This window comes from Mus caroli, chromosome 5 (assembly GCF_900094665.2).
Source record: "Mus caroli chromosome 5, CAROLI_EIJ_v1.1, whole genome shotgun sequence".
Lineage (NCBI taxonomy): Eukaryota > Metazoa > Chordata > Mammalia > Rodentia > Muridae > Mus > Mus caroli.
The window spans coordinates 33,033,918-33,096,767 of record NC_034574.1 but is presented as its reverse complement, the minus strand read 5'-3'; the positions used below and the strand labels follow the sequence as shown (position 1 = coordinate 33,096,767).

Here is a 62,850-nt window from a genome sequence, read left to right as displayed (position 1 = left end):
AGGGATGAAGACCCCCTCAAAGAATCTTAAAACCCTCAGCTTCAGCTTCCAACCCTCCCCACCACTACCGCAGAGGGTCTTCCTCTGTGTGCTTGCTCTGTGTGTGTGCGTGAGTGTGTGTGCGTGAGTGTGTGTGTGTGTGTGCCTCCTCACCTCCAAGCCTTTCTTCATCAGCTGATTCTGAGATTTCTCTTGTTGTGCTTGAGTTTTCTTGCTTTTGAATTCTTTAACTGGCAGAGAAAACAAACCCAACCGAGACCCATAGACAGAAGCGATAGTTCCCGGGGCTGGATCCCGGCTCTGCGTGATTGCAAGGCCAGCACATGACCAACCCCAGCTCCTGGCTGTCTTTATTTTTAATATCACTCAATAATATCACTGTGCATGCCTGCTAGGTGATACCATTTACATCAAACTCAAAGCCAGACAAGGCCAAATCAGGTGGGTGTAAGGAAGGCTGTGGGTGCACTCGGGATACAGGACCAGGTTCTTTTATAATTTGTGACACAGACGTGTGCATTGTGTAAAGCTCACTGGGCAGCCCCTGATCCTAGCACTGTTCTGTTTCCATGCAAATACCTCAAATGGAGGTTTATATTAAAATGGTACACTGGGTGGATCTGCCTGGAACCTGCTTGTCTTGAGAAATGGCTGTCCCTTGTCTGTAAAGTGGAGTGTCATTTCAAACTCCTGCGATTGTCATTCAGTAACAATGCCCACACTGCTACATGGTCCTCTCTGCTGAAGTTAGTGACATTAGCAGGGCTTCATGCAGGGAGAAGCCAGTTGTTGGGGACTCTGCCTTGAGCCAGGGCCTTCCTTGATCAGTGGCAGACCCTGCCCAGGAAGCATAGCATATCTGTTAGGATATTTCTCTCTCTCTCTCTCTCTCTCTCTCTCTCTCTCTCTCTCTCTCTCTGTGTGTGTGTGTGTGTGTGTGTGTGTGTGTGTGTATGCTATGCTCACTCAGGTGCATGCCCAAGGCTGATGTTGGGAATCATCTCTCTTCCACCTTATTCTTTGAGGTAGGGTTTCTCTCAGTCACTCGGGAGACTCCCATCTCTGCCTTCCCAGGCTGGAATTACAAGGATGCCATCATACCTACTTGGTATTTACATGGGTTCCAGGGGTCTGAACCTCGGTCCTCCTTGAATAATGGCTGAGCCTTTTTCGCAGTCCATTTTAGATTGCTTTCGGATACCAGGAGTTGGTGGTCCTGGGTTCTATAAAAGCAAGCCAGAGGAAGCAAGCCAGAGGAAGTAAGTGTGCCAGGCACTGCGTGCACAGTGTTCACTTTATCTGCTCCAGGAATCAGGATGACAGACAAGAATCTGGGGTTCAGAGATGCTTATCAACCTGCTCCAATGAAGCTATTGGCCAGAAAGACACAAGACTCAGACTCTGGTCCCATCTGTGTAGAGACTGTTGCTGCATCCTGCACACAGGAGCAGATGAAGAGGCAGGGGTGCAGCAAAGACAGCCTCACTTATCAGGGAGTAAATAAGTACTGTGCTGGTTAGTTCTATGTCAATTTGGCACACAAACTAGTGCTATCGGAAAGGAGGGATCCTCGGTTGAGAAAATGCCTCCATAATATCCAGCTGTGGGACATTTCCTTGATTAGTGACTAATGGGAGAGAGCCCAGCCCATTGTGGGTGGTGCCATCCCTGAGTTGGTGGTCCTGGGTTCTATAAGAGCAAGCCAGAGGAAGTAAGACAATACTCAGAATCCCTCCATGGCCTCTTCACCAGTTCCTGCCTCCAGGATTTCTGCCCAGTTTGAGTTCCTGTCCTTATTTTTTTGATGATGGACAGTCCTGTAGAAGCATAAGTCAAATATCCCTCCCCCCCCCCAACTTGCTTTGTGGTCATGGTCATTCTATCACAGCAATAAAAACCCAACCAAGATGACTACACACTACTCAAGAATGTAGTGGATGCGGAGGATGTGGCTCAGTGGAGGACACTTGTCTAGACTACAAAGGCCCTGAGTTTCATCCCTAGCATGTAAGAAAGAGGGTCTGGGGGAATCCCAGGAGCTCCACTAAACTAGCTCCATCCATCCACCCTGACCTGGCAGAACCGCATCATAACACACGTAACTTTCCCTGAGGTAGACTTGCCCTTTCCCTCCCCTTCCTAAAACCTCCATGCCCTGGTACCTTGCACACAGTTCTGCCCAGGGTAAACAATCTGGAATGCTGCCATTAGCCATGTGACTTAGGACATTTTCAATGGCAAGAGGCTTCCCCAAAGGGTACCCAAGGACTCAGCACTAACAAGCTCAGAGCACATGATAGCAGGGGCTGGATCATGGTCAGTAGCTCTAAAATGGGAGAAAGTGAGTATTCTCATACAGACGGAGTCTTTTGCCAAACTCCAAGGACTAACTGTACCACTAATCCCTTGACATATGTAATTCAGAAACCACTGCAAAATTAACACTTCCTACTCTTTCTAGTGTATGCAAGGTATAATATGCTCTTCTTGGTGCAGCAAGCACTTCAGTAGAAGGCTGACTCCAGGCACTTCTTAAAAGCAAATCAGAAGAAGGGTTAAAGGCTTAAGCTTCAGGTCTGGTCATCACAAAGCGATGGAGATGCCCAGAACAAGCCTTTCCTCTTTCCTTGCAGAAGGTAGTAATTCCTTTCCAGTTTCCTTCTGCAAGGGAAGGAGCCACAGTGGGTTCTGCCATTGTCATGGCTGCACCCAGGTATAAGTCAGCAACATGTAATTATCTATGCTGGAGTCCATATTCATCATGGACACAAAAGAGTATAAAGCCAGTAAGGAGGGTGGGCTTTAACCAAGGCACACTGTCCACCGCCATCTCTATGGAAGTGAATCAAATACAACACTGGTCTTTTACAACTCTCTTTATTAGGCTGTCCAAGTGTTTGTTTTAACATATAGAAAGAATACTTGTTTGTGAGCAGGAAGGGTGGCTCAGTGCCTAAGAGTGCCTGCTGCCCTTGCAGGGGACCGAAATTCGGTTCCCAGCTCCCATGTTCTGTGCCTCACAACTGCCCATAACTCGGCTGCAGGAGCTGATGCTTTCTTCTGGGCTCCGCAGGCACATGTATTCCCTGTGCAACACCCACACACATACACAAAATTAAAATAAATAAATAAATAAATAAATAAATAAATAAATAAATAAAAGCTTTAAAGAGATGGGGCTAGAGAGATTGCTCGCTCAGTGGTTAGTAATACTGGCTGCTCTTCCAGAGGACCAAGGGTTCAATTCCCAGCACCCACTTGGCAGTTCACAACAATCTAGCTGTTAACTCCAGTTCCAGGGGATCTGTTGCCCTCTTCTGGTCTCTGTGGGCATTGCATGCAGGTGGTGCACAGACACACAGGTAGGAAAAGCACCCATACACATAAAATAATAAAATACATTTTAAAAAGAAGATATATAGTTGCTGAAGAGATGGCTCTGTGGTTAAGATCACTGGCTGCTGCTTCAGAGGACCTAAGTTCGATTCCCAGTACCCACATTGGGCAGCTCACAGGCAGATCTAATACTTTTTCTGTCCTCCATGAGTACTGCACTCACTGCACATACCCAAACATATTCACACTTACAAATAAAATCTTTAAGAAAGTGTGTGTGTGTGGACAGTTAGGAGCTTGTTCTAGTCACTTCCTGGAGGGTGAATTTAAATGGAGTGAGGGGCAGGGTTCTGGGAAAGCTGTCTCCTCTTAAGTTTCCACCAAGCCTGTTAAGTAATTTTGTGTAATTCTCAGCTTCCCCCATACACATGGCTGTCGACTGCTCATGTTCAGCCTGAGCCTGAATATTGTAGTCTGGCTGGAGAGGTGAAGGCAGCTTGACCCTCAGCTGTCTCCACTCATTTTTGAGCCTGTTTGTCCCTAGAGTTCACAATGTGCTCAGTCCTGAAGAAGGCCCAGCATGGAATAGCCACACATCTTTGTCTCCTGTGGGATGATGGAGCCCATCCCCAAACCCTCTTAGAAATTTAATTTCCATCATGGAAAATTCCAAGTATGCAGTTGACTGATTCCAGGAATATAAAAATCACCAGGCAGACTGGAGAAACAGCTCAGGCGTCACCAGCACTGGTTACTCCCACACTCGGGAGACAGAGGCAGGTGTATCTTTGAGTTTGAAGCCAGCCTGGTCTACACAGTGAGTTCTAAGAAAGCCAGGGATATAGAGAAACCCTGTCTTAAAAACTAAACCAAACAAACAAAAAGAAAAATTCACTGGCTGTTCCTCCAGTTTTAAGTTCCATACATTTTGGCAATTTATAACCATCTCTGATTCTAGTTCTGGAAGATCCAAAACCCTCTAACCTTTCCAGGAACCAGACATACATGTGGGATACAGACTTAATGCAAGCGAAACACCCATACACATAAAATAAACATAAGCAACAAATCATAAAGCATCAAGCTAATACATTGTTTGTCAAAATAGGTCTTGGTCAGGTTAGGGGAGACCTGGTTGCCAGACCCTGCAGATGAGCCTGAGCATGGACAGCAGGGGGCAGCACTGAGTGTGACACTGAACACGAACAGGAGGCTGGAGCCCTTAGAGAAAGAGGGCTCCAGCTTCTAAAGCCCCTGCAAAATCAGGCAGGCAACTGCCAAGCTGGGGAAAGCTTCTGTGCACAGACCAGGGGAGGATGTGTGGTAATGCCAGACCCCAGAGGTACCTGCATGGCCAGCCCTTCTCCACCAGCTGCAGTGACCAGCAGATACCCACCATGATGTCAACTGTCGGGATGACAGCAGCAGCCTTGTGGAGTTCCACACCCTCTGGGCCCTGGGATAGCTGTTCCACCTGTAAGTCCGCTGGAGCTTAGTTTAATTTTGTCATATTCGCCAACTATCTTAAGGCATCAGAGTGAAATGGAACAGTTCATGAGATTGCACGTTGTCAAACACCGTAGTATCTGGGCATTTTTTGAAACTCCCCTAGGGTTGCACGATGGGGTCCACTTCTCCCTGGGCACTTGAAGAGAGCTGTCTCAGGATGACCTTAGCAGGCATAAGGCTTTTTGTCCCTCATTAGGTATAGTCTGGGGCAGTCTCCACTTTACTCTTTGTTTGCAGAATGTCCAAGGATTGATTCCCCCAGCTCAATAGCTGCCTCCAAAGACAACGAAAGCAGCCACCAAATGGGCTGTATGCCTAGCATGAGGTAATGACAGTACATTCCTTCCAACCCTAAAGGGATCTTTACATCTCAACTGTCCAGATGAGGGAGGTGAGGTTCAGGAGTTATTGGTAAGGGACCAAGCCAGGACATAGAGCCACTCAACTCATCCCCACAAAGTAGCATGTCCCTAAGCACAAGCCCAGCAGCTAAGTGGAAGCCTACATAGTCACCCTATCTGCCTGGCCACAGGCTGTCCTTCCAACACTTGTTTTGGTTGCCATATTGCTTCTATCCTAGGGATGAGTGAATGACACTGGCCAAGGGATAATTCTTGCTGAAGGTAAGGGATTTGTGGGTAAAATGTCAACTGTCAGTACGAGGTGGCACAGGGTGTCGGTAGACACGCAGACCAGCTTTCTTGTCACCCTTCTCTATGTCGTCCTGACAACTTGGCTGCATCTGCATCCTGTCACAGTAAGGCCTCCTCTGCAGATTGTCACTGTAGCCTCCCCACCCCCAGCCTGGAACCTTCTGGCTCAAGGGTGGAGTTTCCTGCTCATTCATTCTGCCACGCCCACTGCTGGACCGTGCCGCTTTGCTGCTTGGAGCCACACGTGTTCACCCTGCTACTGGACCCTGAGACCATTCGGCGGGAATCGGGTTCCCTTCCCCTTCCTTTATAACTGAGTGTCTGAACAAGTAAAATTGGGCTTTGAACAGGATGAACTTGTCTTGGCCTCGTTTCTTTTTCCTCCCCGTCTAGTTTCCTCTCTTTTCAGCTCGGTGCTGCCATCTCAGTTGAACTGATCACGTTGCGGGCTGCTGGCCGGCCCCCAACAGTCACCCCTGCCTAAACAAGGATTACCACAGGTAAAATTCCAGTCACCACCATTCAGGGATCTGCACTGGATCTCCAGCAGGTAGCATCTGGTCAGAGGCCTAAACAACACCCCTACCTCATTAAATGGAAATCTATTTTCATTTATCATTACAATACTGTGTATAGTTTCCCTCAGTATTTTCTTAAAGTACAAGAATTTGTTATCATAGATACAGAATTCGACAAGGATATATTTTATTTTTTCATGAAAGTTTTAACAAAAATATACTTTTTCCCTTAACTTAAAAACAGTTTCAGAAAGCAATCTTCAGGTTGTTATAATTCATTACACATTTTACAAATAGTAGAGGGAAGCAGCCAATAGGATGACAGAGTGTGAAGCCACAGAGCCTCACTTCAGAAGCTTTACTCTGTCCTTCAGCACCTTAAAGGTGGGGTTCCTGCTGATCTTCCTGTTGAAGATGGCCAGGAGCTCCTCCTCCGATGTGTGATGGTCGTTCATCACCGCATGGTACTGAGCTATAACCTTGACAAAAAGAAACACACGTCAAGGGGATGAAGTACATGGGGAAAGGCCCAGATGTGGACCAACATTACAAAATAAAAGACATTCAGATGACAGTCATACAAGTGAGCTCTGCTAATGCTCATGAAGATAAGCAGCTGCCTCAGTGTGCACACAACTGCATGCCACACAGAGCTACAGCCTCAAAGAGAAAAGGGCTGGCAAGATGGCTCAGTTGTGAAGGGACTTGCCTTGCAAGGCTGAAGACTCAAGTTCATTCCCTAGGGCTACATAGAAGAAAGAACAGACTCATACAAGCTGTTCTCTGACCTTCATGTGTCCACGTGTGTGTACAGAACACACACACACACACACGTAAATAAATGCAATAAAACTTTTCTGGAAAAAGCATCAGCAGTCATTGACATCAGCAGGAGAGCAAGGTGCATGGAAAGATCACGTCTGATCATTTCCAGTACAGCCAGTTGTAGGCAATGCAGTCTTCACTCAGGTCCAAAGTTGGAAAGCCACCCGGCTTGCTAACAGGATGGGCCTGTTCGAGTTGTACGTCCAAGGGGCCATGTGAGCAGCTCTGGAAATCTCTCTCTCTCTCTCATACATACATAAAAACCACCCCCCTCCCCAGCTGTCCCATGCCTGCTTCTGTTATGGGATGTACCTTTTTCTTTAACTTCTTGACTGATATCTCGTTGTCTGGAGCCTGTTTCAAAACAGCCTTAATGGTCCCCTTCCAGTTGAATTTACCTACAATACAAAGAATGATGCACAAGGCTGTGTGACTTGTCTTGTCTTCCAAAGGCAAAGAAAAAGTGTCTGCATAGTTTTTTGCTTCCTAGGAAATGACATGACTTTCCCATGAACAAGATCCCAAGTCCTTCCCTAGCCCGGCACCAAGGTCCTCCACAGTGATTGATTAGAGGACAGAGGGGCCTCAGATTAAGCCTCACAGTTAGGACAGTCTCCTCGGACCTCCTTCACAACTACCCGGCAACAGGAACCCCCACTACCTTAGGTCTGGGGAGAAAGCCAGGTAAGCAGAAGTAGGCTGTGAGGCAAAGGCCTGTAATCCCAACTACTTGGAGGCTACTTGTGGATTCTTGTATAAAATAGGGTCAAGGCCAGCCCAGACAACCTTAGTGATGTTTCTGTCCCAAAATAATAAAAAAGGCTATGGATGAAGCTTAGTAATAAGACTGTTTAGGGTAGGCAAGGCCCAGTTCAAGCTTTACAGGGGGAGAAAGGGTGGGGGTGGGGAGAGAAGTGGCTGGATGTAGTGGTGCACATCTTTAATCCCAGTGCTTGAGAGGCAGAGGTAGGCAGATGGCAGAGTGCAAAGTCAGCCTGGTCTACAGAGCCCAGGACAGCCAGGGATACAGAGAAACCATGTCTTGAAAACAAAAAAAAGTAAATAGGTATGTATAACTCACAAATATGATACATAAACAAGCCTCAAATCACACCAGTGAGAAAACAAGAACCTCAAATCCAACCAGAAAATGGACAAAAGGCCAAGAAAAGCAACAATTTAATCTTTGTTTTTTTTTTTTTTTTTTTTTGAGACAGGGTTTCTCTGTGTAGCTCTGGCTATCCTGGAACTCACTCTGTAGACCAGGCTCGCCTCGAACTCAGAAATCCACCTGCCTCTGCCTCCCAAGTGCTGGGATTAAAGGCGTGTGCCACCACCACCTGGCACAATTTAATCTTTAAATGCCTTTGGTCTACAAAGTTGGAGAGAGGCTTCAAGAGATCTGACTGGGCTTGGGCAGTCACTGAGCCTTCACCCACGGCTATAACTCCCATCTTGGCTTATTCCCACTGGCAGGATGAGAGGGTGGGGGTCCACAGAGTGTGAACTGTCACTTTACAAAAGACCTTCCAGCTTCACGACACAGGAGCTCTGTGTGAGAGGTGGTATTTAGAGAAGTCAAGGCCTTGGAGTCTGATGGCATATATATGGAAGGCTTAAGGGATGGGGAGGTGTCTATGGAGCTGCATGTACAGAGATACTAGAAGAGACTGACAGAGAGGGAACATCTCTACAGGACGAGGATCAGACAAGACAGATGGGGAAGGTAAGAAGGGAAGAACCTTGGAAAACCTCACTGAATTCACTGCCAATTCCAAGGGCAATAAATACATTGCTACGGTCTGGATCTGAAGTTCCCTAGAGGCTGAGACCCAGCTCAGTGACACTGACAAGTATAGAAACCTTGTCAAGGTCGGACACTAGTAGATGTGACCTTTAAGAGGCTGTGGGACCTGAGCCTCTTCTTTTCTTTCCTGGCCTTTTGAATAGCAGAGCCCTACCACAGACCCCAAATCAACAGGGCTTAGTGACCATGAGCCAAAACTAATTGATTTTATAGTTTGATCATCTCAGATATTTGTCACAGTAGTGAAACGCTAGCCAACATCTCTATGTATTTTCAATCAAGGACCTCCCCCCCACCCCCTCCTTAAGAGAGACTTGAGACTGTGGCACCAACATAAAGGCCTGGAACACTGGATTAACTTCAAAAGTCTTCGCTGGGCCTCTGATGGGTGTGACCCTGCAAGGAAGTGCCTGGCCTACCTCTGGCAAGGAGCACCCCTCCCTCCCCACTTGGAGTCAACATAGGCAGTGGTACCTTTCGATGGAGCCTCGTGGTCCTTAGCCTCTCCCTCTTCAGGCTGCCCTGGTAACTTCATCTTTTTTTTCTTGTAACCAGACTCAGCTGTTACAGAAGCAAAAGTGAGGTTAGTGGCTAGCACTCCCAAAAGCCCAGCTCAGCATCAGCACCAGTTGTCTATTCCCACCCCCCACCCCCCAGCACCTCACTCTGCAGGTTCTGATATCATGCTTGCTAATGAAGAACAAAAAAAGGCTGAGAAGTGAGGTCAGCTGAACCCCCTAGGGCTTCTGCTCTTCTTACTTGGCCCACAATGCGAGGCCTAACACATTTTCCTGTACCTGGGCTCAGTCCCACTGAGAACCCAATGCGCACACAGGCTGGCACACACCTCCTGAGTGCTTTTGCCGCTTCCGTTTTCCTGCTGCTGTCTTGGTCTGCCCCTCGGCAGCATCCTCCCCAGGGCCCCCATTTCTGTCTGCTCCCTCTTCAGAAGCCTCATGGGCTTTCTTCTTCTCCGGTGGGCCGCTGGCCTCGGCGGCCTCCTCCCCAGCAGCCTCATGTCCGGCCTCCTGGTTCTTCTTGCGCTTCTTTGGCTTCTGGCCCCTCAGGCTTTCCTGGTGGTTTTCTAGCTTCAGCTCTTTCTTCTCTTTCTTCCTGTTTTTTTGCCGTTCCTCCTTCCTTTCTCTTTTATTCTTCTTCGCCTCGGTTTGCTCTTCTGTGGTGCCATTTGTTTTTGCAGATGGAACTTTAGTGATCGGCATCTCTGCATGTGGCTTGGCCGTATGGCTGGGTGGCTGCTGCTGCTCTTGCTCCTTATGAAATAAAAACAGGAATCATCTAAGTACCTAGTCTGGCCAGGCCTACTGTCCACACTACACTGTTTATAACTCTAATATCCAACAGCTAAAACTTAGCAATACAAACACAAAATGAACACCACACACCCCTCGCCCAAGTTCATGCCCCCTTCTGGAACCTGTATTTATGGTATAAAAGGGTGGAATGAAGCCAGCCTGTGATGTGGCTCACTGTCAGCCTTTATCTGAATGAGGGGAGAGCAGTCAGGTATGGGCTAAGTCAGGGAGCTATGTGTCTGCAGTGCTGGGCTCAGGTCCAGGTCCAGGGCTAGAAGGAACTGCTTCAGCTGGAGAACAACATGTGTGACTACTGTGTGTGGCTGAGTCACTTGCCAAGACAGAGCATGTGCAACCTCCATGCACAGCTAAGGAATCAGACACAAAGAGAACAAGGCAGGGACTGAGGTCTCCCCCTAACTTAAAGGCATGTCCTCAATGTTCTCACTTCATCTGATCGGGACCCACTGGTTAAAAGCTCCACACCTCCCAATAGTGCCAAAGGCTAATGATCAGCCTTCAGCACATGGGCCTTTGGAGGCGTTCAGTGCCCCAGTAGTAGGACATGAGCACTGAGTGCCAGAGCCTTCAACTTCCCTTCTACTAAGCTTAGACCCGGTCTCCGACTGGTGTCCATGTAGCTCATGGCTGCAGGAGGAAGGCACCCAGCAGCTCCTAGAGACTTAGTTCTTTCCCTCCTCCTCCGCTCTCTGCTCCTCAACAGTACCTCACCCGACCACTCCCCAGAGAATACCCCATGCCTATCTTCTTTGCCTTCTGCCTTCTGCTCCTCTCAGACCTGGCCTTATGTAACCCCTCATCCGCTCTTGTCTGTTTCCACCACTCAGCTGCACTAGGGCAGGCACATCACCTAATGATGACTGCACCCATGGCCCCTGTTAACTCTGACATGAGGAGAAGTTGGACATCAGAAATAAAAAAACTGCACCCCTGCCACATCTGCAGTTACATCCCAAGCCAAGGCTTAACGGAGCCTGAGACCTTTTGTTCTGTAGATGGTCCCTGGGCAGAGGTACAGGGTCTGCTACTATCCACTTTTTATTTACGTCTTACTCACTGCAGCTATGTTCTGTCAGAGCACAGCAGAAGCTGACTGCTCGTTGTCCTCTGTTTTTTTAATGAGTTCATAAATTCAAAAGAACTAGAAAAAAAACCAAAACCCTGCAAGTGAACTAAGCAATTTAAAAATCTTTGAATTTTTTGTGAAAATAGAAATAACCTTTAAATTATGTAATTATATATATGTAAATTATATATAAATACATAAAATACGCATGTCAATTAAATGATACATTATTTTAAGATGTCAATGGTCCAATCTGTGTATTGTGGAGAGACAAATACAAGATATACCACAAAGGTAAGTTCCCTTCTGATTTCACTTTGCTGCTCAGACTAATTTTCCTGTTGTGTGTGTGCATGGCTACAGGTGCACTCACTCTGTGTACAGACGTGGGAGCCAAAGGCCAACATCGGGTGTCTTCTTAGTCCCTTTCCACCTTATATTTTGAGACACAGAACCCAGAGCTTTTTATTCAGGCTAACAAGTCCTTGGGATCCACCTGCCTCTGCTCCTCATTGCTGGGGCTACAGACAAGCACCGCCATGCCAAGCTTGTATGAGAACCCAAACTCAGGTTCCTCATGCTGGTATGACAAGTTCTAAAATCCTGACGACTGCAAGACTACTCAGGGCATCCCCCTCTCAAACAGCTGAACCAAGTTCCCAAACAGCATGTCAGTGGATAGCTGTAAACTAACAATGGAACCAACAAATTGGGTAAAGAAGGGAAAGTCAAGTCCTGTTCCTGTAGTCTACACCGGATCTCTAATTGCTTTTCTCAACAGAAGGTTAACGGTTCAAGTGTTCTTCCAGTAACAGAAGCAGACTCAAGACTGACCAACCACAACGCTACAACATGCAGGGAGTCTGGGGCCCCCACTCTAGGCTGAAAGACCACTCAGGTATGATGTCCTCAGCCTGTTTAAATTTCTTTCATAGCACCACCAAGCCACTCCTAAGATACTTAAGGTCTGCAATAAGTGAGGAATAAATAAAAAGTATAATGTACCCTTCATGTTTTAGATCGGGAAGCTGAGGTTCAGAGGCTAAATGATGTGACCATGACCCAACACACACAAAACACACAGGGGCCAGAAACAGGTCAGCCAGTCATGGAATCCTGGACCACGCCCCTGCACTCAGCCTGACTGCTGTGCCAATCATTTCACAAACACAGGCCCCATTGCCAAACATGTAGGGTGAATGGCTGTCTCTGCACCGCAGGTGCTCCCAGATCATCCCTGCCCATCAAGGAGAGAGCACAGAGATTCCCTAGAAATGCCATCCCCACACATGGCACCCCATTTCCTTATTCCCAGTTCTCTACCATATTGCAGTGGCAAAGTGGAGTTGACTCACACTGCTGGACGCTTCGGAGAAAATATCCCACACCTGCTCTAGAACGGAGTCGCTGTGCACTTTCAGGCTGTTTTTCATCCAGTTCTGTGGACACAAGACAAAGAGCCACTGTTCCTCTGCAGGCCACAGATGGGTCACACCATGGTTTAGGAAGTCATTTAAATCCATACCTGAAACTTCGCCTTTTTTCTGGGAACATTATCAAAAGCACTGATTTGCTGCAAAAGTTCTCGCACCTTGGGGCTGACGTTGGGTTTCTTTATTAACTCATTAATTTTCTATTTAAGATAGAAGAAAATAAACACATGACATAATTACATGAAGCCAAACTCAAGTCCTTGGCATGGCCAAAGGGCTCTCACATTTTAAACCAAGACTCTATATTTACATCTATGCATAATGGCAAACATTCTCCTATTCAGCACAGCACTGGAGTCCTGGCCAAAGTGGTTAAGCAAGAAAAAGAAGCCAAAGCCCCCCCCTAACAGAAAGAACAAAATCAGGTCACACGTGTACAGGCAGTGTTTGAGGGAATGTGGTCTTGCATGTAGAAAGTGCTACAGGACACAGCCAGTTAGAATTAACAACGCATTCAGCAGAGCTGCAGGACACACACTCACCTCTTAAAGAACAAGCTGCTTTTTTATACACCAAAAAACAAAAACAAAAACCAAACAAACAAACAACCAATTCAGACGTGAACATTAGGAGAATTCCATCTGCAGCACAACATCAAGAGCCATAGCCAAAGCGGTGAAGGAACTGGGCACCGGACAGTCAGTTACAAGAATAAAGACGGCATTCATGGACTGACAACATTTAGATGTCAACCTGAAAGCCCTGGTAAAGTCCAGCATAAGTGTGCTCTAATTCATGGAACCCTGACGGACTCCAAACAACAAAACAATTTTGAAAAATGATAGGTTTTTGTTTTGTTTTTTTTTTTTTAATTTCAAAACTTACTACAAAGCTACAATAATCTAAAGAGTGTGGTACTGCCACAAAGACCACTGGAAAAGAACAGAAAATGCAGGAATAAACCCCTGAGGATATGGTCAAGGGGTTTTTCAAAAGGATGTCAAGAAGAGTCTATGGGAGAACAGATCCCCTTTCCAACAAATGATGCCAGAAATAGTGGATTCCCCACAGGGAAATTAGATGCTTACCTTATGTTATACAAAAACCACCTTAAAATGAATCAAGGACCTACATTCTAAAATGTGAAACTATACAAACCTTTGCAAGCTGGGCATGGTGGCGCACACCTTTAATCCCAGCACTCAGGAGGCAGAGGCAGAGGCAGGTGGCTTTCTGAGTTCAAGGCCAGCCTGGTCTACAAAGTGAGCTCCAGGACAGCCAGGGCTACAGAGAAACCCTGTCTCGAAAAACAAACAAACAAACAAACAAACAAACAAACAAACAAACACCCTTGGCCCAGGAGGAGCCCTCTGACCTGGTAATGGGTTCTTGCACATGGCAGACAGTAGTAAGTAAAGGTGAGCAGGACAGCTCAGTGGGGAAGGGTCCAAGCTCAGCCATCTTGCCAGCACTACACACATCCTAAACCTTTCAGCAGCTTCCCAGGGGTACTCAGCCAGGCAGCTCCTCCCAGTCCCCCATGAGGGTCAGGACAGCAGCATGCACCTTCAGAGAGAGCCACCACCCCAAGTCCACACTCCCTCTGAGCCGTTCAGTGGGGACACTAATCTGATTCCCAGGAGAATGCAGTCTGCACAAAGGTCACACCTGCCCACCCATCTTCTCTTGCTGCAAACCAGGGCTTGCTGCTTCTGTACATATTTTCACTGGGAAATTCCTTAAATTTGTAAAAATGTTTACTTTGTTCAGCTGTGACAGGCTGACATGGCTAAGCTATAGGACCTCTACCACTGCAAGTGTTCCTGTACACACTTTGATTTTGTTTTACAGCCAAAAGGAAGTTAGCAGGAACCCTCAGATATCTTGAGAGCAAACATGAACCAGATATAAATGCAGCACAATTTTATCTTTCCTGATGTTCTGACACTTCTGCTGCACCCTAAGACGTGCTGTCTCAGGGACTCACATCTGCTGAGCCCCCAGGAGGAAGCAGGCGGGGGATGAGCAGTAGGATGGGAGAGACCCTTACCTGAATCCATGCCTGCTGTTTTGCATCACCTTTGTGTGTCTTGGCTTCATAGCCTTTGCCTCCGTACTTCTGACCTTCACTGATGCACTTCACATGGCTTTTGTAGTCATCACCCCTGCAGAGGGACCCAAGTCTGGTCACTAGGCTGACAGCATGCTAGTGGCTCTCAAAGACTTTCCACACCTGGCCAACTGCACAGACAGCCTAACTCTTAGCCTATTTGTTTTCCAGCTTATTTGCTTCTTTTTTCAGAGCAACGCACTGACAAAACATCAAAGCTCCACCCTCCCTTCTCCTGAGTGCTCACTGCCCCACACTGGGTAACAGTGGACGTATACACCAGCTAGGAAGCACAATGGCCACATTAGCTCTAAAAACATGGGTTGTTTTTAATGGTGCTGGGAATGAATCTAGGGCCTCATGCTCACCAGGCAAGAGCTCTGCCACCGAACCTTATTCCCTTCTGCTACAGGCCCCTCAAAAGCGTGTGTGTTCTAAGTGCCACAGAGTACACACAGAAGTGAGAGAACAATTTGGGGAGTCAGCTCTCTTCCACCTTGGGTCCTGGGGATGGAACTTAGGTGGTCAAGTTAGTAGGGCACGGGCTTTAAAACCCACTGTGCCACCTTGCTAGCCCCAAATTCTCTGTCCCTTTAGTCTTCTCTTTAACAAGTCCTTAAAACTAAAGGGCACTCCGAGAAGAATCACACCAAGTTTTGTCAACAAACCATAAGGTTTCCTGAAGGAGAGGTAACTAACCAAGTGATAGACATGGAATCGTTTGAATGGGTTAAATAAGTTATCAGCTAGTCTGGGAGTGAGCCAAAGCTTATGGCCTAGGCATTTAATAACAAATAACTAGTCTCTGAGTCACAAATCTGGGAGCCAGAGCTGGGAAAAGAAAGCGGATTTAATTTTTTTTTTTTTTTTTTTTTTTTTTTTTTTTTTTTTTTTTTTTTTTTTTTTTTTTTTTTTTTTTTTTTTTTTTTTTTTTTTTTTTTTTTTTGGTTTTTCGAGACAGGGTTTCTCTGTATAGCCTGGAACTCACTTTGTAGACCAGGCTGGCCTCGAACTCAGAAATCCGCCTGCCTCTGCCTTCCAAGTGCTGGGATTAAAGGCGTGCACCACCATCGACTGGGTGGATTTAAATTATTTTAAACCTACTCAGTGTCTGCCTTCATTTTGCTCCAGTATTTCCCCCAAGCTTTGTGGGGTCTGGATTTCTATACCCGGACCTTCAGGAATTATCAGAACTTACCAGAAATCTTTCCCACAGTCAATGCAGGAAAGACATTCACAGTTTCTGCAGTTAGACACGTGCTTTTCCACTTGTATTTTCTTCACGGATTCACCACATGCATTGCATGTAAAAAATACCATTTTTGGTTAAATGATTAGATATTTTCTGATATAGGTTTGAACTCTTGCCCTAAAAAAGAAGATAAAGATGATTATAATAAGCCTAAACTCCTCCCGATAAGTGAATTTCACAACAAAAGGGCAAGCTCAAAGTTTACCAGTGATCTCCAAGAAGTAACATACTTCTATCAATGGCAGAAAAACCAGCCAAGTTCTCAGCGTGAAATAGGAATATGCACTGGTGCTAACCAACTAAGCCCTCACAACAAGCTTACTTGGGAATGATGTCATGGCCTTATAGAAACGATTCCTACATGCACAATGGGTCACAGGTGTTAAAAGGAAGAAAGACAGCTTGGTCTCAGTGGACAAGGTCCAACAAACATGTTTCATTAGGGCTTATGCATGTCAGGGAGGAAGAAAAGGAACCCATCACAGGAGCTCTCATACCCAGGTGTGCCAGCCTCACCAAGTGCACCCAGCATGGAGGGCATCTGCACAGGCACTCACCCCCCCCCCCCGCCCCCTGCATGCATGCTACTACACTCTAACAGATTCCTAAAGTGTTATGAATATCATGGTAACTTTCCATGCTTACATAGCCTTTTAGTCACCAGACTCTAATAAGAGAGCAGTCCTGTTATGGGCTTCATTCAGCCCAAATGCTCAGAGCCACTTAGCCCAGAACTCTTTTCCTCAGTATGAAATGAAGGTTGAGGATTAAGAAACACATAGGACTTGCTTCTCTACTTCATGTAAGAACTCAGCACCATTTACAGTGATTTCAAGCATAAATCATCGTCGCCCCTCTGACACATGCCAGTGAGGTCACGACAAACCAAAGCAAGAGCAGGATGGTTTTCTTCCATTGAGTCCTGAATGGAAATGTCCATCCTTGTGTACAAAGGCCTCCTGACCTTTAGGGCACAACTACTTCACCTTAGATACAAACCACAGGTCCTTGACACCAATGTCCTGTGCCCTCCTCCTCAGCTTGTGAACAGAGCTGATTAGCAAGGGCAGGCATGTGGGCAGCTACAGCCTGGCACCAAAGGCAGACTGGGGTTGATAGGACCACTCTAGGCTATCCAAGTACTGTTGTCTAGCCTGTTTTTTAAAGACACGTGTCACACTTCTGGATCTGGAACCATGCTTAATGTTTACCACAGCCTGGCTTCTAAAACACTTACTATCATTTTGCACAAGGTGGATGGAGGTAAATAAATGCCAGGCAGCAAGGGCAGCAGTTCCACCGCACAAGCAAGAACAAGAGCCTATTGCCACTTAGTCTGGACATCCTTATACATTTATGTAAGAACAAGAAAAAAGTCAGCTAATTGGATATCAAGAAACGGACTGCCATCATAGCACAGGGAACAGTTGCTGTGATTAGCTAAAGGATCCACTGAAAAATCAGGAAATCGCTTCTGCAAGGAGGACCTGCTGACTTAAGAGATAGCGTAGAGCTTTCAACCTTTGCAGCTGAGGACTGCTGTTTCTGGTCAAGCTTGAGAGGAGAGGGAAGGCTTGAGTAAACCTTGGGAATCCACAGGTCTGTCGTTGGGAAAGACCAGAATTAAAGCCCAAGAAACAAGATACAGCAATCGACAAAGCGATACAGCAAAAGACATGCACGCAGCATCTATGAAAAACAGGTCCCCATGGCACAGTGTGAACACCAACTAAGGAGAAGGCTGGAATCAGGTCATATGTTCACCACTCTGGAGTCATGCTCAACTGGTTTTCTACCTATTTATTGGACATGAAATGGGAATCAGTGTGTCCGCCTGCAGGGCTAATGAGATAAGATTTGTAAGGAGATTATTCAGATGGGGGAGGGAGGGAGGGAGCCCAGGGTTACCTTGGCTGTACAGCATCTCCAGCTGTACAACACCGTTCATTTATGAGAAGTATGCAATACATACTACAAAGGACAGCAAGGCTCAGAACCAGAAAGCCAGCACAACTGGCCATGCAGTGAGGTCCAAGTCTCAGTCCAGGCTAACGAGCATCAGAAGTGTAAAGGCCACAGACTATGAAACAGAATCCTGTGCTAAGCGAAGACAGCAATGCCCTGTTAGGTTCCCATTGCTGCGAGAAACACTAAAACCAAGAGCAACTTGGGGAGGCCAGAGGTCAAATTCAGGAGTTGCCCACCTTCCCTTTTCTAAAGACTTATTTTATTACGTTTATAAGTGTTGAGCCTCTAAGTATGTGCCCAGTACTCCTAGAGGTCCGAAGGCAGCGTCGGATCTCGTGATGACTATTCCTGGTTGTCAACTTGACTACATCTGGAATGAACTACAATATAGAAATGGAGGGCACACCTATGATCCAGAAGAAACAGGCTTCTGACCTGGATTTTGACATGGACATCTAGAGGCACAGTGGCCCAGGCAAGGTAGCACACCTTTAAACCCAGGAAGACTGAGGCAAGCAGATCTCTGAGTTCAAGGCCAGTCTGGGACAGACAGAGCCAGTTCCAAATCCAGGCACGATGGTACACACCTTTAATCTGGGGCACAAGGTCTGCTGTAGGCCCACATAAGGACATTGGAAGAAGGGAGACTCACTCTTCTTCTGCTTGCACCTACTTGCCAGCACATCTCTTGAAACCTAATTCTTCAGAATTCCAGCTTATACAGAAGACCAGCTAAAACACCCAGCCTTGTGGGACGGAGAAACTTCTAGATTCTTGGGCTTCCCATTCATAGCTGCCATTGTTAGGTTAGTTGGATTATAGACTATAAAAGTCATTACATTGAATTCCCTTAATATATAAATATCCCATAAGTTCTGTGACTCTAGAGAACCCCGACTAATATAGATCTCTTAGATTTTGGGTGTTGAGAACTGAACTCAGGTCCCCCGGAAGAGCAGCAAATACTCTTAATCCCTGAGCCATACCTCCAGCCCCCTACCTTGTCTCTCTCTCACTGGGAGTTTACTAGGCGAGCTGGCTAGGGAGCCACAGGGTTCCGTCACCACACCTTGCTTTTTAACCTGGGTTCTGGGCATGGAAATTCAGGTCTTCATGCTTGTGTGTCAAGCACTTTACAGACTGGACTATCACTTGTTTAACTCATGCACACACAGAGACAACATCTGCCCTAAAACCAGGACATCTTAAAGGCCAGGCTGACAACTGCTCCCTTTAAACTTCAATTTCTCCCCATCTCTGAAATAGGGAGTTGGCCCACTATAACTAGGCACAAGCTCCTTCCAGAATTCCTAGAAATCACAGGTACACTGAAAGAGAAAAAAACAGCACATATCTCCACTTTGGGACCCCAGGGGTAAGACCATGAGTGGGCCACATGTTTCCACTGAAGCTCAAAGAATCCAAGCCATGGCCCTGCTTCGGTGGAGGCAGTTCAGGTCTCACCACAGCCTCATCTGAATAACGTGAAGGTGTTAGGCACTATGGTAGACAGTAGACTCTAGACACAATTTGAGCAGGCTCCATATCCCTAGGCTTCGATGGCCAGAAGCTAGGCTTGAGGGCACATAGACCCCTATCATCTCTCTTACCTCTATCTCCTAGGAGGTAGGTGCTGCAGGAAAAATCCTGACACATGCTGAGCAACCACTATACGCCAAGCCTTTTACCCCTGTAAACTTCACATACACCCTAAATTAGATTCTCTGGTATCCCTTTTGGACAGACGTGGAGCTGGGCACCTCTAGGTTAAGTAGCTTGTATCTAGATCGATATTTGGGGATTCGCGGACACTTAGGTCTTTGGTCCTCTGAGCTCCAGGAGCCATAAGGTCTTTCCTCCGGACCTAGTTCTCGAGCCTCAGAGAAAAGCCCTCTCCCCATCAGCCAGCAGGTCTAAAAGCCCTGTGCGCTGAGGACTAACCGTACCATCTGGCCGGCCCCGAGTGCCGGACTAAAAACCGGGAAGCAATGTCTCCAGGAGCTCAAAACTCTTGGTTTTGCCCGCGAGCGAGTCCTCAAGGCAGGCAGCCATGCCACCATCGCCCTTCCTCCAGGTCCCGGGGCTCCAAGCAGTTCTCACCTGTCAGCCGACCCCGCCAACGGTCTCAACCGGCCGCCGGGAGCACGTGGAGCGGCAGCCACCCAGCGCAGCACCGCCACCGGCTCGCCCAGCCACCCCGCGCAGAACTCAATCCGGGCCGGCGCGCGCCAACGCGCGTGCGCGCAGAGGCCACGCCCCTCCCAGACGGAAGTGACGGCGGCGGAAGTTGCCGATGAGCTGCTGAGGGGGCGTTGTCGGAATGGTTCCGAGGCTGTTGGAGTCCGTCCTGCAGTTGACACCGAGAGTGTGACAAGAACGAGTGTCAGGGAGACGGCTGGGCGAGAGCGGCCTCCGCGGGTAAGGCGGCCCGGGACACTCGACTCGCGTGGGTTGGCGCGGGTAGGGTGCGCGCGGCTTACTCGCAGCGCCGTGTGATGGGGCTCGGCCGAGCACAAAGCTAAGCTCCGGGCACCGGAGCCGGGCCTCCTCCTTCCTGCAGTCACCCTTGATGCGGTCTGCGCCGCTCTTGGTGTCTGCGTCGCCCCGAGATAGGAGAGGCGCTTATTTCTCCGGGCCCCTAAGCCGCCCTCTGCCTCACTCACCGCGTGATCCTAGGTGCCATGGTGTTCCATCTGTAGGATGCTATTACTGCAGCGCCTACTCCTCGGGACCACGGCAGGTGCTGGGCGGGCATCTGCGGGAAAGACAGCATCTGGTATACGTTAGTGGGCACTGTTGCTTAAATGACTGAATGAACGTCCAGCAGGCTATGAACAGTATTGTGAGAAACCTCAACTCAGGCGTGGGCGTTTGTTGGTAACGGAGAGGTCTCCTGTTTGCTGTGGCTCCTAAAGCAAGGGACAACAGATGAGGTGGTTCAGATGAGAGAGCTTTAGTTTCTCACACTTTTAGAGGACAGACGGCCATGAATGTGTCATCGGGTTTGCTTGCTTTAGAGGACTGTCCAGGCATACAGGTGGTCACTCTTGTTGTATCCCCACACAGTCTTCCCTCTGTGCCATTGCAGCTCTGGCATTTCTGCCACAGAACCCATCCTAAGAGGCTCTTTTTAAAATACAGTTGCCTTCTTAAGGGTGTAATTGCTACAGGTATTCAAATTCTGAGGTTCTGGAAAACGCAACGGAATGCATAAAGAGCCCATTTGGTGGCATGCCCTTGTAACAACCAGCACTGGGGAGGCGGAGATAGGTGGATTCCTGAAATCAGTGAGCCTCACACCTCAGTAAGAGACCCTTTCTCAAAAAATGCCTGAGGCTGGCTTCTGGCCTCCACACATATGCACCCTTGTCTACACAAAACATGCACATATGTCTGCACATACATCCAGAAAAAGGCATAAAGATAGGCATAGTAGTTAACAACTCCTAAGGACCCCTGTAAAGCTTGAGATAAACAGCTTCACGGCAAACCTCCCACAAATCATCCACCAGTGTTAACTGTCTGACGGAATTACCCCACCGAACTCTGCTGTGGGAGCCTCTTGGTTAAAATTCTGGTGTGGCTCCTCTTCCCTTGAGAGGCTCCTCTTCATTCACATCATCCAAGCTCCTCCCCATCCCCCACTTCTCCTTGCCTTTCTCACCATGGTATTTGCATTGTTTGATGTCTTTCACAGTGATCTTTCTACTATCATATGCTTGGTTTCAATTTTAGCTTACAGAACTAGAAGGAACCATACAGTTCTCTAGTTCCACAGGGTCGCTCTATTCTCAAACTACACGCTGAGCACCTGTGAGGCGCCAGACACTTGCAGGTGTCCGAGCTACAGCAATCAGCGAAGGAGATGTGAGCCATGTCTTTACCACGTAAAGACGGTTGCGTTTGCCGGCTAGGCTGAGCCCCCTAATAGTTCACTCAGCTGGGAACTTGTCAGTGGTTCATCCCAGTGAGGAAAACCACGCCCTTGTGAGCCTCACATTTGAACTCTCCTCCTGCACTGAGGACTAAGTCTTGAACTCTTATCATCTTTTTGGAAATACTTCATATCCAAACTATAATTTAGTGTGGGAGGGTCCCCACAGGAGTTATAGCAAGTAGGGGAGAACAGTCACGGTGCGGTAAGAATAAATTTCCATCAGCTCAATTTGTGATTGAGCCACATCAGCTCAATTTGTGTAACCAGAGCTGGGCCAGGCCAGGACTTCCAGAGTCTGACCCAGGTCATCTTACTTTACTCATATTTAAGCACAGCACAATTTTGGGATGGGGAGGGGGGGTAGTTCTGATAACAGTTACATCAATCCCAAGTGCACAACAATTTTAAGACATGTTTACATTGAGATTCTTTACAAAGTATATCTGGCTTCTTTCACAAGAATGGGTACTGTTAATTTAGAAATAGTGCCCAGTATCTAGGATCTAGGGAGATTGGAACATAATGAGGTAAACATAATGTCTGTAGGAGTCAGGATTGGCCTGGCCCTAAGATGACCCAGAAGTCACTAGGCTGTTGTTTTTGTACAAATGACATCTCTCACAAAGATGGGCTCTATGGCCTACAAGTAATGCTCAAGGCTTTAAGGGGAAAGGGTCTGGCAGAAGTTAACCATCAAGTCCGGAAGGTATGGGCAGGGCCTGCTCAGCAGGTAGCCAGGGATCACCAGGTGGCAAACCTCATTCCCCAGCATTCCAGGAAAGCAGCTAAGCACCTCATTCCATTGAAGAGAGAAGCTATGTGTTTAACTTTCCTGTAGTCTCCAGTCTTAACTGTGAGAGGCCTTTTTTTTTTGCCCTCTACAGATTATTGCCCCAGATTGCTGTTAAGATTCTCAGTTTCCTCCCGTTCCTCTTCCACTGTGTTTGGATGCCAGGGGCCACATCTGACTCAGCTGTGTGCCTCCCACGCCGCCCTCTACCCCCACGTCTAGCTGCAATGGTCCCATTCGGGTATGCTGCACTCCCTGGGACTGTCCTCCTGGACACCTGCACTCACTGTTGCTGCCCTGGAGGGCAGCCCACAGTAGTGACTCAGGAGGTGGATGAGGAAGGACCAGATCTTCTGTATCACCCAGGAGCTTCTTGTCTCCTTCCCAGTTAGAGCCAGGGTTTTCAGATGGTGTGAAACTCAGGGTGACCTGTCCTCTGCCTCCATGGTATGCCACCTGCTACTCAGCCATACTCTGGAACTCCTGCCCTGGAGGTCCCCCACACCTCCAGGTCATAGACCCCAGGATCCTGCACTCTCCATTCTCTTGCTTCCTCTGTCTGTGAGAAGCATATAGGCATACCTAAACAGACGTGGTGCAGGTCTAATCGCTTTGCTCTCTGCCTGGTGATGGTAGTTATCTTAGTTTGTACCTTATCTGCCCAAATAGGCATTTAATTTTCTCTAGTTTTGAATTCACTGACCTATATAGGTGTGTATTTGTTACTTCCATTACTGCTATAACAAAATCTCTGATACTAGCAAACTAAGGAAGGGTTTATTTGGGCTCGTAGTGGAAGGGTGCAGTCCATTATCGCAAGGGAGATTTGGTGGGAGGAGTGAGAGACAGGTGGTCATATTACATCTGCAGCCAGGAGTCAGCAGGATACATGCTGCTGCTCAGCCACTCCCTGCTTTTTATTCATTCTGGGGCCCCAGCCCATGGATAGTGTCACACACATTCAGTGTGGGTCTTCCCGAAAGTGCCCTCAGACACTGAGTGCATCCTCAGGGTTCACAGTTCCGCCAAGTTGAAGGTCAAGATTAAGCGCCACAAAGTGTTTAATAAATACAGGCTTGATCTCAGCTGGTTGCCTTTTTTTCTATGCGTGTTTGTGTATATGTATTGATTTTCATTTTGGTTTATTCATAGCTGGCCAGAAAAGAATGCATACAGTATTATCACTGCTGCAGTCTACATTAGCACACTTACACACTTTGGGTTTCACATAGCTAATGGCTTCCATAATGGCTCACTAAGGGGAGACATTTCCATATTTACAGAGGTTTGAGCTGGACAGCTCTGGGCTAGGTGATGCACAAGGTGAGAACCAAGGGCAGTTTGCATTTGGGTCCCCTTTGTGCCGATGGTGTCCTTGAGACTCTCTTGTATTTTCCACTGTAGGTCTCATGGTCTAGTATGGACCCTGTTGCTGTTCACAGCTGCCACCTCCTGCAGCAGCTGCGAGAGCAGCGGATCCAGGGCCTGCTTTGTGACTGCATGCTGGTGGTGAGGGGTGTCTGCTTCAAAGCACACAAGAATGTCCTGGCAGCCTTCAGCCAGTATTTCAGGTGAGCACCTCACACTGCCCTCCTCTGCTGCTGAGGGGAGCCTGCTTCCTCGGGGACGGCTGCTCTGTTGAGCACCTCACACTGCCCTCCTCTGCTGCTGAGGAGAGCCTGCTTCCTCGGGGACGGCTGCTCTGTCTTAACTTTGAAGTTTAACAAAATGACAGCTTATGGGTTTTCTTTTTTCTTTAATTAGAATCACTTTGTGTTCAGAGTAACTCGCAAGAGAAGAGACTCTTAGCCAACGTATATTAGGGATGACCGAAAAGAATTTCAGTATTCTTTCTGTATTTCAATTCCTTTCCAGATAAAATGATTGAGGAATTGAATCTGAGGTAGGAATTTCACTGTCATTAGACATAGAGTGGAGGATGCTGGCTGTCATTGTGCACATCTTTCACCCCAGCATATGGGAGGCCATAGCAACAGGCTTCAGAGTTCCAGGCCCGGCAGGGCAGAGGGATGATTCTGTGTGGAAAGAGAAAGAAATATGCGTGGGGAAAGTGTTCTGTATGCTTTCCCACTCCTTCCCACCCTCCCTCCTTACTCACTTCCCCTCCTTTCTAAATGGATGTGGTTCAGTTTTTGTCTTTCATTTGAATGCTGTAAGAAAATCTTTGGTTTAACCTCATCATAGTTACTCTGGCATTATTTTGGCTTCTGTGATTTATTTATACATACTGGATAACAGCAGGCAGTTGTGCTGCAGTGTAGCTAAAGCTTCATACAGTTGCCTGTTCTTTAGAAGTTAGTTCTCTGGTTAATAAGTCTCTCCTTGGTGCACACTTACCTGCTGTAGTCAGCAGAGTGTGGGAAGTGGCCTGGTCTTGCCCTGATAACACCGCATCACGGCATGAAGCTCCTGTGTGCACTGTTCCACACATCAGTTCCACACATCAGTTCACTAGGGTGGGTGGTAGTTTTTGTCCCTGTGCAGAACAATCCTAGACTCTTGGGCTTTGCTGTCCCTGGACAGTTAGTTCTCTTCCTAGGTATGGTAATGTTGGCATTGCTGAGCAGGCATAAACCCCGAAGGCTATGGGGAGAACAGGTGACTGTTGGCAAAATACCTGCAGCAGGTTTGTGAGACAGTTTACCCAAGTCATCTTCTTAACTTGTATTTGGTACCAGTTTCCTCACCTATGCATTCGACCCACACTGCATCAAGGAGCTTGGGCCACATGTGCCTTTCTCTTCATTAAGTCAATTCTTCATTAATTCTTCCTGTTGCTTTATGGACCTTTGAGTCTCTGCAAAACTAAGCAGCCAGAAGGGCATGGTAGTACTCTAAGCACTGGTGAAGCAAAGGCAGGTGGATCTCTGTGAGTTCTAGGCCAGCACGTTCTATATAGCAAGTCGTAGGCCAGCTAACAACAGAAACCAAACCAAAATAAAAAACCTTAGCAGCCAAATTACAGATACATAGTGGATATATACATAACTTGATTAATGTGTCTGTCTTCACCTTTAGAAGGTTTTAAGGCACCTAAGTATATAAATATTTTTATGTTATATGATGTGAAATGGATCATGCCAGACTAAACCTGAAACACTGAAGTATGTACAGTCCTTTTTTTTTCTGCTGTACTATGTCAGTGTATAATTGATACATGTGGCTGGTTATATTTCAATATATATACAGATCGTGTTCTGTAGAGTTCCTGCATGAAGACCAGAGTCTCATGCCCAGGACTCACATGAGAAATCCAGGCATGGTGGTACCTGCTTAAATTCCAAAGCTGGGAGATGGAGACACATGGATCCCTCGGGCTCAGCGGCCAACCAGCCTCCCTGCTGTGCGAGCTCTGGGCCAGTTAGAGATTTCATTTTCTTAAAACAGAGTGCTGGTGCCTGAGGAGCAGTGTCCAACACTTTCCTCTTACCTCCACATATGTGCTCATGTGCACCTAACACACATACACTCACACACACAAATCCAAAAAAAAAAAAAAACTAAAATAAAATCAGTAAAAGTGAAATAGCTTTAGAAATAAAACATTAAAAATACTCATGACAAAAGCCTTAGTGTTCATAGACATAATCTTTTGGAGATTCATGTGTGAACTTTAAAAGAAGAAGTTAGCAGAATGTGAAAGTAGCTAAAGCATTCTTTCTCTGTCAGGAGCCTCTTTCAGAACTCTTCCAGCCAGAAGAATGACGTTTTCCACCTGGACGTTACAAACGTCAGTGGCATAGGGCAGATCCTGGACTTCATGTACACATCGCGCCTCGACCTCAACCAGGACAACATTCAGGTGATGCTGGACACAGCGCAGTGTCTGCAAGTGCAGAATGTTCTGAATCTGTGCCACACATTTCTGAAGTCGGCCCCTGCAGCACAGCTGCCAGGCTTGCCTTGTGCTGCTGGTTTCTCCCTGCAGAGTGTGGCTCTGGATGGCACCTGCGCCGTTAGTGAGCACTACCCTCCTCCCTCGCTGCAGGAGTGCCCTGTGGAAGGCCCGCAGGCTAAAGTCCCGGCTGAAGTGAATCCTCGTGCTCCATCGGCAGATTTCAGTCGTCCCACGGAAGTGTCAAAACCAGATGCTGCAGGCGGCAGCTGCCCAGAGCTGCCCTGCAAGCAGCCCAACCACTATTACAAACTCAGAACATTGTACAGCAAGCAGTACTACAAGCAAACTGCCTGCCCCAACCAGGTGCCTGCCGCACAACAGCCGCTCACTCACAGTGCCTCCACAGACCTCGCTGCAGCAGCCTCGCAGCCTCCTGTGGAGGGCCGTCCCGCTGTCCTGGAGACTCCAGAGCACTTGCCTTCCACCTTTGTGGCTCCACCTGTCAGGAACTCTGGCAATGACTCTGAGGCAGACCCCCTTTCTGAGCCCCCTGCCAAGCAGATGAGGCTGAAGAAGGCCATGCACCTGAAGAAACTAAACTTTCTCAAGTCACAGCAGTCGGCTGAGTGCACCTCACACCCTGAGCCAGATAATGGCTTGGCCAGGAGGGAGGAGTCTGCTGCTAAGGAAGATGCAGTGGAGAGAGCTGGAAGCCAGACTGCTGAAGAGAAAGGGAGGGAAGAACTGGGTCCAGAGAGCAGCCGTGAGGAGGAGCTGCCAGGAGCCCCAGCTTCCTGGGAAGACCCGTCCCAGGCTCTCCAGTCCCAGAAACAGTATGCATGTGAATTGTGTGGGAAGCCTTTTAAACACCCAAGCAATCTGGAGCTGCACAAACGGTCTCATACAGGTACACTGCCAGGAGCCCACAGGCACAGAGGAGGAAGCAGTGGTGCTCGTCCCCTGGCCAGGCTTTGTCTGTAAGACACTTGACTCCTCGGTGGAGCCAGTGATGTCTATGCCGAGGCTCCAGGGTGCTAGCTGCCCTCTGTTGCACCTCTTGGTGATGTATGCATATGTTCTGTGCAGGGAGCATCATCAAGCTGCTGTAGTGAGTTCCGTCTGTCTGCACTCAGCCTGCTAACTCTAAAACAGACACACGGTGTTAGTTGCCTCTGTAGGGTCCCTGAGCTTATTTTCTCAGCAGAATGGTGATGGATAGTAAACTGTAACAGTTAAATTCGAGCCATTCTGAAACTTCTCTTAGAAGGAATTTTAATTTGAGAAGTTAGGATTTTGGAGGCAGGAAGTTAACTACATAGGAATCAATTACTTGATTTTTTTTTTCTTTATTTTTTGTTTTTATGGTACAAGGATGCTGGACAACTCTGCCACTGAGCTATGCCCTAGCCCTACTCTCCACCTGATATTTCAATGAAAATTCTTCCACCTTAGACACTGAACTTGCAAACATTTATCTTAATTCATACTATTGTCTTCCCGAATAGTTTTTAAAGGTATAATATGATACACACCACACTATGTAATACCAAAGCTCACTCTTCCCCTGGCTGAGATAGAATTATTAGTGCAACATGAATTAGTAACAGTTAGGCATAACCATGAACCAGGTACATACACCTTTAATCCCACTACTTGGGAAGCAGAGGTAGGCAGATCTTTAGTGAGTCTGAGGACAGCCTGGTCTACATAGTGAATTCCAGAACAAGCTACAGAGTGAGGCTCTGTCTTAAATACCTCACCCCACCCCAAAAGACATAGGCATGAGCAGTGTCATACAGCAGCATGCTTCAGATTAACTGCTTGTAAGCTGCCAGCTTCTTTCTTGACAGGCTGTTCTCTTGCCTCTTTGGACTTCTGGTTTGCTCGTGTAAAAAGTCCTTTATAGTTGTCAGTGTATTCAAATGGAAAGGCTGTCATTATTTTTATATAACACACACATACAACTATTAGTAGTAGTAGTTCAAAATGAGACCAGGTAAAGACAGTCCTCATTCAGTCTTGCTATGAAAAAACTTGATTTAAATCATTCTGTTTGCTTAATTTCCTACAGCCTGAGGAATACTATCAGTTTTATTTCATTTTTCTTTTAGAAACTTACCTGTTGTAGCTTTAAAGGAGCAAAATTAAATTGCTAATTCTGGAGAACATCTGTGAATGACAGATACAGTCATAGGGCAGAGACACTTCCTCGGACGTAAGTGCTGCATTGAGATGGCAGCAGAGCGTGGCCTGGACACCAGGGACCTGTGAGAGAGGCCAGAGCTGTCTCAGATTGGTGCAGATGCCACTTCCTTCCTCCTCGGCGTGCTGTGGAAGCTGCCAGTGGCCACATGGTGTGTGATGATGTCCCCCCGTAGCCAATGAGACCTGTGTTTCTCTGTCTTCAGAATGCCTTCTGTTTCATTTCTAATATGCATATGTTGACAGGCACAGCCGATAGGACAAAAGCTCTGTCGAGCCTCAATATTAACAGTGAGAAGGGCTCCCATTGGAATAGGCTTGTTAAACCCTTGCTCTCTTGTGATCCATGACTTCTCTTTCTTTTAAGCTCATCTCTCTTGTGGGACCTTGAACCCCAGTAATTACAGAAAGAAGGCAGAACACAGGCTTACATGGTCATGACTAGGGCTAAAGACTAGCTTAGTGCAAGATCAGAAAGCTGCTACTTGGTATTGCCAAGGTCACGGCCCTGTATGCACAACAGTGTTATTTTTAAGGGGATCTTAATGTAGCACTTGAATTGGGGAGAGTGGGAAAATGACAATTCTTGAGCGTTCAACGTGTGTTTATTAGGCTCATCCAGACAAAAAGTGGCACCTTAAAGTGTACCTTCCAGCAGATCCCCATCCCGCTGCAGCTTCTTGTAGCATTCTATGTCCTTCAGTCTGTCCTGTCTCAGACTGCAGTAATTGAGTTACTGCACTCAGTGTGGAGACCACAGCAGGCCATACCTCTCCTCTCTGCTGTGAAGTTCACTTCTGTGTCCCAGCTAAGGCAGGGAAGTAGTGCACAGGGCTGTTCCTCAGGCTGCTTGTGCCTATCCTTTGGGTTCCAATGTCCATAGCTCCCATGGTGTGAAGGGATTGTCCACTCTGGTAGGAGTCAAAGGTCAAGTAGAGTAATGCAGCAAGAAAACTCATTTGGTTTGTGATGAAAGGAAACTGGGCAGTCTTTTTAATTCACCATAGGTTTGTATTTAGAGAACAGTTTGACTTTTAGGTGAAGGTATAAAGATTTGATTCTTATCATCTTTCAGGCGGGTGATAAGTATGTGGAAGTAGAGGTGCCTGTGCCCCACTTTGGAGGTAAACAATGTCACAGGCTGGGTGTGGTGGCTCTTACCTGTAATCCCAGCACTCAGGAGGCTGAGGCAGGAAGTGCCGAGAGTCCCAGGTCAGCCGGGGCTACAGAGGGAGACTGAAGAGTGGAATGATTGCTTGGTAAGGGAAGATGCAGGAGGCCAAGCATTTTAAACAGAAATGACCGTGCAAATTCTTGTACTGATGACAGCTTGCTGTATTTTGCTTTGTTTCAGGTGAGAAACCTTTTGAATGTAACATTTGTGGGAAACACTTCTCTCAGGTGGGAATTCTCTTATTTACTGTTGATAATTGGAAGTCTGAGCCTCATTGCTTACTTTATTACCAATAATTAGACTCACTTTAGTCCTCAGAAGGGAAACCTGTGGTGGTAGCTGCAGTTTAAAGAGTTGGGGCTGGGTCAGCACACACATTCCCAGTGCATTAGAAGGTGCTGCTATTGTGAGTGGGAGATCTCACAGCACCTTCTCTTTTCTCCACTCATATTGGGTCTTGACGTTCCTAGTGGTCCACAGTGAGCTTGCCTGTTTGCTGGGCTCGGTTCAAGCCAAATATTTACTCTCTTTGGGACTATAGGCAGGATATTAGGCAAGAGAAGACCAAGCCATTTTTGTTCTCCACTTTGACTACATCCTTTGAGCTGACTTTTGGGCACATGGAGTTATCTCATATTTATTGTGCCTTGCCGTAGCAAGTACTATGTTGGCACTTGGAGATGTCCCCTCCACAGAAGGTGCCCAGCATCATAATCTGGCTCTGAGCAGTTGCTGTTTCCTCTAAAATAGGACTAGAGTACCCTCTGTTCATGGTCACGTTCAGGGGTGGGACTCTTCAGGGGAACCAGCCAGCACTGCTCTCCTTACTCAGAGCAGTAGCTCCATAGCGGTGCACTGTGAGATTCTGCTCAGCCACGAAATGGCTTTGGGCCAGTCCGTCACAGTGCAGGGGCTGATGAGGCGGGGATTAGGAAGGAAGTCCCACGGAGCATGGAAGCAGTGAGTGCCATTTTGTTACACACCCTTCCCAGCTCTTCCAGGGTCCAGTGAGGGTGTCAGTTCCCTCTTCCGGTGGTCCCACCCCCACTGTCTAGTGTACTCATTCACTCTTACTTCTCTGTGACTTCCTGCATCTTCTTGTGGGTGGCCCCTTCTTCCCTGAATGATGACTTTGGGACAGTCTCTTGTCTGGCCCCCAGCCGAGTGTACATCCGTCTGTCTGTCTGTTGCATGGGGCTACCTAGGAGCTAATAGCTCACCCTCCTACTTCTTCTGGGAATGACTGGAGTGAATGGTGGTGTTCACAGTGGATTGGGATGCCCTTCCTGAGCTTCCAGAGTACACTGCACTACTAAGTTCCTAAGGGCTTTTTCTTTGGAGAATTTGAAAGTCTGAAAAAGTCTCCCAGTAGGAATCTCTGATCCTATTTCCTAAGGATTGGCTATGTAGAAGGGTTAGCCTGTCTGTCCTTAGCCACAGCTTTACTAACGAGCCAGATGGCTCTGTAGCAGTCAGCCAGCATCATCTGGGACTGTGGTGATGATACGCTCAGCTGTTTATAGCGTTACAGTCTCTAAGAGAGTGGTCATGGCTTGTGTTCTGTGTTGCCTGTGTGGTGCACAAGGGCACCAATACATCCACGACAGTGGGGCAGGGAAAGCCTGGTGACTCAGCTGTCTCTGGAGAGGAGCAAAGCTGTTTTTTCCTCCCCTGCCCCTGGGAGGTTGGGGGTGGAAACAGGAAGCAAGCCTTTAATCAGATGGTACCACATTCCAAGAGGCAGAGGGCAGTCTTGGGTAAAAGACCCTGTTTTCCGGTAGTGCTGTCTAGATGGGAGTGGCTTTCCTTGTGGCTGTATGTTAAGGAAGCCCTCTGGGGCAGTTCAGAAGCAGGGCCCTGGGTGCCAGGCTAATGGCAGAGCACCTACTCACCACATCCTTGGTGAAAGTGCAGGAAATCGGGGACACTGTCACGACCATGTCCTAAAGTGCTAACATGGGGGCCCAGGCTTCGGTGGATCCAGTCACATCATTTCATAACATTAACAGGAAAGCGTGTGTGCTTGTCTTTAGTGTCTTTTCATTTTGCTGTTGTGTGAAATTCTAAAGACTTGGAACTCAACGAGATGAGTAATATCTGAGATGCCTTTCTGTCTCGGAGTTTGCAAGACCCTGGCTCTTACTCAGCTGCCGTGGACCCACAAGGGAGGCCAGGTTTCTCTATGTGGTTTGAGGCCACATCAGAAAGTTTATTGTAAGAGGAGTTAAACTCAGATGGTACCATAAGATATACTTTATGCATTTATTTACTGGGGACCTCAGTCTGTGTGTGGAGATCAGAAGACACCTCTGGGGAGTCAGTTCTCGCCTTCCACCATGAATGTGGGCATTGAATTGGAGACAAGTGCCTTTAACTGTTGAGCCTAGGCCCCAGATTTTGTTACTTTTTCTGGTGAGATTTTTCTGTTAAAAATCTGATTTAACTTAAAATTGATAAGAAACAAAATTCTTTTTTGCTAATATCTTCAGCAGAGTTTTATTAACACAGGTCTTGAAGTCTCAGCAGACAATCCTGAATTAGGCAAGCATCGTGATACATGTCTTTAATCCCAGCACTCAGGAGACCAAGGCCGAGGCAGGCATATCTGTGAATTTAAGGCCAGTCTTGTCTACAGAGTAAGTTTCAGGACAACCAGGGCAACATAGGAGACCAAGTCTCAGGAAACAAACAGCAGCACCAGCACCAGGTGAATTAGCTCTCCCAGGCTCTCAGAGCTTCAGCTGACTTCTCTGTAAAATGCAGTCCAGCTCTGTAAGCCTTGGGTTAAGCACTGTGTGCAGCCAGTGCACAGAGCTCTGTTCATAACGTTATCATCACTGCTTGGCATGGTTTCTGTAAATGAAATTGCAGATTTTTAATTTTTTTTTAAAGATGTGATCTGTGCATTCATTTTGGATTCCAATAGTGTGGCTACAGTCTATTAAAAATAAAAAGTATGGATTGACGCCTCAGGGCCCAGTCTCTTGGGTCATCTGTACAAGTTACTTAAATGCAAACAGTTTGGGTTTTTTATTTGTTGTTGTTCAAATCATTCCATCGGTTTTATTTACGTTGAAGAGTTTGTCACTTCAGTATGTGCTCCTGTACCTGGGAAAAGATGCTTATTTTAGTTTATATTTTCATGCTAATTAGTAAAGACATGTTAAAGTTTTTTTTGCTGTTGCTTTCTTTTGTTATTTTGTTTTATTTTATTTTATGACAGTCTCCCTATGTGGTTCTGGCTGCCCTGGTACTTGCCAGTATCTCTGGCTTACCTCACACTCATGGTTGTCTTCAGGCCTGTCCTACCACGTTCTTATAGTACTGTTTGTCACACAGTACGTCAGAGAAGCGTTGGGTTAGATTTGCTTTGAAATAAGTAATACATTGAGCACGTGGGACATGAATGTGTGTGGCAGGGTTCTACTTATACACGGCTCAGACTGTGTTTCATCACAGTACATCTCTATTGAGCTACTCGCGTGAGAGAGCAGGTGGCATGCTGAGTGTTGTGTTGGTGTATGACATTGGTTTTTCGGAAATGTGGATGTTGCTGACGAAAGCAATTAGTATTTGAAATCCTGCTCTCCAAGGAGCAGTGTCCCAGGTGGCAAAGTGAGTTTTGTGTTGACGTTCAGGACAGTTTCTTCTTATTTGCAAAAGCAGAGAAGACTCACTCATATCCAGCCCAGCTATGGCCCGGGGCAGCTGTTCTAGTTGCCAAATCTCAGCTTTTAGATGGAAAAATAGAATACCAATTGTCACTGGGTATAAGGGCCTAGTTAGAATTTTAGCATGTGGATTTTGCTATTGATATTTGCGGTGATCTTGTTATTAAAGGTTTCTATATTAAAAGCAGGCTGTTTACTAGTGTCTGCCAAAATCCGTCTGATTATTGAAAAATCCCAGTTTTCTCTCAGCTGTGTTTATCACAATTCTGAAGATAGTGTGCAGCTGAGGCTCCCCGGCATCAGAGTCCACACGCAGAGTCTTTTGTATTTGTGAGCTTTTACTCACAGATAGACTATAACCAGAACTGTGTCTGCATTTTTTCTTAAGGCTGCTTGCAGAGATAAAAAAGAGAGTTTACCAGCTAGCTTCTGACTCTGTTGTGCACTGCAGTATGGCACTTGGGCATCTTTGTTTGTCACTGAGGGCTTGTTTGGCAGGAGGACACCAACAGCTTGAGCTGTTCGGGTATAGTGAGGGAAGGCTTTGCCTCTCAACCCTAGTTTGGAACATTTCCAAGTGGTGTTTGTAATATGGGAAGCGTTTGCAGCTCCGCTTTCACTGTTCTAGGTAATTTTCTGACTTCATACTTGTAAGTGTATGGAAATCTATAGGCAAAACCCTGCTAGCTTAACAGACTAGGATGCAGAGACCCTGCAGTGCTACCGTGGTTCTCCTGAGATGCACTCTTGCACAGAGGTAAAAAAATGAAAAGCTGGCCAGGCAGAGCCAGTCTTGCTGTGAGAGGATACACTCTCTGGAAACATCTTTTGCTGCTTTTATACAAATGCATATGTTGTTGAAAGAAGTAATGAGATAAGCCCCCTAAGTGCTAGATTCTCCAGATGGCCCTAATTTAACTATATCAAGGTCTGCTGAAGATTGGGCCTGGGAACCCAAGTGCCTTCCCAGAGTAGCCTGCCCTTTACAAGGGAGGCATCACAAAGTGGACACCAGTGTGAGGCCACAGCTGGGGCTCCTTGTACAGCAGGTGGCTGCCCTTGACCTTGGACACAGCTTCCTGGCTGCCCTTTATGGCGGGTGCAACCTACTAAGTCTGTCACTGCTCCTTTGAGCAGTTTTTCGGTCCTTCCTTACTGATGTGTTTCTTGCCCTCTCGTAGGCAGGCAACCTTCAGACTCACTTACGCCGGCACTCTGGGGAGAAGCCATACATCTGTGAAATCTGTGGAAAGAGGTCAGTGCTGAGTTGGGGGGGGGGGCATGTGTGAGGACTGTGGGTGGTCCAAGTGTCTTTGTCCAGTGTCATGACATTGGCCACCAGGGCTCACGCAGCCATGGCGGAGCACAAGTGCGTTCACTCTGCAACAGGGTGAGAGTAGGAAGAAAATTTAACTGCAAGCATGAAAATCTAGGCCAAGGCCCCAGGAAGGAAAGCCAATTTACAGGAAACAGATTAGCCTATGCCAAGTGTTCATTCTGAAAGTATCTCCAAGGAGGAGACCGTCTAGTCAGGGGAAACAGTGCCTGCAGCCTGAGGAACTAGACTTCTAGAGAGAAGGCGACAGAAGGTACCTAAGCAGTGTTAACACACCAGGCTGTTGACTTCCGGACAGAATCGATGACACTCAGCCTTGCTGGGTGAGTTTTGACCTGAAAACTGAATGTTGGCATGGCAACAGAGAATCAGCCTCTTTGGGTGGGCAGATGCCTGTGCAATAACTCCTTCACAGGGCATTGGGTAGGCAAGGAGCTTGTCCATCCCTCCTGTGTGACGACTGCAGCCTCAGCCCTCTATCCCCTTGCTTGATGAAAGGCCAGGAGCTTCTTCCTCCACCATCCTGCCACTGTACTAAAATTGCAGGCCTTGACCAGAGGCCTCACAAGCTGTAGGCACGTCCATTGCTCCACATCTGGCTTCCACCATTTAGTTATTCATTCACCCAGCATCAGCTATCTCAGTGCTGTGAGGGGAACAGAAACGTCAGTCGCTCAGATTCTCTACCCTCCACAAGATGGACACATGAGTATTCAGAAGTCGGAGTCTTCAAACACATCCCACAGCACATGCTGTGAGCATAGCAGAGTGGGAAACAAGCCTCAAACAGGTTTGGGGAGCATGGCCTGCCTCTGCATTGAAGGAAAATGGAACACATCAAAGGCTGCCGTGCTGACCACAGCTCCCTTGTGTTGCAGCTACCTGACCATAAAGCCAAGCTCTGGGTGGTAGTCATCTGGTCATGGCAAGGGCCCAGCAGCACAGACAATGGCCCCACATACTGTTGCTTCCCATGGGCTCCTGAGTGTAGTTTGCAGTGTTTAAAATTAGGACCTGGGGATTCCATGTAAAATCTTTTCTGTGCCTCGCCTGCCTTGGAACAACCCACCAGTCATCCCTGGGTGGGGGTGGGGCAACCAGGAAAGAGTAGACTTTCATCATGGGTGAAGAGGTGCTTGCTGCCTGCCATCCTGATGATGACAATTTCTTCACTCACTGTGTTTCCCATCCAGAAACACAGGTGACAGGGGGAAAGGGTTTCCTGGTAGCTGGAGACAATTATGGAAAGTGACAGGTAGCTGCTCAGTGAACACTGGTTCCTTTTTCATCCCCATCTCTGTCCCTCTTAGGATGGATGTGTCTAAGTCCTCAGTCAAAGGGAGCAGCTCATTTTCTCAGATGGATGCAGGGGGAACCTGAAGCCTGTGTATTTCACCCTAGGATGTGCAAAGCTGGCTTCAATGCCAAGACCATGCAGAGCTCACCCTGTGCTCTTCACTGTGTGCCTTGAGCTGCCATACCACATGGGGTGTTTTCCCACCAACCCACAAATCCAGCAGGACGTCAGCACCACAGGGCTTACATTCCTCTGGACTGTGAGCTTGCCAGTGGGGAGGCTCAGTGTAAAGGCAGTTGGTAGGCAAGCTTGGTGACCTGAGTTAGTCCCTGAGCCCCATACAGTGGAAGGAGAGAACTAATTCCCCAGGTCGCCCTCTGGTCTCCACTCGCATGCTGCAGTGCACATACACATGCACCAATTAATGAATTCATTTTTTTAAGGAAAGAGTCTGTCTCACTGAAGTGTTGGCTTTTTGGTCTTGTGCTGTTGGAAACTGTAAAGAGTGTGAGGAAGCAAGCAGCAAGTGCCTTAAAACCAAATGCTGGCATCATTTTCTGCTTTCCCTGAAACAAAGACATGGAAATGCGTTTACACATAAAGCAACCACATCCAACTAGTCAAAGCAAGTGACGCCAGCTGTCAGTGTCACCAGGTTCCTGACAGGACTTTACATTTCCTTTCAGGTTTGCAGCCTCTGGTGATGTCCAGCGCCACATCATCATTCACTCTGGAGAGAAGCCACACTTGTGTGACACGTGCGGCCGAGGTACTGCTGTGTGAGCGCTTCCTCTGTTCTCAGGGCCACTGCTACAGCTCCTGAGTGCCTGCCTAACCCTGCTGTGCTCTGTCTAGGGTTCAGCAATTTCAGCAATTTGAAAGAGCACAAAAAGACGCACACGGCTGACAAGGTGTTTACCTGTGACGAGTGTGGGAAGTCCTTTAACATGCAGAGGAAGCTGGTGAAGCACCGCGTGCGGCACACGGGGGAGCGGCCATACAGCTGCCCTGCCTGTGGTGAGTCTGGCCTCGTCCTGTGTGAGGTGGACGTGCCCACCCTGCTGCTGGCCGCCATAAGTCACTGTTCTCTCACAGTGCGGGTGAAAGTGGTAGTTCCTTTGCTTCCTCATGGGAATAATGCCACATACCAGACTCTGTGTCTGTAAGCATCAGGAACTGACCCTGATGCCCAGGTACAAAGTGACTTCAAGCCCCATCACCCAGAGCTGGCAGCCCCAGTGGGAGGGTAGAGTGTAGGAGCACACTTTGGGAACTAAGGGCATGCATCTCAGTCATAGATCAGAAGGCAGCTGGCCTGGGTAGGCCTCAGTGAGGCCACGGGTGGTAAAGGAAGAGCAGGCAGCTCTCCACCTCGGGTACCTTGGTGCATGGCTTTCTATTCCTGCACAAACATCATGACCAAGAGGCAAGATAGGGAGGAAAGGGCTTATTCAGCCTACACTTCCACACTGCTGTTCATCACCAAAGAAGTCAGGACTGGAACTCAGGGTAGGAACCTGGAGGCAGGAGCTGATGCAGAAGCCATGGAGGAGTGCTGGTTACTGGCTTGCTTCCCCTGGCTTGCTCAGCTTGCTTTCTTATAGAACCTGAAACTACCAGCCCAGGGATGGTCCCACCCACAAGGGGCCTTTCCCCCTTGATCACTAATTGAGAAAATGCCCCAAGCTGGATCTCGTGGAAGCATTTCCCCAATCAAAGCTCCTTTCTCTGTGATAACTCAAACCTGTGTCAAGTTGACACACAAAACCAAGTGCACATATGAAGACCAGGAATTGAGCACCTGTATGTAGCTTGTGATTACATGGAATCAAGAGTCATACACCCCCAGGAACCTGAGGAAGGCATGTGCCCATGTACCCATTGTGTGTGCTGGCAGAGCTGTGATGGCTGAGTGAACTGTCTTTATGGTGGTCTGTTCAGAATGCACCTGGATTAGCTTCTACTGAGGGCTGGGGCTGCAGTTGGCATCTGACAGCTCAGGACTTCCCTCCCATCTCTTTTCTGACAGACCTAGCCAACGGCACACAGCCTGATAACTATGAGGTCAGGTCTCACTCTTCTTTTCATGGTGACTCCATATGGCTAAAGTATGTGTGCACTAGGGACCCTACAGATGGGGGTGGCAGCTGCCCACAAGTCCCAGCTGAGAGTTAGTGGTACAGTGGAAGGCAGAGGATCTACTTATGCCCAGAGATGGATGGTCGGGAGCAGAAGGCAGCTAGGTCGCACAGTAGTAAACGAGGAGCTGGGACCCTAAAGCCGCAGACTCCCACAGACACATTACCAAGATGACGTGTAAAGCTGTGAAGATGCCTGACTGATGTTATATGAAAACTCTGCACCTGACACTGGGCTAACATGAGCTGTTAGTGGGTGCTGGCTCAGGTTGTAGATGGAGGTACTCGGAGTTTCCTTTCTTGGAGAGCCCTATCTGTTGGTTCAATGGCATTCGTCTTTGTGCCCCCATCCCACCTGCTCCTACTGCTTTACACGGCCCCCATGGCTGCAGAATCAAAGCAGTGGTGTGCGGCATTTAGTCAGGGAGAAGCTGTCCGTGTGTCCAGTATGCACGGGGTGTTTCCTTTCAGGGAGCTCTCACTGAAGACCTTTGCAGTTATTTCCTGAGTTCTGCTCCTCACAAGGAAGCAGGCTGAAGGGCAGACAAGTATGTACATGTCTTTGGTACAAGCTTCCTGCACAGATGTCAGGAAAGGGGTGGTAGGCTTTCTAGGCTACCTGTCCATGCTGCACTACCACTGCCTACACCCCACCGTTCCAGACAGAAGCTAGAGGGGAAAGGCTTGTTTTGGGCTTATGGTTTCCATCAGAGGTCTAGTCCTAGTGACTCCCTTTCACTAGCTGGGCCCTCTCTCCAAAAGGTTCCACATCCTCACTAAATACTATCCTCCCAGAGGAGCATCAGGGACCATCACGGGCTAGATGACAGCAGCATCGCTCAGGAGGACTGCTGTTGAGGGGAGCAGCTGCTGGCTGCCTGGGCAGGCCCTAGCACTGAGGCCCAGAGGACTTGTGCTGAGTCTCCAGCTGCAAGGGCCCATTGGAGAGGGATCTCATTCAAAGTGAGGGTGCCTTCCCCTCCAGCTTCCCTTAGATTGGCTGTTCAGAAGGAGGGGGTCCTTCCACTTCTAAACTAGCCCTTCTCTGCAGGGAAGTGCTTTGGGGGCTCAGGAGACCTGCGCAGGCACGTGCGTACTCACACTGGGGAGAAGCCGTACAGCTGTGAGGTCTGCAGCAAGTGTTTCACACGCTCGGCTGTGTTGCGGCGGCACAAGAGGATGCACGGCAGAGCTGATGCCAGGAGCCCCGTTGTGCTGGGTGAGCTGAGCCGGCCCATTGAGCCCTCTGACCTGGACAGGTCTCAGAGCTCGGACTCCTTCTCCCAGGATGTGTCTGTCACACTGATGCCTATGTCTGTCAAGCTCCCTGTGCAGCCCGTGGAAAGTTCTGTGGCAGGATTCGATGGTCATTGTACTGGCTCCTACTGTAAGTTACGCTCCATGCTTCGCCCTCCTAGCATGAGTGACCAGGACAGACTGAGCCTGGAACCTTCTAAGCTGGCCAAGCCACCGGAGTTGCAGAGCCAGCCGCAGGCCTACGCATACTCAGATGTGGAGCCCTCAGCAGGTGTGGAGCAGCCACAGGCCGATGGCATGGCTGTGTCCCGCTCTTCCCTGGCCACTCTGGACAACCACTGCACTGAGTCACTGGGCAGCCGGGCACCTTCAGTGACCTACAGGAACTCTGAGGGACAGTTTTTCTCCAGTATGACTCTCTGGGGGCTGGCAATGAAGACGCTGCAGAATGAACATGAGCTGGAGCAGTGAGGTCTTGTAACACTAGAGAGAACCGTCCCTCCTGCCCAGCCCAGCTCTGCAGAACCCAGGGAGTGGGAGAAAGGCCTGCTTGCCCCTGCTGGTCCCAGGGAGGCCGACTGCATAGGGCTGTCTATGTCTACGCAGCAGTCAAGGGTGAGAACAGCTGATTCACATTAGTGCAACAGTGCACCTAATGTCAGCTACTGTACATTTGGTCCTGTTATGACATCTGTATACATAAAATATAGATATTTTTACATTTTTATATGATAGAAGATTTTAGTATCTTATATTTTAAAATATTTATACAGATTCTATTTGTATATTAAACTTATAATTTAATTTGAATAAATGAGCTAGCTTTTTCATATAATGTTTTATATTTTGTAAATTTTTCCAGTACTATACTTTTTTTTTCAGGGTCTCATCATGTAGCCCTAGCTAGCCTTGAACTGTCTAAGGAAACCAGGCTGACCTTGAACTCACAGAGATCCACCTGTGTCTGCCTCTTGAGTGCTGGAATTAAAGGCATGTGCCACCATGCTCAGTTTCCAAGCATTATTAATCTTAAGACCTTAATACTATAAAACCACATATCAATGCAGAAGAACCTGGGTTTGAGCCTCAGCACCACCCAAAAATGTGTCACTGACCTGGCTATAAGCCTGGAGTCCAGTCATGTTACCAGCCTGCAGTGGAGGCCTCAGAGTTTTCTGAGCAGCCTGACCTGGCAGCCACTTCTGGGTAGGCCTTAGCCAACTTCTTGGCCACCCAGGATTTTTAGACTGGCTGGCTGAGAATAAGATGAGCCCTTATAGGCCTGAAGTAGTCTAGCACCCACTGGGAAGTCCCAGTCACCTTCTGCCTTTAATAGAGCTCCCTGGCTGAGTTTACTTAGTCCCTCAGGCCTGGGGGCTCCTATGATGTCCATAGTACTGTCTCTAGAATGTCTAAGCAAACATGAGAATGGCTACCTTGTAGCACACTGTAGATTACCTATGGGACTATTTGAGGACAACCTCCAGCAACTCCAACTCAGAAAAGCAGTGTACCTGATGAGAGAACCTGCCAAGGACGGGAGGATTCCACACAGAATAGCCAGGCCCAGAGAACTGTCGACTGAGTGACATCAGGTTCCCCTCCCAGTTTCCTAGTCACTCAGTACACCATGGTCCATCCCCCAAGGCTGGCACAGCAGGCAGAACCAGACCTTCATGAGGGTTGAACATCCTGTCCAAGGGTGTGCCAAAGTGTGGGTACCTTGAATAACCGGTGCCTGCATTGAACTTGGGATGTGATGGTTGCCAGTGGATGTTAGCCCCTTCCCACTCCTCCCATCTCCCACTGGCTCAACTGTTTCTCATTCCAGTAGCTCCTCACCTTCATGGGTCATATCTGCCCTTGGTCCCTCACCTCATCCTAACATCTGTTACTGTTAGCCAGGCTACATCCCATAGTCCGAGTATCACAACTCCCCCACCAGGTCATCCATCACACTGATGGACAACCCATCTCTGTCCTCTGTGTACCCGGCCAGTAACAAGTGGCCCTTTGGTCTCCAGACCACACTTCCACTGAGCCCTCACCCCTCTCACAGCCACCATGTACTGCCCTTCATGCCACTCTCTTCCAGCTCCTTGGGCTCTCGCAGCTCTCCCCTCATCCCACCTGGGGTCTTGCTGTGGTTCTGAGAACGCAGAAGCAAACAGGAACTTTCCTCCAACTCCCGATCCCATGTCTACACCTGGTGACTGTGCCCAGTTCAACTGCAGCCCCCTCCCCTGCCCACTTCCCTCGATGTCATTGCTATAGAATGCAGAAAGCCACTGTGCAGGCCTTTGGTCTCCTTGCAGGGATGTAAGCCTGGGAATGTTCCACGAAGGTTCTGGCAGGCACTCAGTACTTACTTGGCCAGTGGGTGGGTGCTTTGTGAGGCTTTTTCACTGGGATATGGCCCCCTAGATAGATCCTCTGATTTTCCTTTGAGCCCGTCATTCAGAGCTTAGTCCCAGTACTTCACTCAGATGTTTTTCCTCAGTGACCTCTCCATTGCATTCACAGATTCTTAAATCCCCAACTTGGGCAGCTCTGAGCAGTATAGCCCCCTTTCTCTCTAGGTCTACTCCTTTCTCCAGTGACTGGCTCAGACTCAGAATTCATCCTTGCTGACTCCAGTCTACATCTGAACATTAAACGTCCCAGAGTCCAGGCCCCGGATCTCTCCCCTTCTTCTTCGTCTACTCCCTATATCCCGGGACTACTGACTACAGGTCTGTTAGACCAAGACCCCTTTTCCTGGACCTCTCAGAACTCTCTGGAGTTATATGACCCCAGTTCAGTTCAGCTCTGCATTGGGATGTTCAAAACCACCTTTGACTCTAGCTCCAGGGTATCTAACGCCCTCCTCTGGCCTCCACAGGCACAACACTCATCTGTACACATCCAGAGAAGGTTAAAGAAGTCCAATAGCTAGGGCTTGGTGAGACCCCCTGCCCTGCGCTGTATTATATCAACTGCTTCAGTGCCCCAGCAAGGTAGCACTGTTTTCTTAGTGGGTTTAGCTCCTCACAAATACTTTCCTCAGATGTGTATTTAGTCACATCTTTCCCAGTGACCTTATTCTGTCATAAATTGTCACTGACATAGTTCCCTGTCAAAACCTCTGTAAAAGGACATGTGTGCCAGGGGTGAGACTCTTAGGGTCCACCATATAACTCCCTTTGCCATCACTGCAAAATAAGTTTATTTAAAAAAAAAAATCACTAGTTGTGTACTTGCCATATGTAAGTTTTATGATGTGTAAATGATGCTGAAAAAAATAAACTATGAAAAACGAACCAAAAATTGCTGTCGGTACCAGCGTTCTGAATGCCTGTGTAAATGTCTGGTCCAGCATCCGTTCTTTCAGCTTGATGGTGTCTCTGACTGAGAGCTAGCTGGTGCTCTTCTGCCTTGGCTGCTTTTCCTGCAAGTTTCTGATTCGCCAGCAGATGGCAGCATCACCATTCACAAGCTCAGAAACATGGCCTGGCCTGGTGGCAAGTGCCTATGGCTGCTCTGCCTGGGCACTTGGGAATCCTTGGCGTTTCCCCGCCAGAGAACCAGGCATTTTTGCACCTTAGCCTCCTCAAGCCCTCTTGGAAGTCTGTGTGGAGAGAACGGTTCTGTCCCCACCCCAAAAGGGAAACCATTTGCTTGGTTACTTTTCAAGCTTACTGGGTATCGTCTACAACTCTGGGTTCAGTATCCACACAGATTTCCCTTATGGACAAGTCAGACTGAGGAATATTCCTAAGCAGTGCCTGGCACTTCAGGTGCTCTGTACTTACTTGGCCAGGGGGTGCACATGGGAGCAGCCACACAACAGCAGCAGTCTGACCTGGTGCGAAGTCCCAAGGGTCCTGGTTATTTGTGACTCTGGCTACTGAGAGAGTATGGCCCTAGCTTTCTAGTATACCCAGAGTCCTGGGTTCAATCTCCAGTATGGAGGAAAACAGATGGCTCTGTGCACCTTGAGCTGTGTGAACAATAGCAGAAAAGGCCATGTAGTGCGTGTACTACATGACAATACGATTCTGTGTGAGTCATCAAGACTGGACAGGTCCCGAAAGACAGAAAGCAGATAGCCAGCTGCCAGGTACAGGGAAGGAGAATGGACGTGTGAGTGCTTAATGGGCCCAGGGTTCTTTTTAGGGTGGTTAAAACATTCTGGAACTAGCTAGTGTTTATTTAGGACTTAGTTGTACGGATGCCCTAATTTATGACCCTCCCCCTACAAACTGGAGACAAGGCCCTTTACTGAGGAAAGTAGGTTTAAACAGGTCCTATGGGTAGGCCCGATGTGTTTGGTGTCCTAGTAAGAGACACCCGTAGTATCCATGCCCACACCTCTCCCTTCCTTGCCCCTCTCTCCTGATACCCTGGTTTTGGATTGTGCAGTACAGGCCTTACAGCGAACTGACTTAGTTGAGGTCAGACACTGTCCAGCTGTTGCTGCCACCTTGACTTTGCCTTGCTTTCCTCCTCTGCACGATGATAATGGAGTGACTGTGCTCACCTCACAGGATTTGCTGCCATGCTAGTGACCCAGGAGGCCAGAGTAGAGCCTGCAGGGCAGATGGAAGGCTAAGGTGCTCCTTGCCATTGCGCTTCTGTGAGGGTGGCAGGAGAGTGGCACTCTCACCTCTGTTCACTAATGTCCTCCCTCACCCTTCAATGGTACCCAGCCTATAATATGTATGGCACAGTCATTGGAAACGGAGAGTAAAGATGGGGTTTGTGGTAAACAACATTCCTTCCATGACAGTTGTTCAAATGGCCAGGGGTATTTTGACAAGAAATCCAAGTAAAATATCAGTTACTACCATGGGTTGGGGACACACACACAGTGCCATTGCTACACTGAAGTCCTAACCCCCCAGCACATCAGGATGTGACCTTGTTTGGAAACTGGGCCACTGCAGATGTCATTAGTAAAAAATGAGGCCATGCTGGAGGAAGGACAGGCTCCAGTGGCTGCTGTCTTAGAAGGACATTTGGACATAGGGACATGCACACAGCAAGAACTTCATCTGAGGATGGGCAAGATACCTCCATAAGCCTGACAGCCACTTGGCCATCACAGCCCTCAGAAGGAACCAGCCAGCCCTGGCCATGGCCAGGTCTCCAGCCCCAGGCTGGCAATCAATTGGGCTTTCCTGTTGTTTAAGCCACCAAATCTGTGCCTCTTGGTTGCATCAAACTAATTAAGTTCCTGGTGTTCCAGAGATTCAAACACCAAGTGTTGGAGTCTCACACTATTCACACCACACATGGGTGTGCAGGTTAATTGCTTAATTCTTTCGGAGTCAGGGATGTGCAGAAAAAGTAAATAGTATCTGGCCCAGTTTTAGGCTCAGGAGAGTCTTTAGGAATTACTTGCTCTCCCAGGATCCCCGGTTCTTGGCTGTTGCCCTAACATGAACTTGGAGGTCTGAGGATACCTGGCCTCACCCATGATGTGGGGAGGAATCATGTACCTGGAATATGCCTGAACCCCGGGAAGCTGCTACCCTATGTCTTCAACTAGAGACCCTTGCTGAGGAATACAGGGCTGCTCCTCAACCCTCCCACTACCACCTGTAGCCCCTGGAGCTACCATATTGGCCAACCCTTTGCCTATGGTGACCCTGAATGCATATGCACTGTGTGTAACCTACTGTCATTTGGACACCTCCAGGGCCTTAACCTAAGACAGGCAGGGAGGCCAGAGTATCCTCTGTGGGCCTGACTTTGCTGCATCTTGAGTGATTCCTGGTCTATCCCTACCTGGAGAGGCTACTGAAGCCTCCCTGTCTAGTCCCATGAAAGTCAGGGAGTGTGGCAGTTCATCTTGACTGTCAACTTGATGGGATTTAGAATCACCATGGAAACAGACCTCCAGGAATAGGGGATTATCCAGTAAGGGCTAATTGAAATGGTAGCGGCCCATCATAAATACAAACAATAATTCCATGGCTGGAGTCCCAGAGTGGATAAGGAGGGAGCCGGCTGAGCACCAGCAGTTATCTCTGCTTCCTGACTGGATGCAACTTGACCAGCCGCCTTCTGCTCCTTCTTTAGCGTTTTCTTGGGCATTTTGTCATAGCAACAAGACAGGAGTTGAGGAAGGACAGGAGCATGTGTGGGCCACGGCACCCTCGGGGGTTCAGCTCATCCTTTCCTGTTCCAAGTCCTGTTATCCTGACCCACGTGCTGGAGCTACACCTTCTACCAGAGCCTGACCAGTGAGGAACAAAAGAACAAAATAAAGGAAGTTTTGAAAATCCCTTCCCCTGAACCAAACTACGCCTCTTGAGCATCCCGACTTCAGCAAGAGGCATCTCCCAGGTCAAAACAGGCCTGGGGCGTTGCTCCTTGTCTGCACACCACCGATGGTCTGACTTCACCTGCACCTGTCTGAGGCGGATGGATGCTTTGAGTGGCCCCTAGAAAGACTGTGACCTCAGCAGCCACAGGAAAACAGAACTGATCACTTACAAAAGGAAGGCCCTTCACATTTGTCAGTGCTGATGCTTATGTGAGCCTGAGTCAGCCAGGCACAGAGCCTCCTCCGTGCTGGGACCTTGACACTGACCTTGTGCCTTGAGCCTGCCTCAGCTCCTCCTCTGTAAGAGGGTCACAATGCTGGCTGATTTAGGTGATCCGTATAAACCAGCTGTTGCCATTTCCTCTCCTCTGTTTCCTCCCATGCACATGACAGGAAAGGGATAGGAGACATTTCAAGATATGCACCATGCACCTTCATAGTAGTCTGTGGCTTCATGTCACTTCCATCTCATTGTTTATACATGTGAATAAAGTTGCATCTAGATACAAATTGACAGTGAGCTGTGTGCATGGAAAGGCCAGGAACTGCCTGGCCTGCGTCTGGCTTATGACAACCAGGTATGACTATTAGCAAGCACCACCACCCTTACTTCTAGAAAGAACCTGCTGGGAGCTGGGCACTGTGGCGCACAACTTCAACCTTAGCCTGCTGATAGGCTGTTCCAGGTTGGTTTCTACTGGTGTGATAAATACTATGACCAAAAATATCTTGGGGAGAAAAGGGTTTATTTGGCTTACACTTCGCGGTCACAGTCTCACTGTGTGAAGTCAGAGTGGAAACTCAAGCAGGAACCCAGAGGCAGGAACTGCTGCAGAGGCCATGTTGGAGTGCTGTTTTACTGCCTTGCTCCTCATGGCTTGCTCAGTGTGCCTTCTTATACAACTTAGGACCACCAGGCCAGGGTGACACCCACAGTGATGTCACATCAATCGGAAATCAAGAAAATGCCCCGGAAGCCTTGCCTATAGGCCAGTCTGGTGGAGACAATTCCACAATGATGTTCACTCTTCCCAGATGACTCTAGCTTGTGCCAAGTTGGCAAAAAATCAACCAACCAACCAAACAAACAAACAAAGCAAAAACCTAAATGGCACAGAGGCTGAGGCAGGCCAGCCTGGGCTACACAGTGAGACCTTGTGAAGAAAGAAGGGAGAGGGTGGGGTGGGGTGAGGGGAAGGAGAAGAGGGAAGGAGGGAGAAGAAGCCTACAGAGGAGCAGAAATGATTCAAAAGATACATGGTGGAGATCAGCCCATTGGAGCTGGGAGGGAAGGGGGAGGGCGAGGGAACTCCTTCTGCTGGTGACCACAGACAGAGGAACCCACTGGAGGCTAGAAGGGAGTTAGCAGTAGAACACCTTGCCATCAGCCTCACTCCAGGTGCTGTCTTGAACACACCCCTCTTCTCTACACGGGCCTTCCAGGGAGCCCATCTTCTGGGGGAGATCCCCCTGCCATGTGTCCACACACAGTATCAAGCTCTTCCCAGGCTGAAACCTATCAGATTCTTTGAGCCATTGCCATAGTAGCCACAGTGGGTAACCTACAACACAGCAAACCTGTTGCTGTAGACCCTGCCAATGGAGCTGTCCAGAAGAGGTGCTACCAAGGCCCTTGGTGGTCAAGAGCTGGGCTTGCCTCCACCTCTCTGCTTCCTTGTGCATTCCAGTCATGGACTCTGTATCCTCCCCCTCTCCTCCCGATCAATGAGCAGAACACAAACCTTCACCACACAATCTTCTTGCTACACAGGAAAACCATGGCTTCACCTGTTAGGAAAATAATTCTTAGCTGACTTCTGAAAGTGAAGCTTTGCCTATATTTTGGCATTTTTTCCTCTTGTTTTCTATTTTAGTTTATGCCTGAGTTTAGTGGCTTCTCAAATAGAGAGTGTCTACTTGCCTGACCAAACAAGGCCCGGAGGCTGGGTACATAGACAGCAGGTGTGTATTACCTTACAACATTGAAGGCTGATGGCCCAGATGAAGGAGGGACGGGACTGGTCCTTTCTGGGGTGCCTGCTTCCTGTGTCCCACAAGCTCTTCCTCTGTGTGTCTGTGTCCCCATTTTCTCTGCTGTTAAGATTGATTCAGACCCAACTGTGTGACCTTGTTTTACTTTAATTATCTCTTCAAGGCTCAGTCTCCACACACAGCTGCATCCTGAGGTTCTGCAAATGAAGACCTCATTCTGGTGAGGGGTACAAATTGGTCCCCAAGATGGAACAAGAAGAAGGAAGTGCCAGAGTCTATGGTGTGGAGAGACTTGGTGTACCGTAGCCAGGTAGAGGGGTGTCAGAACCCTGGGGGTTGGCCTGCGTATAGTGCTTAGCATGTATAAGTAGTGTGTGCTAGGGACCACATACTTGTGATTGCCAATAATTTCAAACTCCTGTAGTATATGGCGGGCAAGGTCAATAGCAGAAGTCCCATTTTGTTCCTGGGACTCTCAGTGCAGCAGATTTTCTTACCAAGGCACCCTGTTGTGGACCCTGACCAGCCTCAGAGAAGTCAGTATTAATGAGCTGCCGTGGCTTCTTTCTTGCAGGTGTCCCACAGGCTTAACTGTGGTGTCTCAATGGATTGCATGGAAACCTGATTGACCACTGAGCCAAAGACATGATGAGGGCCTTGTTGCCAGGAAAACAGCGGCCTTGAGTCCAGGGTGTACACTTGATGTGATTCCTGGCTCCAGCCTTGCACACCCAGGGTCTCCATGAGACCCACCCCCAAGATCCTGAATAGCTCCAGTGAAGACCCCTGAGCTGTGGAAGAAGAGAATGCTAGAAATGACTGGCTAATCATGTCTGCCACACAGACTCTAGGGCTGTACCCACAGAGGTTTCTGTGTGATTGTGTATGATTGTATGTGTGTGTGTGTGATTGTGTGTGTGTGCATGCTTGTGTGTGTGCACTTGCAGATGCATGGTGGGGGCAGAGGCCAACCTCAGGTGTCTTCTTCAACTACTCTTCACATTACTTGAGACAGGGTCTCTGAGTGAACCTGGAGCTCATCAATCCAGCCAGACTAGGCAGCCTGTAAGCTTCCATGATTCTTCTGTGTCAGCCTCTTCAACGCAAGGATAACACACGTACACAGCTATACCTAGCTTTCTTCTTGAGAGGTGGGGATCCGAACTTGGGTCTTCACGCTTGCGCAGCAGCACAACTGAAGCATCTCCCTGGGCCCCTGCTTGGTTATTTATAAAGATTGCTTCACTCTAAGAAGACTGGGCATTCAGATGTATCTACATACACAAATCTATGTATCTGTAAAATAGCCACTGGGTTGAGACAAGGAGAAAACAGAGGCACTTGGAAATCTACAGTGGGGAAGGGGACAGCCTATATGACCTAGAAAGACTGGAGTTCTAATGCCAGAAGTGAGAAAAAGACCTGGAGCAGATCTTTCCCTAGGCCCTCAGAGGGAACACAGCCCTGCTGACACCTGGATCTAACTTCTAGCCTCCAGCACTATGGGACAGCCAATTACTGTTGTCCGGTGTCCTTGGTTTGTGCAATGGTGTTATGACATCCTTAGCAAACTAATACACAGATGGTCCTGCCACTCACACACAGGAGCTCTGTCTTCAGCTGGGAGATTCCTGGTGGCCAAAGCAACAAGGGAATCTGTTAGTAGGCTCCACATTTCAGGCAGGCTAAGCCAGCCATTTCCACAGAATTGACAGACTCATGTGTTTAGCACAGTGATGGAGATCCGGGTGATGCTTTAAAATCACATCACCTGGCAGTTTTCTTTGTTAACTTTCACAACTGTGATTTTTCCCTCCATTAAACCATCATCTTGGAAACCAGTAGGCAAGAGATATCTGCTGCTCCAGCCCTGTGGTTTTAGACTCTTACAGCCTTCTTCCAGAAGCTGGTGTCCACTTTCATGGTAGAGAAATCCCTAATAGAGAAATGGATGGGCTGTGGGCTGCAGCCAAGCCACAGGCCGGGCAGCCCTGTTTCCCAGGCATGTACTGTGGGAACTATCCCCGATGCTGGCCACAGACCAGGGAGAAGCCAGTCTTTTCTGTGGGTTGACCTTCCCCCTGGCTAAGAGGAACCCCTCCACCCCCAACACACACACACACCACCACCACCACCACCACCAGCAGCAGCAGCAGCAACAACAACAGCATTCATTTCCCTCCATCATGTAATGGGAGTCCTGGGAAAGTGCCTACTGTCAGGTCCCAATGTATATGTATGTGGGTTCTTGTAGAGGCCCAAGGACAGCCCCAGGTGTCATTCTTCAGGTGCTGGCCTCCATTTTTTTGACAGTGTGATGGTCTGAATGAGAGCAGCCTCCATAGGCTCATATGTTTGAATAATCGGTCCCTAATTGGTGGAACTGTTTGGGAAGGATTAGGAGGTGTGGCTTCATTGGAGGTATGCCACTGGGGTGGGCTTTGAGGTTTCAAAAGCCAATGCTATTCCCAATGCGCTCTCTGCTTCCCATTTGTGAGCTCCCTGCTGCTGCTCCAGCACCATGCCTGCCTGCTACCATGCTCCTCACTCTGACGGTGATGGGCCCTAACCCTCTGGAACTATAAACCTCAAATAAACCCTTCATTTTATAAATTTACTTGGTCATGGTGCTTTATCACAGCAATAAAAATCCAAGACAGACATGGTCTCTCACTGGCTTGGAACTTGCCAGGTAGGCCAGGCTGGTTGACCAGGGAGTCTCAGGATTCAGCTCTCTCTGCCTCCTTAGTACTGGATGACACCTTCACACTGCCCCTTGCTCAGCTGCTGCTGCTGCTCCTCCCTTCCTTCCTTTTTCCTCTTCCTCCTCCTCCTCCTCCTCCTCCTCCTCCTCCTCCTCCTAATGTAGGTTCTTGGGATTGAACTAAGATCCTTGTGCTTGGGGTTGAACTCAGAAAGTTGGGCAAACAAACATGTTACCAACTGAGCTATTTTCAGTTGGCAGATCTTTAAGCTTCTCTATATATGTCTCTCTGTCTGTGTCTGTGTCTCTATCTGTATCTGTGTCTGTCTCTGTTTGTCTGTCTCTGTCTGTCTGCCTGTCTGTCTCTCTGTCTCTGTCTCTCTATCTCTGTCTCTCTCGGCTGCAGGTGTCAGTGTGAACATCACTCATTTCCTTGGTAATCTAAAATGACAGTCCCTAGCCCTAGAACATCCAGAACAGCAATTCTGGGAAGGCACACCATAGTCATGTGTGTAGCTAGGAGCCGCCTTTGTTCTTCCTCTTTGTCCCCTTCCTCAAATGGTAGTTGGGGACAGGCTGTCTGTCCTCTTCCACAGAAGGATACAGTCACACTCTTACCCTATGGGAGTGATATAGGAAGGACCAAGGTGCTAATGGTCACTCACAGGTTTACCCAGGGTCTGTTCAAAAACACCAGCTGTAGACTCCAGCCCTTTAATGCCTCCTTGAATGTGTCCTTTCATCGGTGACCTGGGTTCTCTGGCCTCTCTTATCTCACTACTGGACCATATGTATGTATTCAGTGGTATGCTCACTCCCTGGAGCTCTGGGGATGAAGGCATGCCCTCATGGCAAATAGATATGAACATGTAGAACTACCAGTCCTGGGACATTTTGGACAAAGACGTGTATGTGCCATATATGTATATGTACCCATATGCATATATAGCTGGAACACACATCAGGTACAGTCCCTTATCACCCACTCATGTGTTTGAATGCTTGGCCCATAGGGAGTGGCACTATTAGAAGGTGTGGCCTTGTTAGAGTAGGTGTGACCTTGTTGGAGGGAGTGTGTCACTGTGGGGGTAGTCTTTGAGGTCTCCTATGCTCAAGCTATGTCCAGTGTAACACACAATCCCCTTCTGCTGCCTGAAGATCTCAGCTCCTTCGCCAGCACCATCTCTGCCTGGACACTGCCATGTTTCCTGCATGATGATACTGGAGTAACCTTCCAAAACTGTAAGCCAGCCCTAATTAAATGTTTTCCTTTATAAGAGTTGCCTTGGTCATAGTGTCTCTTCACAACAATCAAATCCTAACTAAGACACCTATAATCTCATTTTTGAGGCAGCATCTTCTACTGAAATGGAAGCTTGTGGTTTGGACTAGCCAGGCTGCCCTGCCTACTAACTCTTAGGATCTACCCGTCTGTACCCTTCAAAGCTGGCTGTTGCCTGTGGCCATATCTAACTTTTATGTGGTTGCTAGGGATTTGAACTCAGGAGTCTTATAGCAAGCTATTTTATCCACTGAACCACCTCCACAACCCTCACCTCTACTTTGAACAGAGCCTGGGTGAGACCTTTGTAGACCCTGTTGGCTAGCCTTGCCACTTGTGCTCAAACCACATGTCACTGGTATCCCGGTGTGGAATTCTGGTCTAACCTGTTATTAAGCCTTTGCCTCCAAATCTGTGATCACCTCCGAGCCCGAAGAAGAACCTGGATGGGTTCTTTCTTCCTCTTCCATTTCTGCATCCTGTCCCATGCCTTGTCTGAGTGTCTGTCCCATCCTGTACAGGGGGTGGGGCTGAGGGGGAGGGCTTTGTTGTAAAGAGTAAAGAATGGTTCTCCATAGCTGCCAGGGCTCACATTTGTTCTCGCCTGTGATGTGCCCCTTGCCACAGCCTACCCCCATTCTCCATCCTTCCATGGGCTCTTGGCAGCCAACATTGTCCCTACCGTGCAAGTTGTGAGGGTCTCCCTTCACATCTCCTCCAGCAGGCTTCTCAGGCATCCAGCAGCCTCTGAGAGCTCCTGGAAGCCATCAGGCTCACAGCTTTCCAGGTCCAGGCTTTCCAGAGCAACAGGGACCTCAAAGTGATGCTGATGAGGATGTCCTTTTAAATAAGCAGCAGAAGGGGAGGTTTGTCACAGAGAGAACAAAAAAGCCATTTCCCCTCAAATCCCAAAGTTTAGACACTTTGTAGCAAAATAAGATTAACAAGAGGAAAACAATTTACTAGCCATGCTGTAGGCTTCACATGATCACAGGAGAAAGAGCAACTAAGTAGGGGCTTGGCCTGGGTTTCTGGCTTCTTAGCAAAAAACAAGAAATACACTTTAAAGAATTAATCAGGCAAGGAGAAGCTGCAACTTCTAGAGGCAGAGCCTTCCAGAAGGACACACCCAGGAACCAGTTGGACTTCCAGCCAGCTTCTTTGTAGACTGCAAAGAGGAGGGTGGATATCCATCCGGTCTGGAGTAGGTGGGGGGGAGGCCTGAAGACCTCTCTCTTCTTGATCATCTTTCATTGCCTTGAGATCAAAATGATCTATGTCAAGTGGATCATCTGCAGAGACACATTCTGTTTCTATCAAAGGTGTCACAGGGATGGAAGCAGAGAGATGTGAGGACACTGCCACTGCCAGACAGCACACCAGTCTCAGGAGATCTAGAGTCACCTAGGAAGAGAGTCTCAATGAGAACTTGCCTAGATCAGGTTGGCCTACAGGCATGTCTTGAGGAGTTGTCTTGATTGTATTTATTGATGTGAGAAGACGTAGCTCACTGTGGGCAGCACCATTCCCTAGGGTTCCTGAACTGTCTAAGTGTAGAGAGCAAAGCGACAGAGCTGAGCACCAATGAGCATGCTGACATTCATTCTTCTGCTCTTGACTGGCTATAACTTCAAGTTGTTTCAAGTTCCTGCCTGACTTCGCATAGTGATAAATTGTAGTCTGGAACTTTAAACAAATAAGCCCATTCTTCCTTAGAGCTCCTTTTGTCCAGGCATTTTATCCCAGCAACAGGAAACTAAAACAATCAGTATTGGGTGACCAACATGTGCCAGTCTGAAGTCCCCTGGGGCACTTGATACTATCATTAACTTATAGAAGGGAAAACTGAGGCACCTAGAGGTGACGTAATTGGCTCAGCTCATCAGCACAGAGCAGCAGAGCCCAGATGAAGCCTGTGCACCCCGACACCTTCAAATGCACACGGCTGGAGCATCCCAGGGCCTTTACACCAGTAGCCAATTCTCCCTGCCAGAGCAACGAGCCTGTGGCAGTCAGACCAAATCACCACCAACAGGTAGCCTAATACAACAATTTTTCCCCTTAGTTCCATAAGTCCAGAAGTCAGAAATCAAGGTGTCAATGTGACTATACTCCTACTAATGACTCTAGAGAGGTCTATTCCCCATCAGCTGCCACGTGGGGCTCCTGGCAGTCATTGGGTTACAGCTGCATGGGCGCCCTGTTCTCCACCATGTGCTCTTAGCACCAAAGAAGCAGATGGGGGAAAACTGGAGGCCCTATGGTGCCTGTCACTCTGTCTCCCATAGTGTAGGCTGTGATCTCAGCGAAGTAGAGATGTGTGCTCTTGGTTGGTTTGTTGTTCTTCCTCCAGTGAGCACTCTAACCTGTTGGTGTCAGGGCCCCCCAAGCTGAAGCAGTGCTTTTAGGAGGTGGCAAGCAGGCTGTGGACATGGCTCACGGGCAGGTATGCTACTGCTTGAACAGACTGCAGCTATTTCAACCCCTGATCATCCTGCCAACATCAGTTGATACAGCCAATACCTCTTAGGACTGAGAGACAGCTCGGCTGGTGAAGCGCGTGCTATGTAACTGCAAGGGTCTGAGTTCCATCTGCAGAATCTACATACAAAGCCAGTCCTGGTGACATATGCTTGTCCTAGTGCTGGGGAGGCAGAGACAGGAGGACATCTGGGATCACTAGCTGTCTTCAGGCCCCGATGAGAGATTTTGTCTCCGAAAAATTTAGGTGGATGGTACCTCTAAGGAATGATGCTTGAGTTTGACTTTTGGCCACCACACAGGTGTGCGTCACCACCCATGAATATGGGCACATGGTCAAACAAACAAACAATCTAAAAGTCATTTCCTGACCTTCGAATGAGTGGAAGGTACTATTTTTAAGATTTACTTTTATTGTTTTTAATTATGTGTTTAGGGTTATGTGCAGGTATCTTTGGAAGCCAGACAGTGAGATCTGCTGATGCTGGAGTCTTAGGCACTTGTGGGTCATCTGATATGGGTACCGGGGATTGAACTGGGGTCCTCTACAAGAAAAGTACGCGCTCTTAATAGCTGAGTCATCTCTCTAGCTCAGAAATTTACTATTTCCAGTAAAGCAGTGGTCACGTCAATGTTGGAAACGCTCTGACAGGTTACACCCTTGAACCATCTAAGCAGTCAAGAGTCTGAGGCAGGAGGATCACAAGTTCCAGGAAAATCTGAGCCACACAGATGAACCCTGACTCAAAACCCAAAATATAAACAAATAGCCATCCTTTTCCATTGCTGTGGTCTTTTGTGGGGAAGTAATTTGATCACATTTCCCAACTGCTTCCAAAAGGCTGCTCCTATTTGATTCTGTGATTCACTTATAAAATCTCTCCAAAGGAAATAATCAGAGACATGGCCAAGGTTTCCACATAATGATGTTATTGCAGCATCTAAAAAATAGTGGTTAAAAACAAATTAGAGATAGCTTAGATGACTAACCATAAGTGATTGCTTAAATAAACAATGGCATATCGGCAGGGCAGGAACATGCTCAAAGGGTTCCTAATAACTTGGAAGAATGCTTATGCTGTGAAAAAGGATACAGAATCGAATGCCCAGTAGGACCACAAATGTGCACAAAACCAGGCAAAGGAGAAAGAATTTGAGCTGCTCATTAGAATGAGCCTCATCAAAGGATGTGTCATCTCCTAGGATGACTGAGAGACTCTCTGGGTCAGATGTGGGCACTGTTCAAATGTAAGCTGTGCCGCCTCTTTGGCACTGGTGTCTTCTGGAGCTGCTTAAAAGCCTTGGAATTTCCTGAGCAATGGGCACCATTGGTTCTTCACACAGAGCCCAAAGTCAGTCTGCATTCAGCTAATGAGTTGGTTCAAGGTTCATGGACTTGGGATGGAGTGAGTGTGCAGGAAGTCTGAGACATTAGTAGCTGTTCTAGTTTGCTTTCTGTGGATGGATATGATAACATACTCTTACACTCACATGCTCACACTCACACATGCACACATACACACACTCACACATGCATGCATGCACACATACACACACACATGCTTACACTTACATGCTCACACTCACACATGCACACATACACACACTCACACATGCATGCATGCACACATACACACACACATGCTTACACTTACATGCTCACACTCACACATGTATGCATGCATGCATGCACACATGCACACACATACAGGCATTTACACGCACTCATCCATGCACATGCACACAAAATTTAAAAAATAAACATAAAAATGTGTTTCACCATACAGTGGTGGTACACACCTTTAATACCAGCACTAAGGAGGCAGAGGCAGGTGGAACTCTATGAGTTTGAGGCTAGCCTGGTCTACACAGAAAGTTCTAGGACAGCAACGGGCTACATAGAGCCCAGTCTTGAATTCTCCCCTACTCCCAAACAACAACAAACAAACAAACAAAATACAATAAAAATCAGGCAGAACCATTTCTCTGTAGCTCTGGCTATCCTGGAACTCACTTTGTAGACCAGGCTGGCCTCAAACTCAGAAATCTGCCTGCCTCTGCCTCCTGAGTGCTGGGATTAAAGGCGTGCGCCACCACGCCCGGCATGACTCTTGGAGAAGAACCTACAGCTACCACTTTACCAAACCAGCACAATGCCTAACTGCATTAGAATATTTGTCCTTATACCCACAAGTAAGGATAGTCTTCACCCCTCACCAAGGGAACTTCTCTTTGCAAGGGGCTGAGCCTGTACTACAGAAAACCACAACCTATCAAAATGTGAAGTTGTAGGAGCCCAGTGCAAATGGGTGTGTCTGAAATAAAACTCACACACCTAAGGCTTAAGGCCAAAGAGGGGGCAGAAAGAGTCTGAGGGCCAAAAGAACAGGAAGTTTGCTTTGAGACTGTATTGCCTAGTAGTGTCAGAAGCTACACGCATCCAGTCTCCCCAACATGACTATCGGTCACTACAGTAGACATGCCAAAGGGGATGGGAGAAAGCCCACAAGGCCTCAACCCTACACAAAGAGCTACAGGCAACTAGGGAATGCCAAAGTCTGCTTTTCTCTTTCCCTTAATCATTTTTAGGCTGCCTCCATATTTTCAAGCATAGTAAAAAGTCCACTCCGTGGTACCAATTTTCTTCATGTGTCTATTTTGAATGACTGTAATGAAATATCTGAGACAGGCTAACTTTAAAGAAAAGAGGTTTACTTAGCAAACAGTTTTGCGGGCTCAAGGACAAGGCGCTGGTACCAATCATCCTAGCTTGGTTTAGGACCCCTTGGCTGCACATGAGGTGGAGACATTTGTGGGAAAACATCCACAGCAGTAAACAGAGAGCCAGGGAGCACAGCATAGACTAAACTATCGCTATCACCAGTCGGGGACACCACTGGTGAATAAACACAGCCCCCATACTGAGCTATGATGACCAATGGCTTTGTCTCAAATGTCCTACAGAGACCTCTTGCTCGGCTCCTAAGATGCACCGTCTGCCTAGCATGTGGACTCAATCCCTATTCATTCCCAATTAACTCAACTTTGTTTGGTGAATCTCATTTTGCTTGTTATTCAGGTCTCCTTTGTAACTTTCTTTATGATAAACCAGTAAACATGGGCAAATGAACACCCCTGATAGGCTATCCAGTAGAGCCTATTAGAGTCTATGGCCCTTTCCAGCTAGGTTGTCAGGTGGCAACCTGACTCCCCGGTCTCACATTTCCCTAGCCACAAACCATACTTCTGCTCTCTGAGCATCTGCTGGTGTTCTTCCTCTGCCTCAGATGCACTTCCTTTGTATTTTATAATAGGGAACTCTTATGCGTCCTTTAAAACCCAGTTGGGCTGCTACCTTCTCAGTGAGCCATTTATTCTCTGCAATGGTTTTTTGCTTGGCCTCTAACCCTTTCAGTCTCCTACCCTAATTCTCATCTCTTGCTTAGAAATGACTCACTTTCTCCAGATTACAGGACCCATGTAGAGCGTGTGGTGCATCATTTCTTCACTGTGAATTTCCAGAGCCCAGGTGGGAGGCAGCCTGTGACGGATCTATTCAGGTATCTGCTGATTAGCAATTATAGGTCTTGACCCAAGAAATTTTCTTCTCATCGTATCACAGTGACTGTCAGAGGTAGGAACCAGATTCCCCTATGCAACCCTTGAGAAAGTAGGTTTTAGGTTTAGGGGCCCAGCCACCCCAGCAAGAATCAGGGCTGACACTGCATCCAAGCACCAGTGCTTTTTCTGCTGGTCGGTTGCAACTATGTAGCATTATTGCAAACTTTGTAGCCAAAGCAGCAGAAATCATCCCTCTCACCTTGTTAGAGGCCAGAAGGCAGAAAGCAAGGTGTGCATGCGGACTTTGTGTTTCTAACATCCCCATTCCTGCCTCCACTGCACGAGGCCTTCTCTATCTGTGGGTCTCATGTGCAATTCTTTAAGGACACTATCACGGATGTGGGGTCCCAGTGCACAATCCAAGGACGTTCTGACCTCAAGACCCTTAACTTGGATAGGTGAACTGGCTCAGTGGGTGAAGGAACTTGCTGCCACACCTGATGACCTGAGTTTTATTCCCAGACCCCAAATGATGGAAACGAGAGAATTGGCTCACTCAAGTTATTCTCTGACCTCCACATCAGCTACACTGTGATGTATACAGAGTGGTGTGCACTCTGGCATGGGCACACTCATTTCACGTGCACGCGCGCACACACACACACATGAGGGTGTAAATTTCAAGTAAGGTCACCTTCATGGTCTCAGTGGTCACCACGTGGGCATCTCATTTTGAAGTCACCTTTCAGCTCGTTCCAGACGCCTGGACTCTGTTTGGTTTTTCTCAATTCATTTCATTTTCAGTGTGTTTTCTCTTAATCCAATTCACTTGATCAATATTGACTTTACACTTGCTACGTTCCAGGCCTGATAAGGTCCCAAGGGTGATGGGCATGGTTTCTGCTGCAAAGAATTTTGTTTTAGTGAGGTGATGCATGGAGTACCTCCCTGTGGACCTTTGTGCCTTCTATGAAAGGTTGTCACAGTGTAGCTGGTGGGTGAGGAAGAGGCTGGGCGGCCCTTCGGCAGCACAGTACTATGGCCCGCCTGCCCCAAAGAACGCTAGGAGATGTGCCAGGAGAGGTGGGGGAACTGCTGGGAGCTCACCTCTGTGAAGTGGTTCCTTCGTGACACCTACCCCTATGCTGTGACACTGGGCCAAGGCTGAGCTCTATCTTTAGATGGGAGGAAAGTGGCTGCCGAGACTCAGCCCCACAGCAAGGGAGTTAAGGGTGGACTTGAATGTGGCTGTACATGGCTTTCTTGAAAGCTCTTTCCAAGGTTATAGCCTTCCATCCCACTGTGTCCTTCCCTCCCAGAGCCCTTGAGCATCAGGAAAGGCCCAGTCACACAGATGAGGCCAGGGCATTAGAACCTCTTCCTGTCTTTCCAGGAGATCTCAACCTTCCGAGACATTCTCAAAGTCCAGATCAGTCGCCCGTGCCAGCCAGGCTATGCCTCCTTATGCTATGTGTTGTTGAGCTGGAGCCTGGTGCTCACAGACCACATGGAGCACTGCTGGCGTGGAGATGAGCCTCCTGGACTTTCCAGAACCTTTGCCTGTATCCTGCTCTCTCTCAGACTCCAGCTTTCCCTGCTCAGTCCCCTCATCCCCAGGTCCAGGACCCCTGAACCTCAAGTGTTGCAAAAACCTCTCTAAGGGAGATGTGTGTTCTGCAGGATGTCATAGGTCCTAAGTACCTCTCATCATCCACCCTCCCTGGGTGCATCTGTAAACTGAACAGAATTTTGCCCCACAGTGTTGTTTATTTAATCTTATTTAACATGTGTGCTTTTCTGCATGTTCATGTGTGTGTATGAGTGCAGGAGTATGTGTGCTATAGTGTGTGTGTGTGTGTGTGTGTTAAGGTCACAGGACAACCTCATGTGTTGACTCTTTTTTCTACTTTGAAACAAGGGTTCGTGTCGTTCACTGCTATGTGCACCAGAATAGCTGGCTCCCAGGACTCCAAGGGATTCTCTGGAGTCTCCACATCCCATCTCACTGTAGGGACACTGGGGACATCGGCTACCACACGCAGTTTTGTGTGCGTCTTGGGGTTCCCAACTCAGCCCCTCATGCTTGCACAGCAAGTATTTACTCCGTTCACTGAGCTATCACTCCAGGAGCACAGGGTTTTAAACACCGAAGAAAGCTAGGACCTATAGCTGCCCATATTAATATATGTAAATAATACATAATTTATGTGCCTCTTGTGAAATTTGCATGTAACCATTTGAAGGGTCTAATGTCCTGACAGCTTGGCCTGAAGCTGTAAAACCATCTTTCTATCCAATTCAAAGTCTCCCGATGCTGAAGCAGTGACGCTGTGCTGTCAGAAGCAGGTGCTGTTGTCTGCCAAGTTCCACGAGCTCGACTCTATTTCAGAACTTTGAACCAGGCCCTCATATGGACCCCCCTGACCCCCCATAGTGCTTTCTGTCACTCAGTATTACATCCTCAACGTTCATCTTTGTCTCAGCACCCAGAACACCCTGCTCTTAGGGCTGCATATGGCGCCAGCATGCAGAAAGTCCACTTTACCCACTCACTGTCGACGGACATGAGACAACTGTCACCTTTCAGTATAACGCCCATGCTCTGGGTTGGATCGGAGATGTTCCCCAGAGGCTTTGTGCCAGCTGATGGCTGTAGTGAAGTGAACGAGGGCTCTGATCTCATTAGTCCATCGATGAATCCATTGATGAATCCCTAACATGGAAAAGGGACATCACTGGAAAAGGGATAGATCTAGGAGGAGCTTCTAGTTGGAGGAAGCAAGGCCTTGGACTACATTTGCCCAGGGTCCTTCCTGGATTGCTCTCCCTCTCCATTCTGTTTGACATGAAGGGCACAGCCTCCTTCTCCTCTACAGACTCCCCTGCTTTCCCCAGAATCAGAGTGGGTTTAGAGTCAGCAGAACCGAGGACTACGGGCTGACCCCTCTGAGACCACCAGCCACATTCCCTTTTTCCTCCTCTATGCTGTTTATGTGGTGTGCTTTGCTAGAGCAGTGTCAAATCTGCTTCACACGGAGGAGTGCCCACGTCCACTGAGTCCTGTTTTCAGTTATTCTGGGCACATGCCTCAGAGGGTGGCGCTGCTGAGTTTAATTGGGTTTAACCATTTAAAAGCTTCTAAGATGTTAACATGATGGCTGTCCCACTTCATCTGGCCCACAGGATCTTATGGGGGAATTGGGTTGGTAGTATTGAGCAAGAGTCCTTGAGATCGTGTGAAGAAAGGACTTTCTGAGCCAAGACAGACTGTCAAGGAAAAGGACCCGGGGCACATTCTTAACCCCAGGCTTAGAGTGAAGGACAGTTTGATCCCGAAAATATGGGGATGACAGGCATTGCCTACATTGGAGGGAGAATGTGAGACTGGGAAGGTTGCAGACAGGAGGATGGTCACTGGGAAGCACTGGACTCCTAACTGGAGGTATGTGAGCTTCATGTCACCTGCAGTGCAGCTGTGAGCAGCTGGCTGTTCCCTGATCATTTGCAGAAGAAGGCCTTCTGTAATGGATACTCTTGACTGTCCACTTGACAGGCACTGGAATTAACTAGGAGACACACCTCTGACCATGTCTGTGAGGGACTTTCTAGATTGGATGGGAAGACCTACCCTGAATGTGGGAGGCACAGTTCCAGAGGCTGTGATCTGACTAACAAGAGAGTGGGTTGAGCATCCGTGTTCATCTCTCTCGGCTTCCTGACTGTGGATGCCATGTGACCAGCTGCCCCAAACTACTGCTGCAATGCCTTCCTGCCATGATGAACCAAAGTAAACCTCTCCTCCCAACTTTCCAAGCATCTGAGGCTGGTAGAGCTGGCTTATCCCTGAAGAGCCGGCAGTCAGGGCCATCTTGCTGGGAGGCCCTGGGAGGTGACTTCTGTCAGTTCTATGATTTGCCTGGTCACTGAGCAGTCTACCTTGTAAGTAAGCACTTGCAAGGTGCCCTTAGAAGCACTTCAGGTACTAATCATTTTTAGCCCAGAGCTTGCTGTCCTGAGGCAGCCCAGAAATAGCCCTGCTGGAAACTAGGCTGGCTGTTACTGAGACATTCAGGGGTTCCGAGACATAGAAGGGAGACTGCATGCTTGCCTAAGCCTATAAGGGAGTCCCCTGTATCTATGTCAAGGCCAGCCCTGAATTCAGGAGAGCATGGCTGGGGGTCCTCTGGCATGTGGCTATTGCTGTCCTTTCCAGCTGTGCTGCTCCAGCACTCCTGAGTCCTGGAGCCCTGGCATCTCTCCACCCTCGGGAATGACAGAATGGCTATCACACTGTCCTTTGAGTCCTGTGGGGGCAGGATCTATTCTAATCTCTACCAGCCTGCTATGCCCTCTGGAGTGGGGTTGTGTGCTTCCGACCCTGACTCTTAGTTCCCGAAGTGTAGGGCTTGCTCTTGGCCACCATTCCTGTGTCTCACTGAAAACAGTGCCTGGAAATACTAGGCACTCCTTAGCAGTAAGTGTGGGGCTGAGCCAGGGGCATGAGGCTGCTAACTGCTTTTTTTTTTTTTTGGTTTGTCTTATTTGATGTGTATGAGTGTTTTGCCTGCATGTATGTCTGTGAACCATGTGTGTGCCTGGTGCCAGAAGAGCTTAGAAAATGGTCAGGAGAGGGCATTGGATCCCTTGGAACTTGAGTCATAGGAGGTCGTAAGTGCCATGTGGGTGCTGGGTCCTCAAATCTGGGTCCTTTAACAAGAGCAAGTGATCTTAACCGCTGAGCAAGCTCTACATCCCCAAGGGGAGAGACTGTTCAAATCCCTCCATTTATTGGGGAGATGGGCCCATGGCTTATCTTTATCATTCTGCAACTGAGCCAGATGCAGTAGGCAATGGTCTCTCTCCATACTGTAGCATCTGTGGGGCCACCAAATGCTGCCCCCAGAGGGCAGTCACAACTGCTGGGCGTCAGGGAGAGAAGGGCTCAGGGCTGCCTAGTTCCCCTCACCATGCTGTGCTTCAGGAGTGTGGGGTGACTGCGCCTTCTTGGGTGGCAGAACGCCAGCAGCCACTGCTGTGTTAGACGGTAC

The 62,850-nt window shown here is 48.2% G+C and overlaps 2 protein-coding genes across 4 annotated transcripts; one reads left to right on the top strand and one right to left on the bottom strand.

Annotated features, from left to right (window-relative positions):
- Nucleotides 1–6,179: 6,179 nt before the first annotated feature.
- Nucleotides 6,180–20,066, bottom strand: Lyar (Ly1 antibody reactive). 2 transcript variants are annotated; one of them, XM_021162962.1, is made up of 9 exons: nt 19,912–20,066; nt 15,790–15,960; nt 14,532–14,646; nt 12,574–12,681; nt 12,404–12,487; nt 9,496–9,919; nt 9,123–9,209; nt 7,154–7,239; nt 6,180–6,495 (listed from the first exon to the last, which is right to left on the bottom strand). In XM_021162962.1, exons 2-9 carry the CDS (start codon nt 15,909–15,911, stop codon nt 6,361–6,363), a joined length of 1,161 nt encoding a protein of 386 aa, XP_021018621.1. In that variant the 5' UTR covers nt 15,912–15,960; nt 19,912–20,066; the 3' UTR covers nt 6,180–6,360. The 2 variants fall into 2 exon arrangements, with proteins under 2 accessions (XP_021018621.1, XP_021018623.1); XM_021162964.2 differs by lacking the exon at nt 19,912–20,066 and adding an exon at nt 19,758–19,897 and having other exon boundaries at nt 6,193–6,495.
- A 33-nt stretch (nt 20,067–20,099) lies between these two features.
- Zbtb49 (zinc finger and BTB domain containing 49) lies at nt 20,100–40,920 on the top strand. Of its 2 annotated transcripts, XM_021163553.2 has the most exons (8): nt 20,100–20,229; nt 23,943–24,109; nt 26,229–27,304; nt 29,954–30,000; nt 34,626–34,699; nt 36,764–36,846; nt 36,933–37,094; nt 39,267–40,920. In XM_021163553.2, exons 2-8 carry the CDS (start codon nt 23,958–23,960, stop codon nt 39,941–39,943), a joined length of 2,271 nt encoding a protein of 756 aa, XP_021019212.1. In that variant the 5' UTR covers nt 20,100–20,229; nt 23,943–23,957; the 3' UTR covers nt 39,944–40,920. The 2 variants fall into 2 exon arrangements, with proteins under 2 accessions (XP_021019212.1, XP_029333828.1); XM_029477968.1 differs by lacking the exons at nt 20,100–20,229; nt 23,943–24,109; nt 29,954–30,000 and having other exon boundaries at nt 26,969–27,304; nt 39,267–40,137.
- The last annotated feature ends 21,930 nt before the right edge of the window (nt 40,921–62,850 follow it).

Coding starts and splice junctions, on each gene's coding strand:
- Lyar (XM_021162962.1), bottom strand. CDS start 15,911: ATGGTATTTTTTACATGCAATGCATGTGGTGAATCCGTGAAGAAAATA. Junction 14,647..15,789: donor GACTGTGGGAAAGATTTCTG/GTAAGTTCTGAT, acceptor GTCCCTCTGCAG/GGGTGATGACTACAAAAGCC. Junction 9,210..9,495: donor GCGGCAAAAGCACTCAGGAG/GTGTGTGCCAGC, acceptor CTTCTGTAACAG/CTGAGTCTGGTTACAAGAAA.
- Zbtb49 (XM_021163553.2), top strand. CDS start 23,958: ATGGACCCTGTTGCTGTTCACAGCTGCCACCTCCTGCAGCAGCTGCGA. Junction 36,847..36,932: donor GTGTGACACGTGCGGCCGAG/GTACTGCTGTGT, acceptor TGCTCTGTCTAG/GGTTCAGCAATTTCAGCAAT. Junction 37,095..39,266: donor ATACAGCTGCCCTGCCTGTG/GTGAGTCTGGCC, acceptor CCTTCTCTGCAG/GGAAGTGCTTTGGGGGCTCA.